Raw genomic sequence first — 60,948 nt, 5'->3', positions numbered from 1 at the left:
CCCATGTTCGAAAGGCGGTTATTAGCCTGGTATAGAAGGCGGTGGGAGTTTCATCAGGTTCTTGGGTTACCTCCCTGATCTTAGTCCAATTTGTAGATTTTTTTCCCGCGAGCCTTATCCCATGTAAGATGGCTTTTCGAAACGCCTTCAGATACCAAATCCCAGGCGTGGTGTTATAGTCCCATTCTGGTTCGGTTCTAAGTTGGGCTGCAGTTAGAGGCTCGATCCCTGCAGGTTTATTGAGTTGGACATCAGGTAATTTTAGGGCTTCTGTTGCTTTCTCTAAAATCTCCTCCCGTTCGGGCTCATTAAAAAGACCATTCAGGAGCATGTGTACGTCTGCCCAGGAGGGATTATGAGTAGAAAAAATAATGGCAATTTTACGATAGCACATGTCAGGATTGTCTTTTAAGGTCGACATCTGCTGAGCCCAATTCAGTAGGTCTGAGGTTAAAAAGGGAACATGGGAATAGACGAAGTTCGTCCCATCTGAAACTGGGACTGACCTTAAGGGATATTGTCCCTGGGTTTTCTCGGTAGCCTCTGGTTCCTTTTCTATGGGGTCTCTTTCCTTTGTGGACGATCCCTTTAATTCCGATAAAACTGTCACTAGTTGCTCCACTAAATTGGTTTCTGGGTCACGACTACGAGTTCTGCTAGCAACAGGACTTAGCTGGGGGGGTACTTCAGCAGGAATTCGGGCTTCGAGGTTGCCCTGAGGTGCTGGACTTAGACTAGGCATGGCAGGAGTTACAGATCCGCCCTCCACTGCACTCCGGGAGTCTTGGACCTCAGCCTCCCGTTGTCTGTTTGCGTTAGAAGGAGATGGTGCCGGGGCTTCGGCAGGGCTGCAGAGCTGGTCTACCGGCTCTTCTATAATTGTTTCCTGGTACGGTGGGGGTCTTGAACTCCTTTCCGTTATTACTGGCATTTGTGGGGCTGTTGGACCTTCAGTCCCTTTAAGAAGGATTTTTGCCTTTTCAAATAAGTTGAGATATCGAATTTGCAAGGGGTATTGGTCTTCCAGTGTTATTCTTAGTGCAGAGATTCGCTGGGCATTAAGGGAACCTCTCGGGATCCATTTTTCCCCCTCTGGATGGTCCGCAGTGACGCGGATCCAGTCTTTCTGACAGAGTCTTTTTAGCCGATTTTTGTCAAGTTTTTCCACCCCAGGTAATTCATGCCAATGTTCGAATATGAATTGTAATGGGCTTTCATCCTCAGAGTCCCCACTTTGGCGAAGCTTCCATTGAGCTTTGCCACGGCTGGGAGTCTGGGACAGGAATTCCTTTGAATTATGCGCACCCATGTTTATTCTGGCTCTTTATACTGCAGTTCTGGGTCCCCGACCCTGTTCCTGGACACTCTTAACTTCCCGAGTCTATGACTCACCCCCACGTCCTTGTGGTGTTCCTGCCTGCCGTTCGCGTGCACTAACTACTAGGCGGCCTGGTGCAGCTAGATACCTAAGGACCCCCTTCTGGTCATCAATTGCCTAGGGTCCTGCAGCAACTTTCCTGCCTCTTACAATCTAATAGAAAGACTACCTGCCCTGGACGCTTGCCCACGCAATGCCGGGTGGTTAGCCTTGGAAGGAAGGTTTTTTGAAAAGAACGGGTGACCTTGCGATCTAGAACAACCCCGTCACTTCCCGGTGGGGATCGGGGGTGTCTAGGGGCGGCTTCACCCGAAGATTAAGAGCAGAGGAATACGGAAAAAAGGTTGGGTAGATTGCTCAGAACTCCTGCGCAGATTGGCAGGAGCGAGCTGGGTCCGTCCTTCTGGGTATTTCGTTTAACGAAAGGACGGATCCCAAAGGCTCTAATTCTTCTTTATCCCTTATGCCTTTACAGCTTAGCTGCAACTAGAGCCCAAGATAAGAAACAGAAAAGGAGAGAACAGTGAAGAGTGAAGTTTTAGAATTTTAGTTGCTGCAGTAATCAGCCCACCGCGTGTCCCCTTTTAATACTCACGACCGATCCTTTCAGTCGAATCCCGTTGTCTCCAGCTTCCCACTGGTTCCTGAAGAAAAAACAGCCTTGTCCCTTTAAACGTTGCTTCGTCCTGGGGGTCCCGCTTGGACTCTCAATTACTACCAAGCGCCTCGGGTCCTGAGGTTGGTTTACCCCCCTGCAAAAGAGGCAAGGGCGCGCTGGGCTCCCCTTCCTCAGTGAACCCGGAGCTCAAGGCAAAACTGGGTCCCCGAAGTGGTCGCCAAACTGTTGTAAAAATTTGCAGAGCTACACGGTCCTAGAATTAAGTGGATCCTTGACCCAGGAAGAGTCCAGGTATCCTGGCAGGCAGACGAAGTTTGAGCGTCTCCTGCCTACCAAATAACAGAGGCCAAACCAGGACGTACGAAGCAAGGTACTTTATTAATTAAATAATAAAGCTATTGCAATAGCGATCCGTCCACACAAGCAAGTTGAAGTGAAGGGACCCCGAACAAAGGAAGCTTCACAAATTTATAGGTTTCATTTCCAATAGTACAGAATTGCATAAAAGGTGGGGAAATGGGTTCTGGGAGGGGGTAATCGCGAGAGGACAAAGGGGTTGATGGAATTCTTGATGTAAGATATCATGGTGATAGTCCAGGTAATGATTATGCATGTCTCCTTATTGTTTGACAGGAAGACTCTGCGGATGTGGGAAGATTGTTGATAACACCTGTTTATCAAATAAAATTGTTGTTCTCACTGAAAGTGTGTATTTGAGTCGTGCTCTTTTAGACTGGCTAGGTGGCAGTGTGGTATCAAGAAGAAGTGGAAACAGTCCGTAAAATATGTTGTGCCACAGAGGTGCCTATTAACTTGCAACAAAGTTTATACAAATATTCAACGTTTGCAATAGAGAGAAAAGACTACACTTAAAGTTAAAGAAGAAGAAGATATTATACAGTAACTAATAATACACAGAGAGGATACAATTCTAACAGCGGTAAAACGTTCACAGTTCAGAGCGATGTTTGACAGCTTATAACATTTTATCAAGGACAACGAACTAAAAGCTTAGAAGGGTGCATAAGTGGAAACCTTTGCAAATAGTAGAGTCAAACAATTAATTCTTCAGGATGGCAGGATTTTTTAAACAGGTACAATTTGATAGAAAGGTTCAAGGTATCAGTGCAAGGTTATATTATTGCGGTTTCGTAAATAGATACAGTTTCATACAGAGTAGAGAATAGGGAGATGCATCGGGTAACATGATAGAGGACACCATAACATTACTAAAGGAACAACGGAATAGTTTATTAGGGATAAATATATATATCTTAAAAAGGTCCATGGTTCAGCTGAATCTGGGTCATGAAAAGTACAAGGGAGGGCACCTCAGGCGGGGATTTGGGAGGGTGGAAGTTCCGAGAATGGGTGATCGTTATCGTTTTTGGTTATCTGGCTGGAGGTGCGATTATGCAAGTTTCCATGTGGGTGTGAGACAGGATTTAGCAATGGGTTATGTAAAAGGGTGCGTGTGTTTTCCAAGAGGTCTGGAGGAACTGTCTGGGTCAGCAGGGGATTAATTTACCTTGATACGGCAGAATAGGCTTCTCTTGACTTTTGAACCATGAAGTCAAGAAAATGGCTTCTCTCTGGCTAAACTGTCCCCTCTCTGTACATTGGTAGTCTCGTAATGCATGGGGGCAAATTCCTCTTACCCTGCCCCTTATAACAATTTAAAGCAGGTGGCTTCCCCCCAAAGAATCATGGGAACTGTAGTTTGTTAAGGCTGGTGGGAAATGTACCTCTGTGAGGGGTAAACTACACTTTCCAGGATTTTCTGGGATAAGTTTTATGCTTTAAATGTATGCAAGTTTATGCTAGTAAATAATATTTAGGATTGCAACCCTTATTACTTACTGAGCCACTTAGGCTCTAACCTTAAACACATCTACTGCACTGGGATTAGACTCCGTTAGACACAATGTAACATACTGTACTTCTGCATAAATATGAATTGGATTACACTACTTGTAATGTAAAACCAAGGTACTTTAAAGCTTGCAGGCATCCCCAAACTTCGGCCCTCCAGATGTTTTGGACTACAATTCCCATCTTCCCTGACCACTGGTCCTGTTAGCTAGGGATCATGGGAGTTGTAGGCCAAAACATCTGGAGGGCCACAGTTTGGGGATGCCTGGCTTAGAGGGTGTAGCAGTGCCTTTTTAGTATTACCGGGCTAAACATCATGAGCACTACAAATTACAGGAGTTATTTAAAGAAATTACATATTATTTTAAGGTTGTAGGCAGAAATACAGAGACTAAGCGCAGATCACAAAAGAAAGAAAGCTGAACTAAACATTGGCTTCAAAATGGTACTTCTATCACCATGTTCCAGGAATGTAATCATTTGTAATGTGACTCAGCAGATTGCTCTGTCATAGTTCCAAGGCGGCAGAGTGGGTGCAGTTTGGCCAGTAACCAGGTATGCTGAAAGAGCAGGTGAGAGGTGAAAATTTTTGATGGGTGATGGCCTGGGAACTACATTTGTACCTTGGAAGTCCAACGGAATCCATTCTAGAAGTCCATTCGACTTCCAAAACCAAAGTGCAGCTTCTGATTGGCTGCAGGAAGTCGGACGTTCGACTTCCAAAAATAGTTCGCAAACCAGAACAGTCACTTCCGGGTTGGCGACGTTCAGGAACCAAAACATTCGAGGATTAAGCTGTTCGAAAACCAAGGTACAACTATACATTTGCACCAACTTGGAGTTCCATGAAAAGAAGAAAGGCAGGATATAAACATAAGAAAATAAAAAATAAAATATGAACCAGGCTTCTCTTTTTAAAAAGAAAACAGAAGCCAGGTTGAGGCACATAATTGTAAACAAGTTCTAGACTTTATGAATATTTTTATTTTTATTTTGCTTCGACTCAGACCAACACGGCTACCTACCTGTAACTGGGTCAGTTGTTTAGACTTCTAAAGACTGAACAATGTAAACTCATATTGTACAGCTGGAATGGGGAATCTGTGGCTTTTCAAACATTGTTGGATTACAACTCCTATCATCCCTGACCATTGGCCATGCTAGCCAGGGCTGAAGGGAAATGGAGTCTGACAACATTTGGAGGCAACAGGTTCCCCATCCCCAATGATTCCGGTGCAAAAGACATACATTTAACATGAAAGAACTCAGAGCCCCATAATTTGCTTGGAGTATTAGAACTGAACTGAGCGCACAATATTTCCACATAACTTTTTTTTTATTTCCGCAATGTATTTTTTATGGTGATGGGGGAGTTATTTTGTCATTGCCATTTCTGAACAAGTGGGAGTCAGGAATCTTTGCTGCTCTACTGCAACTCATACCAAAATTTACCAGGAGATCCTGATCTACCATCAGGGTAGTACACAATGAAGTGACACCATCCCACACCTTGGGTGAGAACTTTACCCATGGTACAGTCACAAAGAGGTTGATCTTGATGTGAATAGGTTATCCTTCATTGCAAACACAGCCAGTAAAAGGTCTCCTGCTGCTTATTGGTCTCTCTGCAATTTTTGTACCACTAATTATGCATTCTTGAAAATAGGTGTACCTGGAAAGCGATTTCTTACCGAGAGAGACAACTGCAGATGAGACCCATTATCTTGCTGCTTTGCAAAATAGCTCTTTTCTTTCAGGCATTTATTATGAATGCCTCTATTTTTAAGCCTATCATTGACTAATTATTTGCCAGAATAATTCCGTCCTCTCCTTTAGCTACATTGCGCTCGCTTAAAGTGCATGACTCACCAAGCTTCCCCCCTGGAGAATATAAATGGTAGATTAGATGTTTTCATCAACCTCTCTCCTGTTTGGGAAAAAAATATGTTTATGTTCATTGTTATTTTCTTTAATTTCCTGCCACAGGCCCCCAAACAAAATGGAACAAAAACCTTCTAAAAATATAACTCCCCGGCAAAAGGATGGCTATTATTAACAAGGAATTGTCACCAGCCCCACCTTATCTTGTGTGATGTGTTAACTGTTAAGAATTTCACCATGAGCATTATTAAGTTGGACTCTTAAGAATTACATTTCTAAATCTGAGATTTAACTAGAGACTCTTTGCTTTAATAGATTTGTATCTCAGGCAAATAAAAGGGATGCACTCTAGCTGTGTACTACTCCTTTTTAAGATCAAATATTTTTTGGGAGATTTCAAGAGGCACTTAGCCAAGGCAAACTGAAGGTCAACAGCAGATGAACCAAAAGGCTTGCATACTGCAAGCAGAAGGTAGGTATTTGCTATGCCCACACCAATAAATATGGCAATTAGGAATCTTTCTGTTCTGCTCTCCTGCTGTTTTGAGCTTGGCAGAATCACCTTTATGCTAACTGGGCTCTGGCTGAGACCCAGAACCAAATATTCACAGTGGCCAACCAGATGCCTATGAGAAGCCCACAAGCAGGACATGATCACAACAGGACTCAGCTGTTTATAATCCCCAGCAACTGGTATTTAGAGACACATACAGCCATCATTGATATAGTAGTCATTGATAGCCTTATCTCCCATGAATCTTAGACAAGGATGCTGGACTAGTTAGGCTTTTGGCCTGGTCCAGGAAGGTTCTTAAATTCTTAGAAACATAAAAGAAACACTGTCCTGCCTTCTCCAGCAGGAGACTTCTCAAACTAAAAAGTTAAGATGCTTCAAAAGTGATCAATATCCTGCTGGAGGAAACACCTGAGCCAACAACCTTTAGTGTCAAGTTGTAATGCGATTCAGTATGTTGCCTAAAGTTTGGCACCTTCTGTGTTCAGGATCCTCACCCCACATCCCGCCCAGTTCTAGTGAATGCTAGAGCTAAAAATGCCCCCACACCTTTAGCTACTCCGATAAGTGCTATGTTTTTAAAAAACTACTTGCAGTGATTGGTTGAACAACGGATTTCTGTTTATATGCCTTGCACTTCACATGCATGCTTGCACTGGCATCAATACTGCAAGAAATGTGCATTACGAGGGTCTGCCTTTTGCTGGATTCATACTTGTCTGCAGTGGAGAAGCAAAGTCACAATCCCAGCAGTCACCATCTCCACAGTGAGAGAAGCAGAGTATACAGGTAGACGCAATGAAGGCGTCTTGCTGAAGGGCCCATCAAAACCTGAAGCCAATACTGATCTTCCCCCCCACAATGGAACCAGCAGCCCACTTAGCACCAGTCAGATAGGTGAGCCAGAGGAAGAGCAGGAGATGCTAGGGATTGAACCTGGAACCTTCTACATGCAAGGCAGAGGCAACTCAAGGAAACAGGATGGAGTTTGCTAAATGCCTTTTATTTCAAAGCAGCAATAGTTTCCCCACGTTTCATCAGTTAGGAGAAAGGTGACCCAGACAAATCCTTGGCTCTAGCTGCCTTTTGCTTTCATGTTCGCTATCAAGTCATGCACCTTCTTATTCAGAGCCCCTCCGTGGACTCCCTTTTTGCCCATGAGAAAGATGAGCGCTTTGGGACCCTTCCCAATACAGATGGATCTGCTGTCGCCACCTTTGGTTCTCGTGTCCATCACAGCATCTTTCTCTACTAGCAAGTTGTCTCGGATTACGCTGCACTTCTTCCCTGCTATGGTGATCCCAGTCTGCAGGAATGCCTTTCTGTCCTGCCCAGTAATTATTCCTACTTCCTGGGGAGAGATGGCGGCCAGCAGGCCTCCTGGCTTTGAAGCCCAGACAGATTTGTTGTCAGAATGTCCCACGATCGCTACATCTTCAATGTTTTTGTCCTTCAAGACTGTATTGATGTAGGCTTTCCAGTCTCCCATCCTGCTTTGGCTCCCACAATTTCTTCTTTGACAAGTGTTCTGCCTTTTCTTTGTCTTAGGACTGGATTGTTTTCCAGCTAATGTTAAAATATTTTTAAAAGTACATATATAAATATATACATCCATCTATTTAAAATATGTATAACTACTTAAAAAAAAACTGACTCCAGCATTACAGCAATAGAAAAGATCAAAGTTAGAATGCATCATACTAACTGTGCAAACCATGCTCCTTTGCCCCTGGGTATGTTGTTGAATTGGAGCAGGAGGAAGCAACTATCCTCTGATGGCAGACATAATCACCCTCTCCCTGCTGCATAAAGTACATATTTATACATTGATATGAGATGCATAGAAGGGATGTGGGTGGCACTGTGGGTTAAACCACAGAGCCTAGGGCTTGCCGATCAGAAGGTCGGCGGTTCGAATCCCCGCGACAGGGTGAGCTCCCGTTGCTGGGTCCCAGCTCCTGCCAACCTAGCAGTCCGAAAGCATGTCAAAGTGCAAGTAGATAAATAGGTACCGCTACAGCGGGAAGGTAAACGGCATTTCTGTGTGCTGCTCTGGTTCGCCAGAAGCGGCTTTGTCATGCTGGCCACATGACCCGGAAGCTGTACGCTGGCTCCCTCGGCCAATAGAGCGAGATGAGCGCTCCAACCCCAGAGTTGGTCACAACTGGACCTAATGGTCAGGGGTCCCTTTACCTTTATGGTGTTGAATGGGGTGCAGTGTCACTCTACCCAGCTCTGCTAGGCTCCAGGCTAGTACAGAAATTTGCCTGCTCTCCACCTTCCGTGCCCTGACTGGCATGTGCAGCACAGCTGCAGATGCACTGCTCGATTAAGTCCTGCTGGGCAGTGGCTGGAGATAGGGGTTGCACAGCTTTCTGCAATGTGGTGTGCTCCAGATGTTGTTGCAGTCCATCAGCCTCAGCCAGGGATGGTCAATGTCTAGGAGAGATGGAAGATGTTGTCCAACAATAATCTGGAGGGCACCTGGTTGGGGGTTACTGCACTAAAACAAACAAATAATAAAAACAGCATACCAAAAACAATTTTAAAAATCCAAAAGAGTACTTAAAATGCTTAAGTGGTTAAATGGTTTTTGCCTGACACCTAAAAACTGGAAGCAGGGAAGCTTCTTTAGAAAGGGCACTGTATAATGGGATGCACAGTAAAAAAAAGTTTGCTCTCTGGTTGAGATCTGCCTCTCCTCTAATGTATGAGGCTTTAGGGAACAGCATCAGCAGATGACCTTAGAATAAAGGCAGGTTAATATGGGAGTAGGTACACCTTCAAGTATTTGAGTCCCAGGTTGTTTAGAGCTTGGAAAAAGACTAAAGGTAAAGGTAAAGGTACCCCTGACTGTTAAGTCCAGTCGCGGACGACTCTGGGGTTGCATGCTCATCTCACTCTATAGGCCAAGGGAGCCGGTGTACAGCTTCCAGGTGACTAAGCCGCTTCTGGCGAACCAGAGCAAAGCACGGAAACACCATTTACCTTCCCGCCAGAGCGGTACCTACCGGTATTTATCTACTTGCACTTTGACGTGCTTTCAAACTGCTAAGTTGGCAGAAGCTAGGACTAAACAACGGGAGCTCACTCCGTTGATGGGATTCGAACCGCCAACCTTCTGATTGGCAAGCCCTAGGCTCTGTGGTTTAACCCACAGCACCACCTGCGTCCCAAGTTGGGAAGACTAGTGAGGCTTAAAAATAAATGTTAAAAATTGAGAAATGGGATCTGGACAAACTGTACCAGTAGAATTATAGCATCTGTATTCTGAACAGAAGCTCCAAAGGTCTTTGAAGCCAGCCCACATATGGTACATTGAAATAATTCAGCTGGGAGTTTACTAAAGCATGGGCAACCTTTGCAAAACTCTCCAGCGGTGGTTACAGCTGGTGAATCAGTATTGGCTGGTAAAACACATTCCATGCCACAGAGGGTGACATGAGTCTCTAAAGATCCAGGGAAGACCCCACCCTCACCCCAAGCTGTGAACTTGCTCTTTCCGAAGCAGTGTGCAAGCCTTTCCAGATCTAGCTGAATACAATATCCCCAAACATCATAGCTGCCAAGTTATCCCCCTTTTAAAGGGAAATACCCTTATGCTGAATAGGCTTCCTCGTGAGAAAAGGGAAAACTTGGCAGCTATGCCAAACATGAGAACCATCCACCATCAGTACCTCTGTAACATCAGCCTGTGGGATACTGATGAAATGGTGCAAAGTGAGATGAAAGCCTGGAAGGAATTGAGGTAAGGACTTGAAACCAAGCCCCTGGAGGTTTTAAGCCTGAGGTTCCAGCTCAAGATCCTGGGCTCGTTGGGAGTTCAGGATCAAGGCTCTGGACACCTCAAAGCTCAGATGTCAGGAAAGTTAACCAAATACCACCCTTGCTTAGCCAGCCAAAGGCAGTCTGAGCTCACAAACCAATTGTTTATGTGTTTATGCTCCAACCGTTGCTAAGGAATCCACTGTGATGTCAGAAGTATCTGCAACCGCAGCTGGTCACTCATTATGACATCATACCACTCCTAAAGTAGAATTATTCTCTACTCTCCATTACTGTATGTGATTGGGAAGAAATAAAAATATGTTTTCTTTCCTCCCTTAAGTCTCCTTAATGAAGCTGATTTGCTGCAGGTTCAGAACAGAGGAAGGGGAATGATTTCACACCACACACAATTACACTTTGTGTGCTTCTGGATGGGGACTTTGCAAATGGATCATTCAGATTAGATTTTCCTGTGTGTGCATTTGTCATGTTAGAAACTACCCACCCACTAAAAGAAGGAACTAACAAACTTCAACACCAGCAGTGACTGCAGAGATTTAACAGGTTCTGTTGCCATATTGGTTCGTCTGCTGAAGGGGCAAAAGCCAGATAAAAGAAAAAGAAAAAGATAGGGCTGGCATTTTGATGACTACGACATCATGTGGATGCTGGGGGTGGGACTTGCAGACATGAGTAGTGCTGATACTACACCTATCTGGAAGGGCCATTCAGAGAATTGGGGTGCCTGCATCAATATTTTGATTGGGAGCTGAGCATTCAGATGCACTGGGGAAGATCTGTTGCTCAGCCAAGCACTTTCTTTGCATGCAGAAGAACACTGGTTCAACCCACAGCAATTGCAAATAGAACTGGGAAAGACTTCTGCCTGAAACCCTAGAGAGCAACTGCCAGTCAGAGTAGGCAACACTGAGTAAGATGAACCAATGGTATGACTTGATATAAGGCAGTTTCCAATGTTCTTACCCAGCTGGCACGGTCAGAATGCTACACTTATTGAATCTAGATGGTTCTTGGCCTGACCCACTGAAGCTCTTTCTAATATTATTTGAAAAATGATGAGAAGGTGGCATTTAATATACATGAATTGAACCAAACATGGCTAAATCTCAGTGCTAAAACAAATTATGTTTAAGGCCATTTCATCAATGTAAACTGCATTATGCATATTGAAAACTTGGCTAGCTGAGGAAAATAATTCAAATAGTTGATATTTTATTTAAACCTTGCCCCAGTTGCTCAGTGCTGCTTGCAGCATTTTGAAATCAATTTTCCTGATTTAGAAGTTAGGATCTACTCTAACTTTGTCTAGTAGAGGAGTCAAAATAAAGGTGCTGCTAAACTGGATTTTCAACATTCTTGAGTGAGGGAGCCAAACTCCTTTAAGGATTATGCACTATCAGCATTGCATTCAACATGCTGCTCAGAGTTTTGCAATAGAACTTAGTTTGTGAGTAGACATTATTAAACACCAGCAAAATGGTTTGTAAGCTGTCGCTTTTAATTATTTTCCTTTAACGTAGTTATGAAATCATACATTCTAAACTTATTGGCCTTATGCATATGTGGGGCTCTTTAGGTAGTTATGTGCATACTTCATCCACTTCAAATGCTGAAGTGAATCAGGTGTGGGGAACCTTTGGCCCTCCAGATGTTGCTGGACTACAACTCCTATCCACTCCAGTAAGCATGATCAATGGGTAGAGTGGGAGACCAGGATTCTTGTTCTACTTGGCCATGAAGCTCACTGGGTGACCTTGGGCCAATCTCTCTCTCTCTCTCTCTCTCTCTCTCTCTCTCTCTCTCTCTCTCTCTCTCTCTCTCTCTGCTTAACAACCTACCTCACGGGGTTGTTGTAAGGATACAATGGAGAGCTAAGGGGGAGAAATTAGGTCTGCCACCTTGAGCGCTTTGGAGGAATGGCGGGTATAAATAAATGAGCAGGCTCAAGTTAAGACCTTTTGGCACCTGAGGTGAACCACAAAATGGTGCTCCCCCTGCCAGGGAAGAGGGGGGAAGTGAAAATCTTCATCAGAAACCGGGAGGGCAATAAAAAGGTGGGATGGGAAATTACTCTGAATTACTCTGGCCGGGCGGAGAGCCCAGGAGACCCCGGAGGGGAGGCCCCACCACTTTCTCCCTGGGGTGGAAGGAAGCCAGCAGTGCCTCCTATTCGCTGAAAGGATGTTGTGGAGACGGCGTTGAGGGAGGTGCCGAGAAGGTGGCAGATCCAGCTTCCAAGTAGCGCAACGCCATGGCAGCAGCATTTAGAGACCAGATATGCCGCCCGTGTGGATCCTGCCGCCTGAGGCAGTTGCCTCACCTTGCTTCGTGGGTGGGCTGTAGTTCAGCCACAGCTGGAGGGTCAGAGATTCGCCACACCTGCACGAGACAGGCTTTCCCTTCAATTCCAGATGTTGGTTGGCCATCCGGGGCCTTCCTCCTCATTTTATATAACAATACTGAAAAGTCACACCACCACCTCCTGCTGGGTCTGCAGCTACAAGCGGCTCAAGAGTCCTAAGACGAGCCATTTCTCCTCTGAATGGACGGCTAATAAGGGATCTCACGGCCTGATTTCTGACCGAGCATTCCCGCCCAAACGCCGCTCTTCCCGCGCCGCTGCCTCCAGTGGGGCTCGAGGGGCGGTGTCTCCTCTCCCTTCGCAGCAGCAGCTAAAGCGTCGAGGGAGCGGCCTGCTTCTCATATAAACTCGCGCCAGCCCCTCCACGGCGCTTCTTCTCTCTCGAGCTACTGCAGCCGCCACCGCCATGGCCGGCTCCGCTCTTCAGTCGCTGCCCAAGCCTCGTCCCGGCTGGCTTTTGGCCTCCGCCGCTCTGGCCGTCCTTGTTATGCTAGGGGCTGCCGCAGCCTGGCGCCGGCGGAGGCGCCTCCGTCCAGGGCGGCGGGAGCTCAAGCCGGTGGGAAGGGTCTCGGGCCTTTTCATCTACCCGGTCAAGTCCTGCCGCGGGGTGGCCGTGGAGCGGGCGGAGGTGACCGAGCTGGGCCTCCGCAACGGGGACATGGGCGACAGGTGGGTGTGCAAGTCGGGAGGCGTCGCTTTTTCTTGCTTCTCTGGGTTCCCCACTCCACCCCAGCCTCCCTTCTAACTTGCTTTCCTCCCAAACCTTTGGAGAAGCTTGTGGACAGGAGTTTTAAGAACACGTGCGTCAAAGTTTTATTTATTGAATTTAGATACCGCCTTTGATCCCAGGATCGTGCGCATGTTTACTCAGACTAAGTGCATTTTGGGGCTTGCTCCCAGGTAAGTGTGCAAAGGATCGAAGTATGCATTTCGATGGAGCTAACGCCCTATGCGAGCTTGCATAAGATTGTAGCTGTTTGCGCAAATCCTTTGCAGACTTCCATGGGCATAGCCAGGATTTATGTTGGGGGGGGGCAGGTTTCATGTTAGTGGTGGCTGAACCTCAGTTGAGTATTTTTGCTTTTCTTGATTTAGGGGGAGGGGCAGCTGCCCCCACTTGGCTACGCCCATGCACACTTCCACAAAAATCTTCTAGTACAGCAGGCTTGTGGGATCTATTCCATTTCTTTACTGGAAACCTGGGTGCCACATACCATTAACAGTTCCTGGATCAGGGATTTGTTTTTGAGTAGTAGAACTGCAATGAGTTTACAGTCCTTCCACACAAAAGCCCAGCCCTATTGTAAAGTTGGAAGGGACCCCGACAGTCAATTAGGGTGGTGCTGTGGGTTAAACCACAGAGCCTAGCACTTGCTGATCAGAAGGTCGGCGGTTCGAATCCCCATGACGGGGTGAACTCCCATTGCTCGGTCCCTGCTCCTGCCAACCTAGCAGGTCGAAAGCACAAAGCGCAAGTAGATAAATAGGTACCACTCCGGCGGGAAGGTAAACGGCATTTCCGTGTGCTGTTCTGGTTCGCCAGAAGTGGCTTAGTCATGCTGGCCACATGACCTGGAAGCTGTATGCTGGCTCCCTCGGCCAATAAAGCGAGATGAGCGTCATAACCCCAGAATCGGTCATGACTGGACCTAATGGTCAGGGGTCCCTTTACCTTTACCTAGGAATCTCAACCAAAGCATCCATGACAGATGGCCATCTAACCTCTGCTTTTAAAAACCTCCAAGGAAGGAGAGATCACAATCTCCTGAGAGAGTCCGTTCCTCTGTCAAACAGTTCTTACTATTCAGAAAGTTATTCCTGTTTAGTTGGAATCTCCTTTCTTGTATGTAACTTTGAAGCCATTGGTTCGAGTCCTGCCCTCCAGAGCAGGAGAAAACAAGCTAGTTCTGTCTTCCACATCACACCCCTTCATATAAATTGCTTGATTCACAGTAAAACAAAACTGCTCCAAGTGAGATAAATGGTACAGCTGCCTGTGCATGTTCTGGAAATAGGTTATTTTAAAGAGAGGCACATACCACAGTCAAAATACATTGAAGGTGCCAAGTTAAGCTGAATCTCTTTTCACTCTCCCCCACCCCACCCCACCCCACCCCAAAAACACACACACCTGCCCCCATGGGCCTTTTGCATGGAAGGAAAGAAGGGCAGTGGCAGAAGGTGGAATATAATGGTATTTTTGCCCAGTTATGATTTGCAACTCAAACTGTGAGTAGGGACTTAACCCTTTGTTCTTTTCTTCAGAATGTAAGACCTTTTGAATCTTGACACCTTTCACCCTGGCTTTCCTCTTCTCCAGTTGTACAACTCAGTACAGTATTTGGTGCTGGCATCCCCTGATGTTAGTGTTTTGCTTTCTGTCAGGCTGCATCCTGTCCCTCCCGAAAGAGAAGTGGGGAGGTTTCTCCGCTGTACTTATGATGCTTCTTTCTCCTTAGGGTTTTTGCTTGGCTTGCTTCTTTTCCTTTTAATGGAGCTTTGGCAAACAGAAAACATCAGAGGAAGCTCTTCAGGACATGGCATTAAACATCATCACCTGCTATTTGCAACAGATGAAAGTGTTGTTGCTAAAGGGGCAGCTACAAGGGCCATTTCAAAAACTGACAAGCATATTCTTCCTCTTCTTTCAACTGCTTCACCTTTCAGTAGAGTAAAAAAGTATTGTGGCACCATGAAGACTAAAATGTATGTCTTAAGCTTTTGTGGGCTACTGTCCATTTCCATCAGATGTATAAAGCCTTATCAGTTTTCAATTTTGGTCTGTTTCTAACTCAGGTGTTGGCTTGTAATAAAAGAAGATGGACATACAGTGACCGCTCGGCAGGAGCCTCAGCTAGTTTTGATTTCTGTCACCAGTGAAAATGGGTGTTTAACTCTGAGAGCTCCAGAAATGAAGGATCTTCGTATTCCCATCCAACTATCAGTCAAAAACCCAGTACAGAATTGCAGGTGCTTTAGACTTTCCTGTATGTCACCTCTTAGTTGTTGTACATAATTCTTAATATTCCCCTCTCCACCAAGCTACAGCAATAGGTTTGGCTTAAAATGCAATCCTCCATTCTAAAAAATATTGACAATAACCACAAGGGGACATTAATTTTTGTGTGTGGGATGCAACTGATTTTCAAGTTTTGAGCCTTATTGTCCATTCTGAAGAGTTACCACAAACTATGCTTCTGTATATAGAGGTTTTCTATATTTGATTACTTTAGAAAGAGTAGTTTTTGAACATGTAAATTCCTTGGCTTTGTGTATTTTTTCTCTAATAGGGCAAATGACAGATATGGGTGGGGATTTCCATTTGAGAAAATGATTAGCTTCCCCCCCCTTCTCCAGCATTGTAGTATTAATTATTTTAATTACAGTTGTTAGGAAAGATAGTACTGATGCCTCCCACAAATCTTGCAGGCTGTTTGGCTTTGATGTCCAAGGTAGAGACTGTGGAGAAGAAGCAGCTCAGTGGATCACAACCTTCCTGAAATCAGAACCATACCGTTTAGTTCACTTTGAGCCGAACATGGTTCCTCGGAATTCAAAAGATCTTCTGGAACCTTTCCGACCCACTGATAAGGTTAGAAAACAACTTAGTAATGATATTTGGAGTGTGCCACACTCATAGTTTTGTAGTGTGAATTTGCTTTTCAAAGGTTATATTCTTTTGTCTCATGAGTTTAACCAACCAATCTACTGTTGGTTTAAGTTGAGTAGTAATGGGAGTTTCCTGTTTCCAGCGGTGAGAAATGGCAGACTCCCATACTATTGGACCCCAGCCATGCCAGTAATTCAGGGCTGATATGGGGGTAATTAGCCCTGGCAGACTCCCCAGGATGGGGGGGGGAGGACTGTCTCGTAGACCCGCAGATTGTCCGAGATTATCAGCTTGCATCAAGGTGCAGGTGGCAGGACACTGGGTCCCAGAGCATGACACAGCCAGCACTCTCCGAAGCTACTCTCATAGCCGGAAATATCTGTTTGATAAAATAATTAGATTTGGACAATAAACAGACATAGTCTGGACTGAAGAAGACTGAGAAAAAACCTGCAGATTCGGACTTCAAAGCTCGGACTTAAAAGAGATTCTCATCATGATGTTTCGATTATGGAGGTATTGCTTTACTTGGTTTGAAAGACTTGATAAAAAAAGAAGAAACAAGATGGCGCTTGTTAATATGACGCAGAACAGAAAAATGCGAGTTCCTCCCTGTTTCGAAGGAAGTGGGAGATGCTTGTTGACTGACTTTGTAGTGATTTGAGACAATAATTTGGGATAACATAAAGTGCATCTGTTCGCAGAATTTCTTCATTAAGTGTGAGAGAGAAGGCTAAGTAGATGTCTAGCAGCCCCCCTCCTAGGGCCCAGGAGGGGAGAATGTGTGGTCTCTGAAAGCTGATCGATCATCAAATGATTCATATCTGTGGAATACAGTTTATTTATATTGCAATATGCAAACAGTATGCCTTACATAAAACGACAGACTTGGACAACAGTCCGGATGGTCCAACAATTTAACAACATGGGAGAGCTGCGTCATTAAACTCTAAATGAAGACTTGGATAATAGCCTGGATTGGAAGATTGGAATGAAGTCAGGAAAAGCTGTGCTGGAAAACAGACAGTTGGAAAAAATACATATTTACAAATAAAGCTGTACTCTATGGATATATGATTTTGGACATGATTGAGAATTGCATAGCCAGGGGTGGAGAACTTTAAAGCATTAAAATCAGATTGTGGAAAATAGGGGAACAACAAGAAGACATGGGAGATATTCTTCAAGAGGTCCAGACTATGGAAAGCCCCCCCAAAATTAATAATTAATAATTTGGACTACAATTTGGACTGTTTGTTTTTTTAGTTTATTGTTTTTAATTGGATTATGATTATATGTTAATTGGCTGTTTATATTGGAAAATTAATAAAAATGATTTTTTTTTAAAAAAAGTTGAGTAGTAATGACCAATATAAATGGATTGCAGGCAAATAAGTTGTATGTGCAGGTTGGTGCTGGAAGACCCCTGGTACAAGCTTAAAATAACTGGATTTTGGCTCCAATAGAATATTGTTTGAAGAATGGCATTTGCTATAAGAAATTATTGTTGCTTTAGTTACATTAACAGATCCTTTACATCCTTTGCTTATCCTTTCCCACCGTTTTATCATGCCTAAACTTGTTTTCCAAAGACCTGCTTGACCAAACTAGTGACCTCTGCCTTTGAAAAGCAAGTGGGAAATTCCTACCGTACATATTTGGTGGCTGTTGCATTGAGGGAGACTAAATAGACAGGTGTTGCTACTTGTCAAGCTTTCTTCAGAGATAAGCATAATTTTGATCACTTACATGAAACTGCAGTCCATGAGTTTGATAGTCTCATTAGCTAAATGCTGCTCTCCTGTTCTCATTCTCATTTCATTTTTAATTTGTATGCTGCCTTTCTACATAAGGCATAGAAATGAAAAAAGTATAACAAAGATCATATGTCCTGCAACAATCTGATTCAATACAAATAATTAATAATGAAAAATGTAAATATAAAAATAAGTAACTAAAGTAGTCCTGGTCCTGGGAAAGTAGTTGTTTATTAATTAAATAATAAATCTATTATTTATACCCCGCCCATCTGGCTGGATCCCCCCTGCCACTCTAGGCGGCTTCCAACACACATTAAAATACATTAAAATATCACAGATTAAAAACTTCCCTAAACAGGGCTGCCTTTAGGTATTTTCTAATGTCAGGTAGTTGTTTATCTCTCTGACCTCTGATGGGAGGGCGTTCCACAGGGCGGGTACCACTACCGAGAAGGCCCTCCGCCTGGTTCCCTGTAGCTTTGCTTCTTGCAGTGAGGGAACCTCCAGAATGGATCTCAGTGTTCAGGCTGAACGATGGGGGTGGAGATGCTCCTTCAGGTATACAGGACCGAGGCCGTTTAGGGCCATAGAACATGGAAACATGTTCTGAAAACAATAAAATAAATTCAACTAACTTAAAAACAATAAAACAATTCACACCAGCTCTAGAAGCAGCACGACAATTTCAATTTGAAATTGATTAAATGATGTGAGTTATACCCCAGGGAAAGCCTTCCTAAACAAAAATGTACGCACCTTAAGTCGCTATTATACCTTTAAGCTGAGAGTCTTCTCAGTGCTGGCAGCTGCTTGTGGTGTCAGGCAAATACGGTACCTTTTTATTCTCCCCAGCTTTTTATGTATTGTAACTTATTGTGTATTTTATTGTTTCTGTAAATCTCCCTAGAAGCCTTGTTAAAGGGTCGTATACAATTTTAAAATAAATAAAACTTGTATACAGTGGTGGGGATTTTCTTGAAAAAAATCGAATTGCAAAATTTTCCCATGCAAATTGGAAAAATTGGCATAAGGTAATTTGCATCAGAAAGTTTCAGTTTCTATTGGGAAATTATCCAGTGCCCTAGAGCAGTGAAGGAGAACCTATCCCATGGGTCTAATGAGGCATGGTAGATCCCTCCCCATTTGGCCTACAGCAGGCATAGGCAAACTCGGCCCTCTAGATGTTTTGGGACTACAATTCCTATCATCCCTGACCTCTGGTCCTGTTAGCTGGGGATCATGGGAGTTGTAGTCCCAAAACATCTGGAGGGCCGATGTTTGCCTATGCCTGGCCTACAGTATGGTTTGGTCCCAAACCACACCCACTTGATGTCATGACAGGTAAACCCACAGAGTCGAATTAAAAAGGGGAAATCAGGAGTGCACTTAGAGCGTACTGATTATTTCTATGAAGCTGAATTACCTGATGGGCAGCTCTGTCAAAAGCTGCCTGTGGGATGTTTGGGAATTCTGGATTCCCTGCCCTTGCCCTACAGAGTGACCTAGTTTAGCATGTTTGTTTACTGGGCTAAATACTTTGGAACTGCTACTGTTGCCTAATACTTCTGCAGTTGCCATCAATTAATTGCTGCTGTTGCACTTATGAAATAGAGAATGTTCTCTGCCACACCACTACTTGTATAGATATGTCTGCTTTGCAGCAGCCCACTCCAGTATTCTTGAGAGCCATTACATTTACTATCTGCTATAAATAGTCTAAAAAACCCACCATCACACAACATGATTCCTTCACAAGGAGGAAAGGCTTTTTAATCATTTTCCAAGTAACTATTGGCCCAGGGCATTACATAAAAATCCAGCAGACCCAATACTAAAACTGAAAAATCTTTGAGAACCATTTTCCCTACACCTGTGGTCAAATGTTTTATCCACACTTTCTGCTGTAAGGGGCCTTTAATGGTCATTACCAATTCAGGCTGGCCTTTTAAGCAAACATTTAAATAAGGTATCTGAAGAAGTGTGCATGCACACGAAAGCTCATACCAAAATAAAAACTTAGTTGGTCTTTAAGGTGCTACTGAAGGAATTTTTCTATTTTCTATTTAAATAATCATTGGACTTTCTGATCCTTTTGTTTGTTTTCTTTTAAATCTGAGCTGTTAATAGCTTTATTCTGCCTCTGTCAGGAGGAAAGTTGTGGTTTTTTTTTTAATCACTGCATATGGGACGTTGTTTTTTCCTTTTTGTTCTGTAAGTAGCCCAGAGAATATCTGTTAATGGGCAACCATGTACGTTTTAATCAATAAATAAAATGGCAATCAACCACTGCCAGATTAAATGCTGTCTGTTTTACGACAATCTCTCTCTCTAGATTGCCTATCCTGACTGTAGCCCGGTTATGGTGCTTTCTGAAGCTTCTTTAGAAGAATTAAATACCCGATTGGATAAGAAAGTTAAAATACACAACTTCAGACCAAACATTCTCGTCACAGGTTGCAGTTCTCATGAGGAGGTAATACATGGAATATCCCCCTCCCCAAACAATACCTTTCCATTTGTGTATGTCAAAGAGATAAAGAATTATATGACCGGGGCAACCTAGTCAGATTGGGGGTGGGGTGTGTGTTACAAAAAAATCAAATTGTTATTTTTACACTGTCACTGCAGCAAAGTACTTTTGTATTTATAAGGGTGCAAGTTTCTATATGCAAGTAGAACTCTTTAGTGCATTCTTGGGTTCCTTCAGGAGGAAGGGCAAGATATAAATTTAATAAACGAATAAAAAAACACACGAAATAAAACACATTCTAAATGCAAACCTTACAAATGACCTAATATTGTGAACACTATATTTCCATAGGATACCTGGGATGAGATAATTATTGGTGATGCAGAAATGAAAGGTGCAATGGGCTGCCCCAGGTAAGCAATTTTGGATTGCATCTGAAGAAGGAAGTACTTGAGGTTGCTGTTACCTTATTCTGTTTCTTCATTACAGGTGTATACTTACTACTGTTGATCCAGACACTGGCATCATGGACAGAAAAGAGCCTCTTGAAACCTTGAAAAGGTAACAAAAACTTTCTGAGTTCCTCCTCCGTCATCTGAGTAGGTAGACTAATGACTGTACGCAGCTCTCAAAATGTGATCATGTCTTGAAATCCTGGTTCTGTGGGAATTCTCTCTGCATTTCAGTGAGGCAGTAAATTTGCCCAAATAGACTAAAAACAATACATTATTTGTTGAACTGACCATTCTGAATGTTTATCACTATGAAATCTGTCAACAAAACAACTTTTAAGAGTGCAATGCGTTCTGCTTTATCTCTTTTTTTTATTAATTTTTTTTAAATTAAATCCTTTATTTCGTATTTTATAGTTACAAAACAAGATCATAAAACATGTATCATAAATCACAAATTATATATCAAAATTACAAAACAAATCGTAAAACATAAATCAGTAAGGTAGAAGAAAAGTAGAAGAAAAAAAAGGGGGGAAAGCAAAAAAAAAAAAGCGAGAGAGAGAATATAGCATATATATATACACCCATGCATATGGGATATGTGTACATATACATGTACATATACATACCAGGTAGAAACAACACATACATAAACATAGAAATATAATACAGATTTTTTTAAAAAAGAGCATTTCCTATTGTTTGGACATCACTTCCCTTTGTCAGTTCTTTCTTATCCTGCTTTATCTCTGTCCCCACGTTATCTACTAAATTGACCTTTCCTCCATTTATTATCCGTTTGTTATTCATCCTATATGTATTTTACTCGAAGCATATCACCAAATTTGTATTTATCTTTTCTTTTTTTAAATACTCTTCAACATATTTCCATTCTGCTTTACTTTTCTGTATCGGGATATCTCTAATTGCTGCTGTCATCTTTGCTTTATCTCTTTATTGTTCCTAATGATCTAATGGTAATAGCTGAACCAACGAGTATTATTATATAATATAATAAGAAACAACAAATTAATATTTGGAATGAAGCATATCAGCTGCTTCTGTTCAACGTAGCATTCAGTAATGCAGGGCCGTCTTAAACACCTCTGGCGCCCTGGCGCCGTGGTGCGACAGATCCCTCCGGCGCCCCACCCCCACCCCGTTTCCCAGCGCGACCGGCGGGTGGGCAGGCGTAATGCGGCTGCTGAGGGCGCTGCTGCACAACAGGCGGGCGGGCTCAGCACGCAGCGCTACTGCCGAGGGCGCTGCTGCGCGGAAGAGCGGCGGGTGGGCGGGCGCAGCTGCGATGCGCCCCCCTGGCGGGCCGGCCCTGCAGTAATGACAATAATATGTTGTCATTGTAGATGAGTATGATGGCATGCTTGTTTAGGTTCAAGATGACTGGTGCAAGCCTCAACTCGGAAGTAACCCTCATTTAGTCCAGTGGTACTCATTCCCGGATAAATGTGCACAGAATTGCTGTGGTGGCTCAGCAATAAAACTACTAACACATTTGCAAGGCTAATCAGGGTCTGGTATGGTTTCAAAGGGAACATGGTCTGGGTTTTTTATCTTGCAGGGGATTGTAGATGACCCTCCTGGTACCCCCCAGTTCTACATTTCTATTATTTGAGCTGAAATGCTCTAACACTATAAGGCTACAGCCTTATTTTTAAAAAACTAGAAAGTATCTTGTGGCACCTAAAAGACTAACATTTATTAGGGCACAGGCTTTCATGGACTATAGGCTACTTCATCAGATGCAGGTTGGACATGGACAGTAAACCTCAAAAACATATCCTGTAAGAAATGTGTTAGTCTTTAACATGCCACAGGCCTCTTTGCTGCAAAAGACTAACACTGCTTAATCCTCTGGAATTTTTTTAAAGCAGTAGCTCAGTTAGTTAGAGCATGGTGTTGATAACGCCAGGTTTACAGGTTTGATCCCCGTATGGGACAGCTGCATATTCCTGCATTTCAGGGGGTTGGACTAGATGATCCTCAGGGTCCCTTCCAACTCTAGTTCTGTGATTCTAAATATTAAGGAGCCTCTTAATTAAGGGTGCTTCATTTGCTATAATGTTTTTCACAATAGCTCTGATTAATCAACAAATTTAGCCATCTGATGTGTAAGTAAGTAAGTATGTAACCGCCTTCTGGCGGTTCCCTCATTGCGAGAAGCCAAGTTGCAGGGAACCAGGCAGAGGGCCTTCTCGGTGGTGGCGCCTGCCCTGTGGAACGCCCTCCCATCAGATGTCAAAGAGGAAAACAACTACCAGACTTTTAGAGGACATCTGAAGGCAGCCTTGTTTAGGGAGGCTTTTAATGTTTAAGGTTTAATAGATTACTGTATTTTTCTGTTGGAAGTTGCCCAGAGTGGCTGGGGAAACCCAGCCAGAGGGGCAGGGTATAAATAATAATAATAATAATTAATAATAATAATAAATAATAATAATAATGAATAATTTATTAATTATACCCCGCCCATCTGGCTGGGTTTCCCCAGCCACTCTGGGAGGCTTCCAAAAGAAAAATAAAACAAAATAATCTATTAAACAAAAGCCTCCCTGAACAGGGCTGCCTTCAGATGTCTTCTAAAAGTCTGGTAGTTGTTTTCCTCTTTGACATCTGTTGGGAGGGCGTTCCACAGGGCAGGCGCCACCACCGAGAAGGCCCTCTGCCTAGTTCCCTGCAACTTGGCTTCTCGCAACGAGGGAACCGCCAGAAGGCCCTCGGTGCTGGACCTCAGTGTCCGGGCAGAATGATGGAGGTGGAGACACTCCTTCAGGTATACTGGACCGAGGCCATATAATAATAAGTAGTAGTAGTAGTAGTAAAAAGGGACCCAGGTGGCGCTGTGGTTAAACCACTGAGCCTAGGGCTTGCTGATCAGAAGGTTGGCGGTTCGAATCCCTGTGACGGGGTGAGCTCCCGTTGCTTGGTCCTAGCTCCTGCCAACCTAGCAGTTCGAAAGCACGTCAAAATACAAGTAGATAAACAGGAACCGCTACAGCGGGAAGGTAAACGGCGTTTCCATGTGCTGCTCTGGTTTGCCAGAAGTGGCTTTGTCATGCTGGCCACATGACCTGGAAGCTATACGCCGGCTCCCTCGACCAATAATGCGAGATGAGCGCGCAACCCCAGAGTCGGTCACGACTGGACCTAATGGTCAGGGGCCCCTTTACCTTTACCTTTAGTAGTAGTAAAACACTTGAAACAAAGCCCTGTTGAACTGAATGCAACCCGTTTCTGTGCAACTAGCGTACAATGGAATTCTGAGCAGGTTTACTCAAAAGTTAAGACCTATTGATTTCACCAGTGCTTGCTCTCTAGTAAGTACGCTAATTCGGCAGTGGTTTTTGTCTCTGTGAGATGTCCTTTGCATCTACTCCCAAAAGGAGTTGTTACTAATTTGCCAATCATGAAAGTAACAAAGTGAAACTTTTTATATGTTTGGAAATCCTGTATTTCTAGCAGCTTCTTACAAAAATGTTTTCTTAGTCACTTAACTTGAAAACAAGCATATTTAACTACCGGTATTTTGTGGATGGCTTATTGTTCTCTACTCTTCTCTACAGTTACCGCCTGTGTGATCCTTCTGAACGGCATATATACAGAACACACCCTCTCTTTGGATGGTATTATGGAATTGATAGAACAGGAACAATTCAAGTTGGAGATATTGTGTACAAGGCAATCTGATGGTGTAAAATACATCATAAAAGGAACTATTTTGTACGTTTTTCATGAAAACTGCCAAAAATAATTGTTGGGGAGGGGGTCTTTTTTAAATGAATCTTTTCTACCTTATATGCAACAATAATAAATGTAATGTGTTAATAAAAATAAATAAAATAAACCCATGGTTTGTCTCAATTTTCCAAATTATTAAAAAGCATACCAAATTAAATTAACTTAATAAAATATCTTAAAATCAGGTGTCCCGCTCATGTTCTGAACATATGATCATCATAATTTCCTCACATTGCCACATCATTTCTTATGTAGAGTCGAGTTGACATCCTTCACTTGCCATTAAACATTCTTCAGTTGCCCCCTTCTTTCACCTACCGTACTAACAGCACCTCCATTACATCTTATAAATAAGTAATCTGTTTCACGTGTGCAGTCCTTCAGCTGCTTTTCTGGCCGACATAGCATTCAGTAATGACAATAATATGTTATTTTTTCACCTTAATAATATGTATCCAGCAATGACAATAATATGTTATTATTGTAGGCATGCTTGTTCAGGATCAAGATGACTAGTGCTTGATTTATGAGAGCATCACTTGATGCTCTTGCCCTCGTTTTGAAAAGATATCTATCCATATTTTGCAAATTAAAAAGAAACTTTTATACTATGGTATACTGAAATGTTTAAATGTTTCTTTGATTGCCCTTGAATCTTCCTGCCACGCTTGCCATCCTCTCCTGCCACACCAGTGTGTTGTGTCACACCCTTTGAGAACCACTGTGCTAAGCCAATGGTTTGGCTTCACATTACATGCAAACTGACTTCAGGTTTAGAGGATCAAGACTGAGAAAACAGAAAAGGACAAGAGTTTGTGTTCAGTACCAGTATCTTTTTCATTGCAACATAACTGCCTTGCATTCTCTTCTGTTGTGCGCAGTACGGTAGTGCTAGACTTGTTTGGAACGTTACTCACTTATTCCAAAGTCCACACAAAAAAATTGGCGGAATTTCAAGATGCAAAAGTTGAGTTAGAGGGTGACTGGACAAGGAATAATAAACAAAAAAATAGGCCAGGTGTTAAAGCCGCAAGATCTCCTTACAGACTGAGTTGGAAGTGGAGATAGCAGGCTCAGTCTTCTTCTGGGATGAAGAAAGAAAATATAACTATTGTTCCACTGGTTTGAAAAAAATATTGCTGGACTTTGTTTGGTTTTGTTTTTCATCTTGTTCAATCACCCCATAACTTGTATAAACACATTGTCTGATACAGGATTGAAAAGTTTGCAACGTTTTGATACTTTTTGCTTCATCCTACCCTGTGAATGTTGGAGGTTGTTTCCTAAGGACCACACCCCTTGTTCTTTCATGTGCTTTGAAGCAGCGTTTCTCAACCGCTGTTCCGCGGCACACTAGTGTGCCGCGAGACGCTGGCTGGTGTGCCGCGACGTGCGGCGACGAGAAGGGCGATTTTGCAGCTGCAAACTCCACCTCCCTGGGCGTCCTATTTCTTCGCCCCTTCTAGTTTCCACAGACCAATCAGCTTTCATTATTTCCATTTTCCCCATGCCTCACGTGACAGGATCATCCTAGAATCCTTTAGCCAAGATGGCAGCCCCCAGCAGCTAATAGTGCCGCACGTGTGTCTCTTTTTTGGAAAATCGAGCGGACTTCAAGTAGCTACTTTTAAAATATTCAATCTCCATCATTCAAAAGGTAGTTTGTTGCTAATTCACGGAGGCATGAAGACCAAATCGTCCTCTCACAAGTCCGAGAACACACACAGGGTAAGATACGGGACGGCGGGGTCGGGTGGGGTGGATCAGAAACCCGGATCTTTTAAGAACTCGGCAGCACTGACCCGCCGGAAAGCAATATTTGGCAAGTGTTTCTTACAGTCATAATTATAATATAGGGCGGCACAGAGTTAATTTTTTAAACTTTTTTAATGGTGGTGTGCCTCGTGATTTTTTTCACGGAACAAGTGTGCCGTGGCCCAAAAAAGGTTGAGAAACACTGCTTTGAAGAATTGCACCGATTGCAATTGTTGCAAGTGATCTGATATGGGAAACATAATTTGAATGTATAAAAAGTGTCCTTGCATAAAGTCATTGGACTGAAGTAGCAGAGATAAATTATTTGAAAACATTGTCCTAAGTTTTTATAGTTGCTAGTAAACTGAACTAAATGTATACATGTGTATCTAATGTGGAGTCTTTATAGCTTTTTCACATGGTAAAAGTATCTATTGAGTTAGTGTGCCTCCTTTTCCAACCACCCTGCTGCCTCATCCTAGTGCTATTTTCTAGCAAAAAGCTTGAAGAAACTGGAATTTAAGTTGCAATCCTATACACTTCTGAGATTAAGCCCCATTGAATTAAATCATGAATTTATACCTCAGTAGACATGTACAGTATAGGATTCCACGTCAAGAGTGTAGTCTTCTGTATGCTCTCCGGAGAATAAGCCTCACTGACCTAGTAGGACATGCTTCTGAATAAGCATACAGCAGATTGTGCTGTTAACTAAAAACCACCAGTCTGCGTCTTCCTCTGTATGTGAAAATGATAGATTTCTGTCCTGGAGAAGAGTAGCAAAGTTTGATAGCTGTTAGAAGGGCAATAATTATTTCAGCATCTCACCAAAAAAATAAAAGGACCAAAATAGTGCAGCTGTATACTTTTCTTTCTTTTTAAAGGCCTTTTATGGTGGTGAGAAGCAACTTTGTTCTACAACCAGTTTTAGTTATGTTAATAAATGTGTGTGTGTGTGTGTGTGTGTGTGTGTGTGTGTGTGTGTGTTAGGGAGTTAAAAAACAGGAAGAAGCTTCAAATGACCCTCATGGTCCCTTCCAACTCTACAATTCTATGATTCTATGTTGTTGGGAATAATTAACTATAAAACACATTTAAAGGCCTGGGCTATGCCAGTACGTTCCAAACACCCAAGTTATCTTTCTTTTATATTTTACCAGATAAAAGACTTCAATAAGCTTAACTTTTATCTCTGAACTTTGTTTCTTCCTACAAAAACTTTGTCTCTGAACTTTGTTTCTTCCTACAAAAACAACAGACTTTTAACAGTATAATTCCCAGCAGATTGTCACTGAGAGAGGGAAATATTAAAGCAGTTGAGTTCTTAATATAAACGGTTACTTTTTCCAAAGCAGAAGTTTAATACAGAGTGAAACACGACTCAAGCCCAATGTAATTAAATTTGTTTTTGTTTTATAATATACTTGTCTTAACTGCAGTTCACAAGGGAATTGCTCTGATCTAGCTGTGCAGTATCCCAATATATGTCATTGAACAGCATAAATAGTTGATTCCTGCTTAAGCTGAATATATTTGTTCTAAGAACAAATCCTGATAGTCTTCTGTGCAATAAGCACAGGAGGTTTTTAATGTTTGGTGTTTTAGTATGTTCTGACATATGCTGTGAACCGCCCAGAGTGGCTGGAGAAATATTATTATTAATTATTATTATTATTATTATTATTATTATTATTATTAAGCTTCACCAACCACCTATCTCCTTAATCCTTGCCCATCCTGGCTTATAAAAGCTAGCCGGGAAGGGCTGGGCAAGGCCCATCTCTGTGAGGGAGCCTTCCCAGACCCGCTGAAAGAGGCAGTTATTAAAGGCTTCTTAAAAAACCACCTTTAGATGCGGCCAATGTGGCCAACTATCACCCAGTCTCAAGTCTTCCATTCTTGGGCAAGGTGATTGAGCAAGTGGTTGCTGAACAACTCTGGGCACATCTGGAAGAAGCGGACCATTTGGATCCCTTCCAGTCAGGATTCAGGCCTCATCATGGGACTGAAACTGCCTTGGTTGCACTGGTTGATTATCTCCGGTGGGCTAGGGACAAAGGTGAGAGCTGTTTCCTAGTTCTGCTGGATCTCTCAGCGGCTTTTGATATTATCGACCATAACATCCTTCTGAACCATCTAGAGGGGTTGGGAGTTGGGGGCACTGTTATACAGTGGTTCTGCTCCTTCTTCCTGGGCCATGTTCAGAAAGTGGTGGTGGGGGATGAGTGTTCAAACCCCTGGGTTCTCACTTGTGGGGTGCCTATGGGTTCTGTCCTCTCGTCCATGCTTTTCAACATCTACATGCAGCCGCTGGGAGAGATTATCAGGGGGTTTGTTCATCAGTATGTAGATGATACCCAGCTCTACCTCTCTTTCAAATCAGAACCGGTGAAGGTCCTGTGTGAGTGTCTGGAGGCGGTTGGAGTGTCTGGAGGCGCCCGCCCTGCCCCCCAAACACGCACCCCGCCCCTGAACGCATGTCATGCCCCTCCGGGAGGCGTGCCACACCCCCGGAACGCACCACGGCCCTGGAATGCAAGCCCCTCCCCTCTGGGAGGTGCGCCATGCCCCCGGAATGCACGCCCCGCCCCCAGAACTGGCACCACCCCCGCCCCCCCCCCCCGGTGCCGGAGCATGAAGCTCTGCCACTGCTTTTCAGTAATTATAAAATTTATTGCAATCACTAAAATAAGGTGGGTCTGAAAAATAAAACACTTCCAAAGTCAAAAGCCAAGGTAAGAGCTAGCTGCGATTAAATCTGAGCCTTTTGGCATGCAAGGCAGATGTTCTGCCACTGAGCTCCATGTTCAATGTGGCTTAATTCTGAGTCAACGTGTATAGGATCGCACTATGTATAGGACTGCCCTGTAAATCTAATAGGGTGCCAAACTAGCTGTGTGTGTGTGTGTGTGAGAGAGAGAGAGAGAGAGAGAGAGAGAGAGAATATTTTTGTCCTCTTGACTTGGGGGCTTTATCCCCGATCCTAGAATTCCAGCAGTTTGGTGTTGAGGTGGATGGTCTCTGCCTAATAACTTTTCCATGTTGAGTCATGCAAGTGGAGTTTTTCTATTCTTTCATCAGGGTGTGTGTGTGTTTTGGTGTGTGTGTGTGTGTGTGTGTGTGTGTGTGTGTGTGTGTGTGTGTTACCTCCTTCCCAAAAAACCCAGCTCTCTGGGCATAGCTGTCAAGTTTTCCCTTTTCTCGCGAGGAAGCCTATTCAGCATAAGGGAATTTCCCTTTTAAAAAGGGAGAACTTAACAGCTATGTCTCTGGGTTGCCAAGAAACCCAATGGTGGAAGTAAGCACACATGGACATGCTCTGGTTGCAATCCTGTATGCATTTACCCAGTGCTTTTTTACTAAAAAAAATGTTTAGGGGTACTCTCATTTTACTACTCATATTGAAATAATGCCCGCCCTCAATGAGACCAAACTTAGATTCACAAAATGTTTAGGGGGATGCATCTCCCCAGGGGGAAAAAAGCACTGCACTTACCCAGGGGTAAGTCTCATTGAACTCAGTGCGGCTTACTTTTGAGTAGGTGTGTGTGCACAAGAACGCAATGCCAGCTGCCATAGACGTCTAGCGTTTGGATAAAGGCGGGGGCGCCTTCAGCGACGGCGCCTGCCAAGCGAGAAGCTGGCAAAGGAACCGCGCCGAGGGAGGCATGGCCCGGCCTAGTCCCGCCTCCGGTTAAAGTTCTGCTGCCTGCGACACGGTCCCCCCTCGGCAACCATGGCCGCGGGGCTTGGCCGCTTCTCGATGCCGGCGCTGCCGTCCTCCCGCCTCGCCTTGTTCTGCGCCTCGGTCGCCGCGGTGGGCCTGGGAGCCGCCGCGGCCTGGCGCTGGGGCCGGCGCCGCGCGCGCCGAGAGCTGGTGCGGGTGGGCGCCGTGTCCAGCCTCGTCATCTACCCGGTCAAGTCCTGCCAGGGGCTGGCCCTCGAGAGCGCCGAGCTGACCAAGCTGGGCGTCCGCAGCGGAGACTTGCGCGACAGGCAAGGAGAGGGACGCGGCCGAGCTAGCGGGGCGGAGGGCGCAAAGTGGGCGGAAGGAAAACGGCGGGAGGGAGGGAGGCAGGCAGGCGACGAGGCTCCGTTTCCTTTCGAGAGCTGAGGAGAAGGAATGGAGGCAGGGGGCGGAGGAAGGGCTGCGGGTGTGTTTTCGCCCGCCCTGTGGCGACTTGAAGACTCTAGGCTAGGGCATCTAACGGCACCATAAAGCTCTCGCGGGCCGCTGCGTCCGCTTCATTTCGGAGATCTCCCGCGCGCCTGTGCAGGCCGCTGCAATTCTTCACGCGTGGAACAAACTTGGCGCGCAAACAAATGAGGCCAGTTTAGCGCCTCCCTCCCTTCTTGATGTGAAAACCGTGTTAGTTTCGAGGTGTGTGCGCGTGGTTTTTTTGGGAAGGGGGCGGCCCCCGCGCAACTATTACATAGCTGCCAAGTTTTCCCTTTTCTCACGAGGAAGCCTATTCAGCATAAGGGAATTTCCCTTTTAAAAAGGGAGGACTTGGCAGCTATGGCAACTAAGCTTCTTAGACCAGCAGGCGAAGCCCGTTCTGCCCTGAGTGCTGCTGTTGCTACGGGTGTCCTTGAGCTTCAGTCAGGTGGTGTCTGTCTGTGAGAATCACTTACAATCTGGAATTCTATGGTGTTTGTAGTCTTTTTTTAAATTAAATTTCTATACCACCCTTCATCCGAGGATCACCAGGATCTTATTTTTCCTAAGGAAAATAAGATCATATTTCTCTATGGTACAGCAGCGGCAAAGATATTAGTGGCAAGTCATTGGAAAACAGAAGTGATACCAGAAATACCGGAGTGGAGATCCAAACTGTATGAATATATGGCAATGGCAAAATTGACTGTAATTATAAGAGGAGGCTCTATCCAGAAGCTGAAGGAAGAATGGAAAATGGTAGATGTGTGTACATGGCAAAATATGGAAATGTAAGCTAATCAAACGTGAATTCATAAGGGTTAAGTTCACAAGGAGGAAAATATTGTACAGGAAGGGAAAGTATTTCAAATATAATTTATATAATGCAACAGAAAATTTATTGGTAAGATTAAATGAGATCGTATATGGTGAGGGAAGTCAGGAGGGGGAGGGTAAATATCAGGAGAGGAGGGAAGGGGAGGAGATAAAGGATTGGGCTGATATGATTGGATGAAAGGATTTTTGATTCTGATTTACAAAGGATTGTATTTTGCTTGGGAATATCTTGTTATTATATTATTCTATGTGTTTTGTTTATTTTGTATTGCCATTTTGGGATATTTTGCTATGTTTTGTAAAAACAAAAATTTAATAAAGAGTCGAAAGCACATCCGAAGATCACCAGCTGTTTGCAATATAAAAACACAAAAATGCATAACATAGTAAGGTGTAAGGTAAAGGACCCCTGGACGGCTGAGTCCAGTCAAAGGCGACTATGGGGTGCAGCGCTCATCTCGCTTCAAGGGGGCGCCGCTTGTCCGCAGACAGCTTTCCGGGTCATCAGCCAGCAGAGCGCATGGAAACAAGTTTACCTTCTTACTGCAGCGGTACCTGTAGACCTGTATAATTAAACCGTATATCATAAAGACACCACAGTCTCAGTTGTGCCTCATGATCTAAAAGGAATAAAAGAATGCAGGTAAACACTCCTTGTAGTCCGAGAATCTTACACAGCTTGGAGATTGGGGTGGCATGTAACAATATTTTTCTCATGCCCTGTCAGCAATGTAGGTATAACATTTAAAGGATTAACAATCCTCTGTATGTTTAATCATAGATTTTGGCTTGTGATTAAGGAAGATGGTCATATGGTCACAGCTCGGCAGGAGCCTCGCCTGGTTCTGGTCTCTGTAAATTGTGAAAATGGTCTCTTAATCCTGAATGCTCCAGAAATGAAGGAACTGACCATCCCTATCACTGCTCCTAAGGAAAATCCAGTGAAGACTTGCAGGTGCTGAATGAATATGTTTTAGTCTCTCTCTTTTTAATTCTGCTGAAAATGTTAGTTCCACGTATTGTTCTCTCTTTGCCTTCTTAGCCTTCGTTGTTAGGTGTCAAATGTCCCTAAATGTTCATGATGGTACTACACAAGAGTCCAGTATCAAAATAATCTGTGCTAGGACCTTTCTCTTAAAACCTGATTCATGATACTCAGATGGTTATATCAAATATATTAATATATTGTTTTAATTATGCAGACCTGATCACCTTGAGTTCCACTGTTTTGAGTTTTTTTAGAATATGGTTTATCAATACTCCAGTTTGCAGGAGGCTGGAATAGATGACCCTTGGGGGTCCTTTCCAACACTATGAGTCTATGATTTAAAGTAATAAGGGTCACAGGCTAATGTGCCCATGCTCGATCCATTTGTGTTCCCTACCAGAATTCCATTTCCCCCCTCTGTGTTCTCTCACTATCTCAAGGCTCACTCAAGTTCATCAAAACTAGAAGTTGGAATAGGACAACGCATGTTTACTAGTTCTGCATTGCTCTTCCTCTTTGAAAACACATGATGCAGTTGGCACCAACTTTCCCATTCAGCTAGCTTGTAATGTGTGCTTCATCTGGGAGAATAAAAATATTTAGTGCTACTACCACTCATCTCAGCAGGAAAGAGGGGAGATGTGGGTGCAGATAAAAAGAGGAAGCTAATAGTGGTGACAGCAGTCACGAAATCAAAAGGCGCCTGCTTCTTGGGAGAAAAGCAATGACAAACCTAAACAGCTTCTTTAAAAGCAGAGATAACACCTTGCCGACAAAGGTCCGTATAGTTAAAGCTATGGTTTTCCCAGTAGTGATGTATGGAAGTGAGAGCTGGACCATAAAGAAGGGTGATCGCCAAAGAATTGATGCTTTTGAATTATGGTGCTGGAGGAGACTCTTGAGAGTCCCATGGACTGCAAGAAGATCAAACCTATCTATTCTCAAGGAAATCAGCCCTGAGTGCTCACTGGGACAGATCCTGAAGCTGAGGCTCCAATACTTTGGCCACCTCATGAGAAGAGAAGATTCACTGGAGAATAAAAAAAAATCATTCCAGTAGAGACCAACTAAGTTTGTCATAGGTATGAGCTTTCGTGTGCATGCACACTTCTTCAGATACATTGAAACAGAAGTCACCAGACCCTTATGTATAGTCAGAGGGTGGGGTGTGTGTGATGGGAATGGGTGATCCCCCATCACCCCCCCACCCACCCTCTGACTATACATAAGGGTCTGGTGACTTCTGTTTCAGTGTATCTGAAGAAGTGTGCATGCACACGAAAGCTCATACCTATGACAAACTTAGTTGGTCCTTAAGGTGCTACTGGAAGGATTTTTTATTGGCAAGGATTTTTTTTTGACTGCGTCAGACCAACACGGCTACCTTGTTGTTGTTGTTGTTTAGTTGTTTAGTCGTGTCCGACTCTTCGTGACCCCATGGACCAGAGCACGCCAGGCACTCCTGTCTTCCACTGCCTCACCTGTAACTAATTCCCTGGAAAAGACCCTGATGTTGGGAAAGATGGAGGGCGCAAGGAGAAGGGGACAACAGAGGACGAGGTGGTTGGACAGTGTTCTCGAAGCTACAAACATGAGTCTGGCCAAACTGCGGGAGGCAGTGGAAGACAGGAGTGCCTGGTGTGCTCTGGTCCATGGGGTCACAAAGAGTCGGACACAACTAAATGACTAAACAACAACAACAACAATAGAGATGAGGATGAAGGCCTCCTGATGCTGAGAGAGTAGAGTAAAGTAGCGCACAGGAGGGAGGGCCAATAGAAAGAGGGATTTGTGAACACCAAAGGAGTTAAAAATAAAATTGGAATAGAAACACAACAACACCTTGAATTAGTAAAGTTAATAAAAACACAACTAATCTTGAATTGGTAAAGTTGGACCTCAGAGTGATCTGAATTGTGCTCCCTTACAATACAGTAATGTCTTCTTTTCAATTGAGGATACAACCAACATCCTTACAGTGGTATTATCTTGTGTAGCACCTTTCCCCATTTTGTAATTTCCAACAGGGTGTTTGGGCTCGATATTCAAGGACGGGACTGTGGTGATGAAGTGGCTCATTGGTTCACCACTTTCTTGAAGTCAGAACCATATCGGCTGGTACATTATGAGACCCACATGGCACCAAGAAAATGTGAAAAGATTCACAAACCTTTTGATCCTAATGATGAGGTTAGATAAATAAATATTGTCTTATTGTGAGTATTAATCATTTGCCATCCTGCTTAAAAAACAAAAACAAATCCTTGCCATATTTTTACATCTGAATGGATAGCTGATTTTAAAAATGTAAGTCAGGACTAACCTGGGACAGACCAGAGTCCTATCTAGTCTAGCATCCTGTTTTCCCTAATATCCAGCTGCATTATAGGAACATACTAAACCGCCTTATTCCAAGGATGACCATTGATCCATTTAGCTCAGTATTTTCTACATTGAGAATCAGTGACTGTGCAGGGTTTCAGATGGAGAGTCTTTCCTAGCATGACTTGGAGATGCTGGGAATGCCTTTGGGGACCCCACAATTAGGACAAGAGGACAATAGCCCTCTCCTGCTGTTGTTCCACAGTGACTGGTATCCAGAGACATCCTGGAAGTACAGTGGTAGCTCGGTTTTCAAACGTAATCCATTCTGGAAGACCATTTGACACCCAAAACATTTGAAAACCGAAGCATTTACTTCTGGAAGCATTTACTTCCAGAAAACTCAATGTGGAAGCTGCGTGGCATGCTCGACTTCTGAAAAGCGTTCAAAAACCGAAGCAGTTACTTACAGGTTTTCGGCGTTTGAAAACCGAAACGTCCGACTTCTGAGACATTCAAAAACTGAGGTACCACTGTAGTATATAACCAGTGCTTTCCTCCCCTAAAAAAATGTTTAGAGGTACTCTCATTTTCCTACTCATATTGAAATACTGCCCCTCAATGAGGCCAAACTTAGATTCACAAAATGTTTAGGGGTATGCGTACCCCTGTGTCGTCGTCCCCCAGAAAAAGCACTGTATATAACTATCATTACCATTAGTCATTGATTCAAAGAGCTTTGTAGTAGCGCAGGGAGAGAGAGAACAGCAACAAACAGACAACATTTTTGAATAGTAATAATAATGATAATAATAATAATAATAATAATAATAATTTATAATAATAATAAATTATAATAATAATAAGCAACTATCTGACTCTTAGAAGACATCTAAGACATCTGTTTGATGATTTATTGTGCTTTTAATATTCTGTTGGGAGCCACCCAGAGTGACTGGGGAAACCCAGCCAGATGGGCAGTGTATAAAATAATAATAATAATAATAATAATAATAATAATAATAATAACAATAACAATAATAATAATAATAATAATAATAATAATAAATTTACTTGGAGCCCTTGGCCTTTCTGAAAGAGGATGAGCCAGTGTGGTGTAATGTTTAGATTAGGACCTTGGTTTAAATATCTGCTCCGTCATGGACTGTGCTATTTTTGTAGGGTGTGTGTGCCCAAACTCACCATGAACACCTCCCTTGTTCTCTTATAATGGCAATGGCACCCATCTGAGAGGTGCTGGAACTGAGTTCAGGCTGGAAAAAAAGCCCTAGTCATGGAGCTCACTGGGTGACCTTGAGCCAGTCATTCACTCTCAGCCAAACCTAGCTCACAGGGATGTTGTGAGTATAAAATGGAGGATGAGGGGGAACTGTGTACTCCACCTTGAGCTCATTGGAGGAAAGGTGTGATATAAATGCAATAAATGAACAGGTTAAAGTGTGAGTCACTGTTTTAGCGATAGATAAGACTTCACAGGCTATTCATTGCATGGGATGTCACAAATTTTGTAATGTCTTGCTTGTATTCTAAGTACCGAAAGAGGGAAGAGATTAAGAGGTGTAAACTGGTGGGATTTTCCAAAGCTAATAATAAATGGCAAGGCAGCTTTTTGCTATTGCTGCTGAGGAATCTATTGGAATGTGCTAATTATGAATGTTTAAGAGGGAGGCCAGCAAGATGCTTATTAACCTGTTATTGTAGTGACATTGATAATATTTATGTATCTTTGCAACGTAGGTTCCCTATAGTGACTGTGCTCCGCTCTTAATCATCTCAGATGCTTCAATGGAAGATTTAAATGCCAGAATGGAGAAGAAAATCAATATGCGGCATTTTAGACCAAACATTACTGTTTCAGGCTGTGGAGCTTATGAGGAGGTAGAGAAAATGTTGCCCCCCCCCTGGTTTGTAAAACAATTCATCCAAAATGTGTGCATTTTTAAAAAAGAAACATTTTATGCGAGCAATTGGAAAAGCACCTGAGCTATAGTGTAGCAACTGCAGTATATGTATCTTGGAATATAGACATTTTATATAGGATTTTATGTTGGTAACATTTACAAGATGTGTAACTGGGGATAAAGCAATCATTTTCATTTCCAGACAATTTACAAGATGCATGGATTTAAATGCAAACAGTAAGATAGGCTTTGCATTGAACCAATTTGTATTAATGAGCACCAAACCTAAACATGTCACTTGAAGTGACATTATCTCTGGTTTCATTTTCATTTAAAAATAAGCAATCCAGAAAGAGGACACAGGGCACAGGGATAGAATTTTAACCCATTCCTTCCCTACCATGATCCTGAATACACACACACACACAGCAGTAGAACTGGTGTCATTTTTTAATTTAAAGTAATAGGCATTGTGCAAGTATATTTCCAAGCCCTAAAAGTGATGAGCTTCAATGCTACTTCTGCATGACATTTCCTTTTGGAAAAGAATCTCTTTCTTAGGGGCTTGCATGCACATTCCATTTTATTCACTGTTTACTGTACTGGTTAATCTTTGCATAGCAAGCAGAAATATTAGCAGACAATTCAGAAGTTAGCCCCCTACTCAGATGCACTTCTAGTGTTGTGTGGTGGTTTATGGCAGCTACCCTAAGGGAAAACTAGTATTCTCTCCATATAAACTTTCTAAGCATTCCTAGCAGAGCTAAGAGCTGGAATGCATATCCATTTGTTATGGGGATAATATCTACCGTTTCCGTACACACACAACCTGCTGTTGAGATTGTATGTTCTCATTTTCTTTATGAGAAAATGCTTTGCAGTTGGTTCCATATTGCAACCTTCTCAGCCTAAGGTTATCTTACTTGGCATTGAAATTTCCAAAAGTGTTTTTCTCTGCTGCTGCCACCTCATTTCTGAAATGTTGCAGGTCAGGATGAATCAGGATTTTCCAGTGTAATATGGTAGAACATGCCAAATCTAGGCAAAAGGCATGGTATCAAATCTCCCCCACATTGTGAATGTTTGCACAATATTGCCATTATAATGATGATCGTCTCTGGAAGGCGTAGTAACAATGAGGGTGTGTGTACAAAACAGAAACCTTGCTTATTTGATCATAACCTGGTTGGTTGGTTGAAAAGACAGTGGTTTTGTATAGGGACAGATTAATATCCCTTCAGCAGACTTGGGGCACCGGCAGCTGAGCACACGGAGGGTAGAAATGCTAGGCCTGGAAAGTTTGGGCTAGAGTCACAATGGTCCCAAAGCGGAAGCTAATAAGCAGTTTCACATTAAGGCAGTATAAGAGATCAACAGGGGTGCAAAGGTGAGATGGAAGCAGGGGTTTAAAATGAGGAACCCACTCAAATGAGGACAGCAAGAAAAAGTGTTGGGAAGCACCAGATCGGAGGGCAGAGGTGTGCATTCTGCACCCTCAGGTGACTCACCACAAAGGTGAACCAGTGCAGAGATAAGGAGGCTCCTGCTTTGAGGCTGATCCTGCAAGAGGGGCCTAGATGACCCTCGGGGTCCCTTCTATGATTCTACTGAATTATGATACAGCTCCTTTGGAGGCTGCAGCATGGTTAGTTAGTTTATAGTGGTAATATTGCCATCTTGTGGTGAAGTGTGGGAGAAGAAGCTTTGGCAGCATGCCAATGTGGCCTAAATTTCGTGCTCTTCACTGGGAGTAAAAGAATTGTGCTTCTCTCCTTCAGATCCTTAAACAGCTCGTTCTAACCAATGTGACTCCTACTCCTTTACACCTCTTCCTAGTCCTCCTAGGACCAGGTCCTCCTACTCCTAGTCCCTCTTCCTAGTCAATCCACACCAATTCTGCACCTGGCAGAGAGCCCACCCCGTGCCTAAACATTCAGTGAAGTCCTCATTCAACCCAAAATGACATTCAGCCTTCCCCCAGAAGCAGCTGCACTGCTTGTCAAAATCCCACGACTCACTTTCCTCCCACAACAATGGGAACTTTTCCATAACTAGGCCATAGTGAGGATGAGATTGTCCATGTGAAGGTGACTAGCTATTTGGAGAGCCATTGTAGATGGAAGGGAAGGATGGTTCCAGCATCCCCTTCATTCTTTCCCCTCCCCAGAATTCAGTTCTTCTCTTTCATCTGTCCTCCACATCCTCTCTTTCTTTCTTTCTTTCTTTCTTTCTTTCTTTCTTTCTTTCTTTCTTTCTTTCTTTCTTTCTTTCTTTCTTGTGTGTTTCGGCATCTTCTCTCATGCTCTCTGCATCTACATGCCAGCTCCCTCCCCTCATTTTCCCTCCTGAAGCATCTACCCAGCTGCCCACATGCACACCATGTGTCCCTCTTTCTTTCCCCCTTTACTTACTAGATATATTCTAGGGACAATAAAGAAGTCATGATGCAGGGCAGTAGTCAACTAAGATATAGTTGGGATTAAAATCCATTGTAATTAATGGACCTAACATGGCCATACTTGGCAATTTCAGCAGGTCTACTTGGATTTAAACTTAGCTGAATATCACCCACAGGGACATTCTCCCTCGATTGGGGTCATGTAAAAGCATGGAAGCCTCCAGATGTTGCTGAACTACAGCACCCATCACCCCTGACCATTGGCCATGCTGGCTGGAGCTGATGGGAGTTGGAGCCCAACCCACCTGGAGAGCCACAGGTTCCCTATCCCTGTGCAAGCTTTTGTCAGCATGTGGTGACTTCCAAGTTTTACCATATTGGGTTGCTTCCACAAAACCACTTTATCGCATGAAAACTGGGTTAGAAAGGCCCCTTTTGATGCCTCTTCCACTTAAAAACCAGTCATGGGAATTTGGCTTTGAAGAATGTAGTAACTAGCCTTTCTGGCTCAGAAGAACAGTCCATGTACTAGCCCATCTGCTAGGCTAAGTAATTCCAGATGATGCAAAAGAAAAGTACTAATATATTATATCTCCTTCTTTCAGTCTTGTGGTTTAGCAACATCTGACCCTTTCATTAGGAAAAAATAATAATCTCCATTTTAGTTTTAAGCAGCTGCACATCAGCAAATGGGGATGGGGAATCTGTTGAATTTGAGTATGAGAAGTTTAGTATGAAAGTAAACACAAATTGTTGCTTGATTTCCCTTAGGACACCTGGGGCAAAATTATAATTGGTGATGTGGAACTGAGAGAGGTGATGGCATGTGGCAGGTAAGCTTGGGGTTGGCAAAGGGAATATTCAGTTGTTTGATCCTGTTTCCTACAAAATGTCATTTGCCATTGCAGGTGTCTCTTTACAACTGTTGACCCAGAATTGGGCATCATAGACAGAAAGGAGCCACTGGAAACACTAAGAAGGTAAAGTATGACAGCAATCACGAACAGTTACAAGTCTGGCTTAGTGTTAGGGTGCTCCTCATTTATTGCTGGCAGCAAAATGCTGGTCTGTATCCCCGCCAATTTAACCCAGGTTTACCTTTGGGGCGAGGGTGGGAATTGATTTGGGAAGGGAAAGCACTGTTGCCAACGACCTGCTTGTGATATCTCAATAACCCATTTGGAAGTTAGGCCCCTATCTGGAAACACCCTTGCTCGGTAGATGAGTGGCACTGCTTCTGAAGCTAATCCTATGTACTGTGTTCCATGAGACTTGCATCCAAGTACCTTGTGTAGGACTGATGTGTGTGCCACTTTTTAAAATTTTAAAATATGGCCTGTATTTGGGTAGTATACATTTATGTCCATCGACTTTACCTTCCTGCATTACTGCATATTTTTCTAGGCCTTCATACATTATGTTCAGCACCGAAGGTAAACGAGTTCATTTGACTAGCGAGAACTCAGAGTAACTTCTAAGTTAAACATACAAAGGATTGTCCTCTGAGTCTAATATCTTTTTAAACTATTCAGTTTTGGATCAGGGTATTAAGAGGCAGCCAGTGATCTAGACTACCATTTGAAAGTACCGGTAATTTCATGACTGAACCTCCTTCAGCTTCAAACTGATGCTCAGAAAACAGGTGTAGCTGCATCTAATGCAATAGCAAGCAGTTTGCATTCAACACCCCTGTTGCATGATATGGGGGATAAAAAGCAATGCAAGAATCCTTGCCTATTGGGATACATAAGGCTCCTTCACTGTACTCTTTTCAACACCAACTAAAAACATTCCTCTTTAGAAAAACCTACCCAGAAGCTTAGAAAGTTGAGGCAATTTTAATCTGTTTTAGTATACAGTAAACTAATATAATTATAAATGTATAATTTAAAGTTGGGTTGTAATTTTTCTTGATTTTACTGTTTTATCTTTTGCAAACTGCCTTGGGTCCCCCCTCCCATTGAACGGTGTATAATTTTTATGAAATATGCAAACAAACAGGGTTCAAATTTGGATCTGCTATGGGTCAGGGCTAAGCCATGTGGAGACTGTTTTCTTGAAACCTCTCCATGCTTATCTCAAATGTCTAGTAGTGTAATTCGCCAAGTCTCTGTATGGAACAGGGGTGGTAAACCTGTGGTCCTCCAGATGTTACTGGACTCCCAGCTCCCCTCATCCCTGACCATGGGCCATGTGTGCTGATGCTGATGGGAGTTGGGATGCAACAGCATCTGGAAAGGTTCTCCACCCCTGATACAGAATGTCTAAGACAGCACTGGTAATCTCTACATTCAATTGAAGCTGATGGGAAACTTGATGCAAACACGAGGCTCCATGTGGCAAGCTATGCTAGATGCAACAAACAGGGAGAGGTAGCCTTTCACTTACATAACCTAACATGTAAACCAGCCTGAGTGTTGCCCACTGAAACACCCAGAGTACTGTTGCTATTACTTCTCCTAATATTGTCATTGTAAACATTTATTTAGCATCAGTAATACTGCTTAGTTCTGTGAAGTATAGTACCCTTAGAAGAGCAGAATATGAAGGGCATTTTCTTAGTTAATTGTAGTACAGTTGTGCAACCCTAATTAATTTTTTCTTCAGTTTCTTTTTCTTTTTTTAAAATATATATTTTTGTTGTTATTATTTCCATATAACATTACATGTGTAACTGAGGTCTTTGTACATTCATATAAATCATAATATACTTCAATTACCGGTACATTCCATTTGTATATACATATTTTAATTTTCATATTTATGGTTTAACAAATTCTCATTTCCTTATATTCTAACAATTTCCATTTCTTCTTTGCCCCCCCCCCCAGTGCAATTAAATTAAATTGTGGTGCTGCAACAATTATTCATTCATTCACTCATTGCATTACATTTCTATACTGCTCCCCAGTAATTTCATGTGAGCTTGTTGATTAATTAATTAACAGTGCAGCTCTAACAAGAAGTAAGTTTTAATTGAATTCAGCAAGACTTACTCCCACATAAGTGGAGCTAGGATTGCAGTCCTAAGCATTATTTGATTAACAATTCCAGGCCAGGTCTGAAAATTAAGGGGAAACTTGGACTTTTTAAAAGTCAGTTTTGGTTCCGGCAGACTACCATAACAGGAAATGTAAAAGAGTACATTAAAAACAGCAGTTACCTTCTTGCAATGAATGTTAATTGAAAGTTATCCCATGCTTCCTTCAATATCTCAAAAAGGCACCACTATTGATATTTTGGTAATATACAAATGTATTTAATTGTATTGTTTAATTAATCTTCTTTCTCTAAAACTATTAATCAACCAATAAGTCTGGCTCGGCTGACTGCTCTAATGATAACACAGAGGATCTCACAGGTTTCTGTCCCATAATCTGGTCTATCATATAACATTATCCGCCTAAATTTGCAGTAATAAAGCTTGAAGGTCTTATGCATCACAGTCAACATCCAGGATTTCGCTAAGCCTTTAAGCCATTATAAATACAACTAAGTGTAAACTTTCAAGGGGGGCACCATAAATTTGGGCAAGAGAAGGTCTTCCACAATCATCCCAAGAGCTCATCTGGCAAATGCAAAGTGCCTTCCTTGTCTGCGTGGGGAGAGTTTAGCATGACAGGACACTAAATCTCAGCCAAGTAAATGGTGAAAAGAAAATAATTCTCCTACCACTCTATCTCCACAATGTCCAAACAGCAAAAGTGATTCCTACCCCTCCATGCCCCCCATCCGTTACTTGACAAGCCCACAGCAGCCAGGGAAATAAATTTCAAAGTACCCAAGAGGTTTTAAAAGCCATTTTAACTCTTTCAGCTCCCTTCACAATTCACTTTTGTAAGACACTTTAGGAAAGTGAATGAGACGTTATTCTCAAAAGATGGAAGACTCTGCACGTCATTTAAAGTACCACTGTTACAGCTACAGACTTGGAACGTCGCCATGTGAAAGACTTTTTCTTGAGTGTTGTTGCCAGGATTAAACCTGCTGTGTAAAAAGCAGGTGCCCTGACAAACTGAGCTATGGTCCCTCCGTAGAAGAAGTGCAGGATAAAAATAAATAAATGTAGAACTGGACCCTATGAGCCCGTTCGTAAGTTCTAAAATGTGGGGCAGCTGTGTGAAGAAACAGTCACGTTGTGTGGGTAAATTTAAAGGTAACAGTGTTTTTCTCACAATGTTCCCTCACAATGTAACCCATTTCTTCACACTTTGCCATAATTTCACTAATAAAGATTTTTTTTTTTTTGCAGCTACCGCATGTGTGATCCAGCGGAGAAGCATCTCTACAAATCTGCCCCCTTGTTTGGGAGCTTTTTCACAGTAGCTAAACTTGGAACCCTTAAAGTTGGAGACCCTGTGTATAAGATAATCGAATGTTAGGGAGGGGTCAGAGGACTCTTTGCCTTAAAGTGCTTATCTGTTCAGCAGTTGCAATGTTGTTATCATAGGGCACAAACCAGCCAAATCTCAGCATTTAAAAAATCCCACTGATGTCAGTGAAAGAAATTTAAGCACCCAAGTGTCTTGTTCATTCATTTGCCAAGTGCTTAGTTTTGTCTTAATTTGTGCTCATATTTCCTGCTGGTTGTAATTTTACTTGGCTTCTTAGAGAAAAAGACCTGCATTGTAATTTGTAACTCAGATTAGTATAATGTTACCAGATAATTGTTTATTACCAACATTTTGAACTGAACTCTCGAAAGATGCCGGAACTTTATGGGGGTGGAAACAAGAGTCCTGTGGCATACTGTAAAGCATGGGCGTAGGCAGGGGGGGCAGGGGGCATCTGCCCCCCAGAAGGCACAGCAAGGCGGCCCCAGGCTCGCACTCCCTGTGCGGGAGCCTGGAGCCTGGTGCTGCAGCGCTGCACCTCTCAGCTGTTTTTTGCTTCTAGGGGGGCAGCTGCCCCCCTAGAAGCAAAAAACAGCTGAGAGGCGCAGCACCCGGAGGAGGAGGAGGAGGAGGTGGACAAGGTTGGGGCCTCTGCAGCAGCGGCGGTGGCTCCGCATCCGTCCGTCTGTCCGGGCTCCCGGCCGGCCTCCTCGCCTTGCTCCTGGCCAAGACACGCCCCTCACTCGCTGCCTCCTCATCCTTCCTTCCTCCCCTCCCTCTTTTCCTCCTGCCTCTGCAGGCTCCTTCTCGCGCCCCGCCGCACGCACGGGCAACTCGGCGGCAGCTGCAGACGCCGCTCCTGCTGCTGAACTGCGTTCAGAGGAGGGGAAAAGAAAAAAGGAGAGTGCTTCTGGGCATGCGGGGCACCATAAAAGGCCACCACGTTAGTGTCGCTTGGCGGAGCGGGTGCTAAGAAGCTTGCCCTCTTGTGCGCTGTTCCCTGGGAGCAAGTCCTATTGAACTCAGCAGCTCCTGCTGCTGCCGCCGGCAGCCATCACGCTCTGGCTCCTCCCCCTCCCCGCCATGTGCACTTCTTCCCTTCCCTCCCGTGCCTTGGCCCTGCCCCTTGGCCCCCCTAGTTTTGATCCTGGGTACGCCCCTGCTGTAAAGACTAACAGATATATTTTTTTTGTAGACAATATCACTTTGTTATATCTATAGTGTTATCCTCAGTGTCTCTCTCTTTCTTGTTTTTTGGTCACTGTTTTGGAAAGGCAGCATTTAAAATAGATAAATAAATATATATCTGTTAATTGAATATATCTGCACATGGCATCCTAATGAACTACGTTAAATGTGTCCAGGCCTAATGTTTTAGACTGCAGGGAAGGCCATGGTCCTTGGAGGGCAATCTGAGTTAATCTGTGATAAATGGTAGACTGATAGATCAATGATGTGCTTGATAAGACTGTGTTTGTTCATGGGAACAGATGGCACCCACCTGCAAGTTCATTTGATTTGAATGAATAGTCACAATTAGAGAGACTGTAGTTAAAAAACATGTGATCCTTGTGTTGTATATACCGGTACATTTGAAGGCACGTCTTAAAAGGCATTCTTGCCGTGCAATCCTAAACATGTTTATTCAGAAGTAATTCTCATTGAATTCATTGGGGCTTGCTTCTTAGTAAGTGTGCTTGTGATTGCATTTACTCGGGACGGGAGTAAGTTTTGTTGAACTGGGAGGTACCGGGTACTTCTGGGCAGCCGTGTGTAGGATTACACTGTTAGTGTCGCCTGTGAAAAGACCTAACTTTGAGAGTGCTGCCTGAAAACCTAAACAGTAGATTCAGCTGATACTTAAAAAGTATGTACTGCTAGCTTTATCAGCAGCCCAGTGCTGCTGCTCCCAGCACAGAGAGACATTTTTTAAAAATTAAGGGCAGATCTACATAAATTGTGGCACAGTGCTTAAACTATTAGATGGACACTCAGATCAATCTGTAAGGAGTTTGGGGGTGGGGAAGATGCAGATAGAAATGGCAAAATGCTCATGTGCCAATTCCAATATTAATTTTAGTGATCTAAGTTAAAGTGGAAGGCAAGTGGAGTGAAATACCAGACAGAGTGAACCCCTAGAACAGGTATGTCCCAAGTCCGTTTTGTGGGCCTAATCCGGCCCAAAAAGCTCAACAACTTTGGGGTAAAATCGTAAAAAAGCTCAACCACTCCAATCCTAAAAAACAACTTTGGTCGGTCCTCATGTATATTCACTTCATCAAATCTGGCCCTCTTTGAAAAAAGTTTGGGCACCCCTGCCCTAGAACAATAAAAGAATGAAGTAGAGTTTGGATTTGATATCCTGCTTTATCACTACCTGAAGGAGTCTCAAAGCGGCTAACATTCTCCTTTCCCTTCCTCCCCCACAACAAACACCCTGTGAGGTAGGTGGGGCTGAGAGACTTCAGAGAAGTGTGACTAGCCCAAGGTCACCCAGCAGCTGCATGTGGAAGAGTGGAGACGCGAACCCGGCTCCCCAGATTACGAGTCTACCGCTCTTAACCACTACACCACACTGGCTCTGAGTAAATTTGCTCATTCTTACTTCCACCCTGGGGTTTGGACTTTGTAGGTGGGACGTCTATGCCTATCTATGAATATCTCCTTTATCCTGAGTAAACTGTTTCGTATCAGTTTTATCCTGAGTAAACTGGCTCTTTGGACTGATGAAGCATGTAGCAAAACCTGTAATATATCCGGAAAACAGGTCTTCTTTCGCCCACCTGTGTTATTTCCATCACGGTGGTGGCTTTGATCCGCCTTCCTGTGATTGATCCATGCACACGGCTTTGTGTTTCCAACTCAAGATCCATTGAAGAACATTCCATCCAGTTCATCTTTGATAAGTGGCTTTGAACATTTTTCACATTCTCCTTTGAGCTACCCTCACAGTTGTGGTGGCACGGGGTTGCCGTTCCATGTTTGGACTCACACCACTTGTTGAATGGTTGATTAATCCAGTCTATATAACGTTTACTATATAACGTTGTTTAGATAGTTGTACTTTTATCTATTCCATGTTCGCAGTATTTCCAGGTCTTGACTTGCACAAGGCACCTTAATATGTTTGTTGCTTGAATGGTTACTAGTCCATCTCTATTCTAGCTATTATTCCAGTAAATTTGGTTTTATATTGACTAGCCAGTTTGTGGTGTTGTCGTTTTGGGACGTCTATACATGGCATTGCATTAGCCTCAGGTGTTAGTCCTTGCATAAGTAGACTGAGGCGACAATTCCAATCCACTTTAACCTGGGAGCAAACCCCGTCAAATTCAACGCAAGTTACTTATGAGCATATACAGTTAGGGTTACACAGTGAGGTTGCAATCTTACACACTTAACTGGGAGTAAGTCCTGTGAAGGTCAAATGGTGCTTACTTCTGAGTAGATATACATAGGACTGCACTGTTTGGCTGCAATTCCAAAGCACTTATTTAGGAATAAGTCCCACTGAATGCAGCGGTGAAGAAGGAATCACTGCAGCACAGTGATGGTAGCATCCCTCCAAGTTTTGTATGGATGCCATATATTAATTTATATGCCCAAGGTATTTAGATCAGGCATAGGCAAACTCGCACCTCCAGATGTTTTGGGACTACAACTCCCATCATCCCTGACCACTGGTCCAGTTAGCTAGGGATGATGGGCGTTGTAGTCCCAAAACATCTGGAGGCTCGAGTTTGCCTATGCCTGATTTAGATCTTTGTAAGACAAAAATTTGCCGACTAAGGTCCGTATAGTTAAAGCTATGGTTTTCCCAGTAGTGATGTATGGAAGTGAGAGCTGGACCATAAAGAAGGCTGATCGCGGACTACAAGAAGATCAAACCTATCCATTTTTAAGGAAATCAGCCCTGAGTGCTCACTGGAAGGACAGATCGTGAAGCTGAGGCTCCAATACTTTGGTGACTTTATGAGAAGAGAAGACTCCCTGGAAAAGACCCTGATGTTGGGAAAGATTGAGGGCACAAGGAGAAGGGGACGACAGAGGACGAGATGGTTGGACAGTGTTCTCGAAGCTACGAACATGAGTTTGACCAAACTGCGGGAGGCAGTGGAAGACAGGAGTGCCTGGCGTGCTCTGGTCCATGGGGTCACGAAGAGTCGGAAACGACTAAACAACAACAACAAAAGACGAAAATGCTCCATATTCTGAAGTGCTCCATTGCAAAATGGAAACCCTGTTAAGTCTCACCAATTGTATTTGTACTGGTGGTGCCCCCCCTCTTGTTCCTTAACTATAGATGTGACACCCAAGAAATGCTGGCCCTCGAGGCAGGAGAAACAGATCAAAATGGGGCCTGGTGGAACCCCCACCATTTTAGCTTCTTGCTTGTTGGTCTGTGTTCAGAAGAGTAGGCTGGCTATAGCAGCCTCGCTAGCCTTTGAGCGCATGCTCCGTGGGCTCCCTGTGACAGCTGCTGGGATCTTCTTTCTTTCCTGGAGCTCTGGTTAGCGTCAGTTAGGAAAGCTTTTGGTAAACAACTGACTAATTGATCGCTCAGCTTTCACATAGCTACCGCCGTGCTGCGCCCACATCTGTGTACCGTTCCTGTCACCCTCATGCCATAACATTGGAGAAATGATGGCTGTTTCTTGGAGATTCTTCTGTAGGCCTTGTTGCCAAGACCAAAGCTGTAATGGTTTGTTATTATGACCTTTTGTTATTCCATTAGGGCTCAATTGCTCGGAGAAGAGGGGGGGGGAATACATGTGCATACTTTAGGAAAGTTTTCACCCTTTCCATTGACCTGACATCACAGTTTATACTAGAAAATGTATTAATGACAAAGTAGTGTTTTCATGTCAGGAGGACCAACTTTAACAGCTATAATCTGCCCTTAGTCATCATAAATATAAATGTATTGGTAAAACAGATCTTGTTAATGCAGCCAAGATAAATGCTAGGCTATATTTCAAACCAATTGAAGTGCACAGAGGGAGAGGGTGTGTGTGTGTGTGTGTGTGTGTGTGTGTGTGTGTGTGTGTGTGTGTGAGAGAGAGAGAGAGAGAGAGAGAGAGAGAGAGAGAGAGAGAGAGAGAATGTGAGTCAGCTGAAAAACACACTATTGTCATATGGCTGTTAACATGATTCTGCCTTTGCTTGTTTTTCTTTTTGTAGAGCAGTAATTATCTACTTGAGGCCTTTGGATTTCTGGAAGGAGAACACAAATCTTTAAGCTAAGGAAAAGACCACTTACAGGCAGTGATGTGGTGCTAAATTTAGAAGTGTAGCTCCCATAGCCATGTCCCCACTAAGGTTATGCCTCAGACAATATCTGACCAAAGTTTCAGACTTGGTGGAATAGTGGCTGTTGATAGTCCTGCAAGATGCTTCCATGGGGGTGAAATATTATTATTAAGTGCTTCAACAAAAACTCCACATTAGACTATTTCCCCTCAGTTAAGGGTGGGGAACCTTTTTCAGTTTGGTGGCCACATTCTAGCTCAGTTGGTTAAGGTGTGGTGCTGATAACACCAAGGTTGCTGGTTCGATCCCCATATGGGACAGCTGCATATTCCTGCATTGAAGGGGGTTGCACTAGGGCCCCTTCAAGCTCTACAAGTCTATGATAATTTCCCATGGGCAACCTCCCAGGGGTCACATAGCCCTGGTTGGTGTTGCAAAAGTGGGTGTGGCTAGACACAAGCCACACACCTTCAAGGCAAGCAAGAAGTTAATAGCTCAAGGACGCATTCCATCCAGGTAGAGGCAGGTGCAGTTCGGAGCCAATGAGGGTGTGTCATCTGAGGTGGATAGTCTGGGCAGAGTCCTCTGGGTCAGATAGGGCTGGTGTGCCACATTTGGACCCTGTGCCTGATGTTCTCCACATGGCCCCTTAGCAGTGTCTCTTTCTTCCTCTGCTCAGTTTAGTGTGTCTCTACCTGTAGTGTTGCATTGTCTAGAACATTAGGTCATTCAGTGATGCTGAATGGTATACAATTCAGGACAGACAAGATAAAGTATTTCAGAGAGTGCATAGTTAAGCAGTGGAATTCAGTTCTCCAAATTGTGCTCACAGCCATCAACTTAGATGGCTTTAAAAGGAGATTAGGCAGATTCAATGATAATAAGGCTATCAATGGCTGTTAGACATGATTGGTATATATTGCTTTTAGGGTCAGAAGCAGTCTGGATCTGCTGGAACCCACAGGTGGAGATAGGGCTGTTGTAGTCATGTCCAAATTGTGGACTTCCTATAAACACCTGGTTGGCCACTACGTATGGTGGAAAAGGATGCTAGATTACATATACACTTGGTCTCATTCAGCTGGACTCTTCTGAATTTTTTAAGCAAGTTGAAAGCCTAAAGAGTCACCCCTCCACTTTGCATAACAGAAAATCAACTACTTTTTTAAAAATGTAAATACATAAAAACACTTACAAAAAAGTAAACTTCAGATGCATAAAATTAAGTGCTCCTATATATTGAATACAAATTTTAGTGAGCTCTTATGGCATTCAGTTTTGGCTTAGCCCTCATACTGAATATTTCTATGCAGTGTCCACGAGGGCTGGGCAATAACTGGTTTTCAGTACCATGATGCAGTATATCACCAGCTGTGATTGAAGTGCAGAGTGTTTGAGGACTGGGACATTCACAGGGAAACCAAAATGCTTGTTTACAAAGCTATTGTACTACCAACCTTACTATATGCTTGTGTTTTACACATCACTTGGGAGGAAAGGCGAACTAATATCAGTGTACTGGAAGAAGTAAAGATCACCAGTGTTGAAGCAATGATTCTTCAACATCAACTTCGTTGGAGTGGTCATGTTGTGCGGATGCCTGATGATCGTCTTCTAAAGCAACTACTCTATTCCGAACTTAAAAATGGAAAGTGTAATGCTGGTGGTCAACAAAAAAGGTTTAAAGACTGTCTCAAGGCAAATCTAAAATATATATACTAAAAAAATGTAGTATAAACTGGGAAACACTGGCCTGCGAGCGCTCCAGTTGGAGAACAGCCTTTACCAAAGGTGTCATGGGCTTTGAAGACACTCGATCTCAGGAAGCAAGGGCTAAGAGGAAGGCACGCTTGGCAAATCCACACCGTGATCAAGGACGTGTGGATCCAGAATTGGCCTCCACAGTCACTTACGGACCCATTGTTAAAACCGTGTTTATGGAAGACAATCTTACTCAGATTCGAGTGATCACCAAAGAAGATATCCCCAGCTAAACATTTTTATATATCGTGATAGCTGAAATATTGAAGGAACTACACAGAAGTGAACAGGACAATGTCCTGGCAACTGCAGTTCCCGGATCTACTCTCACTCTCTGTCTTTCGGTCATTTCTCTGTCGCAAAGCATCCCATTTTTCTTATGTTCCTTTTCAACACACATACCACACTGTAACAACGAGTTTCCATAGAGAGATGTTCCTTGAACATCCTGGGTCATCACCATGCATTTTGCCTGTCAAAAGTTATGGCAAGCATGGCTGGCAACGCTAACATAGCTGCCAAGTTATCCCTTTTTTAAAGGGATTTTCCATTATGCTGAATAGGCTTCCTCGCGAGAAAAGGGAAAACTTGGCAGCTATGAACGCTAATGCCTGGTCAACATTTATAGCACTTTGTTATACAGCAGACCGGCAGTTTCAGTGGACCTCCCATTGTGGGAGATAGATGGGAAAGTGTGGGTGGCATTCAATGCTAGAACTATTCTGGGCAGACCCATGGAAGTTAAGAGATATGGCTAACTTATGCCCATTAATTTCAGTAGGGTTACTCTGAGCAGGACAGGGTTGAATGCAACACTACATCTTTTATGCACTAATGCTTCATCACATAACAGGAGAGCAAAGACCATGGCCCTGTTCTACCCTCTCAAATGCTTTATCAATATGAGTACACATGTGGCTTTTTTGGGGCAATTCTTCATCATTACCCTTCCATATCAAATGTAGCCTATCCAGGCCAGCACCAGCAGCTACCAGGAACACGCTGTTCTGGTGCAAATACCCCTCCTCTGTGTGCGTAGGAAAATATAAAGTGGGTGACTGGCTCAAGGTTATTGAATAATTGCCGAGGCCAGCCTTCACATGGTGTCAGTTTCAAGCAGTCTTCATATGGTTAAAGAAAGCATGTAGATCAGCCCTAAGCAAGCCTTCAGGTCTCTCTGAGATCAGCTCATTTCTGTTTCTGGGGAAGGGGGAAGCACAGTGTAATGTGATGGAGCACATAAGGGAAAAAATTACACATGTGCCCTTTGTTCAATGGGAATGACAAAGGACATATTTAGAGGCTCAGCTTTTAGACCTTAATCCCTTTGGAAAACAATATGCCTCTCAGGAATCCTGGAAGTAGAATAATGGTACTCTGTGTTGTTTAACTGCTCAATTATTTAACTACAGTTACTTAAGTCTCTGGAGGGAAGGATGTAATAAATCTTTAAGTATTTGTTCTGGTTTGTGGCTGAAGGGAAACTGTATAGCTCTGAATCAGATGGTGTAAACATTTGCAATGGCATATTTTTCCTACATGGGGGCATCTTGGCATAACATTTGGGAAGACGGGCTTCCAGGCTCTTAAACTTTGCATCCATTTCTCACATGACATTTGGAAGGTAATAGGTGTGCTTGGATGCCATCTTCAGATTCCTGAACTTTTCATGGAGCCAGGATAATAGCTCCGTCTGCTTCTAAGAGAAGATGCATAGAGTCAGCCAAAACTCTGGGGCTGCATCTGGAAGCCTGAATTCAGAAGACACGTGCAAGCTGAAATCCATGAAAAATTAAGGCAGTGGGTGGAGAACCTTAGATCCAAGGGCCATATGTGATCCTCGAAGTCTCTCTATCTGGCATTTGGAGGTCTTGCCAGACCACGCCCCCAGCCACACCCCTCATAGGCCCTGTTCCACACCCTCCTCTAGTGATTTTACCTGGCCATAATGTGTCTTTAGTTTTGCCCCCATTCTCACCTCAGTTGAGTTCTACAAGGACAACACTGAGACTGAGCAGGAGATAGCTGGCAGGCAGCAGTGCTATCTCTGAATGGGAGGTAAGTAAGAGGACGGGGTGTGTTGTGGGGCTGATGGTCGAGGTCAGATGGAAATTGGGCAGACAGTGTCCCATTTGCTGTACTTGACCTGCCTCCAATGGCTGCAGGCAACCTTAGGGGTACATGAAGGTATCACTGTGTCTTCTGGCTCTTCTCACAACACACTACTTGCCATGACAAGCATATTACCGTATTTGCATACATTTATGATTTAAACTGAATTGTCACAGGCTCTCCTTTTCACTGAGCTCCAAGAAAGTTAGCAGGGACAAAGAGCGGAGAGTTTAGGGTTGCGTTTTTGCGGAAAGGTGGCAGTCTGTAAAAGTCAACCAGCTGGAGAGAGGTTCAGAGCTATGTTTTGGAGCTTGTTTGATTTCTGTTTGAATCCTAGGCTGTGGCGATGGGAGAAACAATAACCCCTTGGAGTTTTGATGCGGTGAGCCCCTTCCATTGTAGGCTCGGTTTGTATGTATGCGTAAATAAGCCACATATCATAAAGGCACCACGGCCTTCATTGTGCCTCATTTCCTGGGCTTCTGGAATCTCACACCACCCAAAGACTGGGGTTGTGTGTAACAGTATATTACAGATGTGGATGAAAGTGCTGAAATACAATCTAGGTTCTCATCTATCTTGAATAATGCCTGAGCATTAAACTGATGCAACAAACAAGGAATAGATTTATATTAGAGAGCAAACGTGTTTTGACCCCTGAGGGGTCTTCCTCAGAAGTCAAGGAATCTGTTAACACTGTGGTCTCTGTAGTTGATAAAGTGAGCTGACCAAATACATATACATAAGGTTCCTGTGCACAGCTGGTGTTGTGGTGAATGTGAAGATATATGAGCTATGAAAAGTTGGCACATTTCTGCTGGTGCCCAATCCTATGTGTTTTAAGGCATCCTCCAGATCTCTGATTATGAATGTCCACTGCACACATAAGATGTCACAGGACATGTGGTGTTTTGTGTGTGTGTGTGTGTCCCTAATTCAAGTTACAGTGTTTTCCTCTGATTGAAATGTAGAGGGCAGTCAAGCTCAGCAGAATTGCTCAAAGTAAAGCAAAGAAATGTCATCCGAGGTTTTGCAAAAAATAAATAAAACTGCACGTTTCAAACAAAGCTTTCTTGGGAGACAAGTTTAAAGCAGGTCAGGCCCATCTTCTCTCACTAGAGGCTGTTGAAGGGGTTCACTAGGCACAGAAAGATTTCCCCCCTCTTGCTCACAGATTCATAGCCCTGGGGTGCTGCTGCATTGCCCAGGCTGGTGCCTGGACCTTCAGGAATCAAGGGTTGCTAGGATCCCTTTTCACAAACTCTTTCTCGGGAAAGACTTCAGCCCATCTGCTGAATATTGTCCTGTTTCACAACTCTTAATACGAAATATTCTCTTTGGGAATACAGCTCTTTCCCTGCAGTCCACTGCATAGATATGGACTTGATGCAGAGCAATAGCAATCTGCCATGAGAATGAAGCATGATTCTATACATATTACTTGAGTATGCCCCATTGGGTTGCATCCAATGAAGACATTATGCAAATGAAATGAGTTCTACCCATGGACAGTAGTGTAGTGATTACTTCAGAAGGTAAATGGCTTTTCTGTGCGCTCTGGCACTCGTCACGGTGTCCCGTTGTGCCAGAAGCGGTTTAGTCATGCTACCTACATGACCTGGAAAGCTGTTTGCAGACCAACGCCGGTTCCCTCAGCCTGAAGTGAGATGAGCGCTGCACCCCATAGTCAAGTTTGAGTGGGCTTAACCATCCAGGGGCCCTTTACCTTTACCTTTTACCGATGAATTCAGAAGTACAGGGTCCCCTCCCAATAGCCACAGCCACATTCTTTCCCAACCACAGCACCTCATAGCCATGTCCCTTCTAAGCTTATACAACCGCCTAAAGTTATGCAATAATCATTAATTATACAACAACAACAATTAAAGATGCTGTTTAATGTTCAGTGAAGATCAGCTAGATCTACTATTTTCTGTGCACGTACATGTCTATATGATTTGGAGTGCTCCAATATCTTCTTTGGGAGCAACTTAAGTTGTTCTTTCATTGAAGTTCCACTGCATGTAACAGAACTTGCACACCGTTCTCTTGAAACGGAAGCACCTTGTGGTTTCAGTATTCCTAAATGCATAGCTTTAAAGCACGCAGAGCAAAAACTCGTCACATGTCTCCTTCTCCAGAGTGACCCTTGGAGCCAATCCTCAGTGGCTGACAAGTCTCCTTTCACTCTGATTGGGTCAGCCAGCACAAAAGGTGAGGAGATTTGTTCTCAGTGGCTCAAAAAAATATACCCCCTCCCCTTTCGTGCTGATTGGGAAGCTTTAGGACACAGGGGTGGGGGGGTAGCAATCCTTCTGCAGGAAGAGCAACAGGTCTTTAACACACCCACCCACCCACCCCAGTGAACCCAGACAACTGTTCATGCAATGGAACTTTCCCTCGCTCTCCCTGTGGCCTGCACCCCTGCATCTGCTATGGAGATTCAGGGGACCCATCAGAACAGATTTGGGGAGGAGCTGCAGAGGAGGGGGGGGGAGTTCCATCATAGGAGCAGAATCCACTGAGTTCAGTGACCCTTACTCCCAGCTCAATGTGTAAAGGGGATTCACTGCAGCTCAGTGGTAGAAGACGGACTCTGCCTGCAAAGGGTTCTGGTTCAATCCCTGGTACCTCTTGGCAGGGCTGGGGAAGACGGGTGCTCAGTCCAGCCTTACCACTAGGCAGAGAGAAGCGGCTGCCTGAGGCCAGGGCATTTAATTTGGATGGGCTGGCCTGAGAGAGAGCCAGAGATGACAAAATGGCGTAGGGACTTCTTGCTTCAGGATTCTGAAGGCCTGAACCCTTTATTCAGATAGAATGTTCTTCAGGGAACTTTCCTTACAGGGATGCAGCTTATAAAACTGGACGTTGCGAAAGCTTTTGACAGCTTGGACAGCTATAACTGCTCCCCAGGCGGCTTTATAATCTGATTTAGAAATTGCTCCCAGCTGTTGCAAATGTATTAATCGGTGTGATAATTTTGTTTTGTTGCCTGTTCTAATCGTGGGAGATCCCAGTTTGTGAACATCTGGACTGAAGAAATAACCAGGGCAACAAAATTAAAGGGGGGGGGGGAGAGAATGCATTATAGCTGACAGGTCAGGGGCACAGCTCTCTGCAAGCCAACAGGCACTGAGCAAAAAAGCAGGCAGCAACCTCTTCATTTCCAGTCGGCCTGCAGGAGGCCTGCAGTTAGCAGGGTGTAACCCATCTCTATTGGAACCCATTTGGCATTATGGTCAGATATTAACATTCTACACCTGTGATCCCTGCTGGCCTTGATTCCTGCCTGGCTGGAGGTAAGGGATCCTTCAACCTGCCAGTGGCATCAGATGACACAATGATGCAATTTTTTATTTTTATTTAAAAGGCACATGAGAACTGCAACAAAATGTTGCAGAATGCGGATTGCTCCTGTTCTTCCTTCCAACCAGCCTTCCAGCCAGCCATGACTTATTTAATGAGACTGTACTCCATTTCCCCTCCCTGTCTGGTTCTCTGTTTCACTCTCTCGGTCAGCATTCTATGGCCACTGATCATTCCGTTGTTTTTGAGGTCCCCACCCACCAGTTTCTATCAGAGCAACAAATTCTAGCCCCCATGCATTGGTCTTGTACTACATTTGCTTTTGCTTTTTTAAAAAATATTTATTGGATTTTATAACAATTAATGATACAAATCTCATTCATCATGTTATTTACAATTAATCTCCCTCCCCTCCTCTGGACTTCCTTCAACTCCCCCTCTGCTGAGTTATTTCGTGTTATCTATCCTATCCTGCTTTTCCTACACAAAAATAAAATCCCTTATCATTTCTACATTTGCTTTTTCAGATATTTTTAGGGTATCATCAAGGCTATTGAAATCCTATGCAATGCAGAAAAAAAAATCACAGAATTTTGACATGGGCTGCAGATGTCAACCTTCTGTGAATTTCAGCTCACACTAAAATGTTGATGCTGTTATTGTTCTCAGACGTATGGCTCCAATAATATAGTCAATGAACAGTTATGTTTGCATAACAAAGGTTGAGGATTACATGAAAAATTGTAGGTACTGCCAGCCTAGTTTAGTGATTAATGAGCTAACTATACATGATGTGAGATGCGGGTGGCGCTGTGGTCTAAACCACTGAGCCTAGGGCTTGCTGATTGGAAGGTCGGTGGTTCAAATCCCCGCGATGGGGTGAGCTCCCATTGCTCGGTCCCAGCTCCTGCCCACCTAGCAGTTTGAAAGCACGTCAAAGTGCAAGTAGATAAATAGGTACCGCTCTGGCGGGAAGGTAAATGCCGTTTCCGTGTGCTGCTCTGGTTCACCAGAAGTGGCTTAGTCATGCTGGCCACATGACCTGGAAGCTGTCTGCGGACAAATGCTGGCTCCCTTGGCCTATAGAGTGAGATGAGCGCTGCAACCCCAGAGTTGTCTGCGACTGGAGTCAGGGGTCCCTTTACCTTTTATACATTATGTGCTAATGCATGTTAACAGTGCCTTTTTAAAAAGGCAAAGAAAAGCCAAGCCACTTTGAGAGGGGGATTTTAGACCAGGGAAGTAGAAGGAGCAAGTGGGAGATGGTATATAATCTGCTGTTTGTGCCAAATTCACCCCCTTGATTTCACTATGGAATTCAAAACATGTGCTTGCAATTATGCAGACAGAAAATATTGGGCTCTTCAAATCTTTTCTCCTGGGGCTGTCCTGAGCAAATTCACATTTTTAAAAGTTCCTTTTAACCAAAAATTCGAGGGACTGAATAGTGGGGTGGCAGCTTCTGCAGGCATAGCATGTGTCTTACTTGTGCATTAGCAGCTTAAAACACAGCTAGATTGGTTCCCTTCCGCTGCGTTTCAAGCCATGTTTTACATTGCTCTGTCTGTGCACCATTACCTGGGTTATGGGGAGTGGGGGGTGCTGTGGTCTAAACCACTGAGCCTCTTGGGCTTGCTGATCAGAAGGTCGGCAGTTTGAATCCCCACAATGGGGTGAGCTCCCATTGCTTTGTCCCTGCTTCTGCCAAGCTAAAAGTTTGAAAGCACGCCAGTGCAAATAGATAAACAGGTACCACTGCAGTGGGAAGGTAAATGGCATTTCCATGCACTCTGGTTTCCGTCACGGTGTTCTGTGCACCAGAAGTGGTTTAGTCATTCTGGCCACATGACCCGGAGAGCTGACTGTGGACAAACGCCAGCTCCCTCGGCCTGAAAGTGAAGATGAGCGCCGCAACCCCATAGTCGCCTTTGAATGGACTTAACCGTCCAGGGGTCCTTTACCTTTTCTTTTTACCTTACCTGGGTTGTTTCCCTGCATCTGCAGTTTCCTCAAACTCCCAGTCAATGAAGGCATCATCTATGCATGTGCAATGCATGGCTTCCATTTTCAAAAGGGATGGAAGCTGGCTTGAGGGGAAACATCAAATGTGAGTATTTATCAGGAAATGAAAAGGTACATAAGAAATGTGGCTAAAGGTCACATCCACCCCTTACATTTGAAGCACATGATGTCTCCCAAAAAATCCTGGGAACTGTAGTTTGTTAAGGGTGCTGGGAATCATGGCTCTGAGAGGGGTAAACAACAGTCCCAGGATTCTTTGCGGGGGTAAGCCATGTGCTTTAAATGACGTGGATATGATGGTCATGTGAACTTGGCTTCTAACACCGATGGTGGGAGAGCACTGGGCCTGGAGCAAATGGTCATGTGTACACAGTAGTGATGTATGGAAGTGAGAGCTGGACCATAAAGAAGGCTGATCGCCGAAGAATTGATGCTTTTGAATTATGGTGCTGGAGGAGACTCTTGAGAGTCCCATGGACTGCAAGAAGATCAAACCTATCCATTCTTAAGGAAATCAGCCCTGAGTGCTCCCTGGAAGGACAGATCGTGAAGCTGAGGCTCCAATACTTTGGCCACCTCATGAGAAGAGAAGAATCCTTGGAAAAGACCCTGATGTTGGGAAAGATTGAGGGCACTAGGAGAAGGGGACGACAGAGGACAAGATGGTTGGACAGTGCTCTCGAAGCTATGAACATGAGTTTGACCAAATTGCGGGAGGCAGTGCAAGACAGGAGTGCCTGGCGTGCTATGGTCCATGGGGTCACGAAGAGTCGGACACGACTAAACAACAACAACAACAACACAGTCTAAGCGATTCCCTTCACCAAGTATGCGCAGGATCACAGCCCAAGTCACTTCTGAAGGTTCAATACTCGTGGCAACACAAGAACGGGTCTTTTCTGTGGTGGCTCCCCATTTGTAGAATGCTCTCCCCAGGGATGCTTGCCTGGTGCCTTCATTATATATCTTTAGGCACCGGGTGAAAATGTTCCTCTTCAACCAGGCCTTTGGTTGATTAACATTTTATGGTGGGTTTTTTTCTTCTTCCAAAATATGTGTTTCTTGTTTTTCTTTCATTATGCATTCTTGTGTTTTGATTTTGTATTTTTGTGTTGTGCATTGCCCTCTGATCTTCTGATGAAGGGCAGTATACAACTTTAATAAATAATAAAATAATAATAATATACCACTATCCTTCACGGGTGGTTTGAATAGCACTATTTACATGAAGGTAGATGAGCAAAGCTTTGGCCTTCGAATGCACTGACTTTTTCAACTGATGATGTTGCCACCATCAGCATTAAAAACAACCACCAACTTTGGTTTTACCATACCATACCGACTTTGAAGTCATTACAAAAATATAAATCTCTTTGGATATATTCATGAAAGTTCACGGGACCCTCATATAAAGCCCCCCCCAACTTACCAGCTCTATAAAACATATTGCTTTTCCCCCTCCTTCTTCAAACTGGTATTTTTATATTAGCTCCCTCTAAGAAGAGACCAGCTCTTGTACCGTAAAATGACTCCAGATGGAGACCTTAGTGTAGTCCATTGACTCCACGCGCAATGTAAACACAAAAGGGAGGCTTATGCTTCTAGTTCTCATCTTTGCGCAGGAAATAAGACGCATGCCGTTGGCTTAAGGAACTGTAGATTTATTCCACTAAAAATGTCTGTTTTACTATATGCTTTTCCATCGGTCTCCAGAAGGGCCTCAGAAACGAGTTTGGTGAATGGACCTTGTATGCTTGTAGATACAAGTTGATAGACAGTCTGTGGAAAGTAGCCCCAGAGGACTCTGGGCTACAGTGAGATTCCATGGCCTACCACATCTGGCGGGTCAATGTTTCACTGGCTTTGAAAATCTCTGCTGTTCTCTTCCAGCTGCCTGCACCACATCCCTGCCAGAAAGGGAAGTTATTCCCCCATTCCACTTAGCAGATGGGGAATGTTTGAAGAGCAAAGAGGGGCTAACTGACTTGGGCAGTGCTGGGGTGAAATATTCAGAACACATGCATGATAATAATGATCATCTGCGGAAAAACCTTGCATAAGTTGAGTACCCTCCAACATTTCTTTATTGAAAGTAGGGACGTCCTGTTCAATCATCATCATCATCATCATCATCATCATCATCATCATCATCATCTTACTGTTTATGCCCCATCCATCTGACTGGGTTGCCCGAGCCATTCTGGGCATCTTCCAACATATAGAAAAACATACCATAATAGCACATAAAACATTTTTTAAAAAACTTCCCTATACAGGACTGCCTTCAGATGGCTCGGGGGTTGGATAACTCCATACTCCCCAACATTTCTCCGATGAAAATAAGGGACATTCTGGGAGCAATCAGAAACAGGGATGGCTTCTGCAAATCCAATTTGGAAAATAGGGACGCTTGGAGGATCTGCTGCTGCACGCCAGCCCCGTCTCCAAGCAGTGAGAGATTCCAGGGCTCCCGGCGCTTATACAGGGTTCAGTTTCCTTGAAATGAAGGTCAGCAGAGACCTGAGCCTGAGATGGAGGGGCTCACGGCATTAGCACCCCAAAATACCTTGCTCCTCCATTCATCACAAGTTTGGATCCAGCCCAGGCGTATGTTCTTCTATCTACTAGCCAGGTGGAGTGAGACCCCTATGGGGAGCCAGTGATCTACCAGTGATCTACCACAGATGTCCAGTGATTTACCGGTAGATCACGATCTACCTGTTGGACGTGCCTGGCTTATGCTAACCATGGTGCTTGACTCGTCCACCCCAGCCACTGCCTAAACAAGGGACCTGCTTTCATACCTTCTACCTACCCCCACAGATACAGGAACCCAAGAATTGGAAGGGACTCAGGGCATCATGCAGACTGCCCCCCTCCTCCAAAACTCACAACACCTTGTAGATGGAGATGGATCTCTTCCTTCCTTCCTTCCTTCCTTCCTTCCTTCCTTCCTTCCTTCCTTCCTTCCTTCCTTCCTTCCTTCCTTCCTTCCTTCACTTCTTTCAGAGGGAGTGGAAGGTGAGGTCCCCCAGCCCCAGAAGATCTTGGGGACAGAGGCAGAACATAAGGAATCAGATGGCCATTAAGCTATTATGTTGCTCTTTACACTCTCTTTCCTCACCAGAACAATTATTTTTAAAGCCCCAATAGCCGCACGTTCTCTGGATTTATTACTGTGTTTTCCTCAGTTATTTCCCCCTCAAGCACTTACATCCCATAAGAGTTTTTCTGACTCAATACCTTTGAGATTTGGAGGACATTTGCTCCCATCAACCTTAAAAATTGGATGATTTATGGCAGTCAATCCCCCCCCCCC

General features: G+C 43.7%; 3 protein-coding genes across 4 annotated transcripts; 2 read left to right on the top strand and 1 right to left on the bottom strand.

Moving 5' to 3' along the window:
• Positions 1-7,251: 7,251 nt before the first annotated feature.
• On the bottom strand, positions 7,252-7,753 carry PFN3 (profilin 3). Its single transcript, XM_035110892.2, has one exon. The coding sequence runs from the start codon at positions 7,751-7,753 to the stop codon at positions 7,340-7,342; it is 414 nt and encodes a 137-aa protein (XP_034966783.2). The 3' UTR covers positions 7,252-7,339.
• A 4,945-nt stretch (positions 7,754-12,698) lies between these two features.
• Positions 12,699-24,569, top strand: LOC118083194 (mitochondrial amidoxime reducing component 2). The gene is made up of 7 exons (XM_035111384.2): positions 12,699-13,084; positions 15,212-15,385; positions 15,845-16,007; positions 20,118-20,258; positions 20,607-20,668; positions 20,745-20,816; positions 24,289-24,569. Exons 1-7 carry the CDS (start codon positions 12,822-12,824, stop codon positions 24,410-24,412), a joined length of 999 nt encoding a protein of 332 aa, XP_034967275.1. The 5' UTR covers positions 12,699-12,821; the 3' UTR covers positions 24,413-24,569.
• A 5,299-nt stretch (positions 24,570-29,868) lies between these two features.
• On the top strand, positions 29,869-44,496 carry LOC118083193 (mitochondrial amidoxime reducing component 2). 2 transcript variants are annotated; one of them, XM_035111382.2, is made up of 7 exons: positions 29,869-30,214; positions 31,996-32,169; positions 34,230-34,392; positions 36,283-36,423; positions 39,616-39,677; positions 39,753-39,824; positions 43,097-44,496. In XM_035111382.2, exons 1-7 carry the CDS (start codon positions 29,955-29,957, stop codon positions 43,224-43,226), a joined length of 1,002 nt encoding a protein of 333 aa, XP_034967273.1. In that variant the 5' UTR covers positions 29,869-29,954; the 3' UTR covers positions 43,227-44,496. The 2 variants fall into 2 exon arrangements, with proteins under 2 accessions (XP_034967273.1, XP_034967274.1); XM_035111383.2 differs by lacking the exon at positions 29,869-30,214 and adding an exon at positions 30,672-31,168.
• Positions 44,497-60,948: the final 16,452 nt, after the last annotated feature.

Source organism: Zootoca vivipara, chromosome 3 (assembly GCF_963506605.1).
Source record: "Zootoca vivipara chromosome 3, rZooViv1.1, whole genome shotgun sequence".
NCBI classification, from domain to species: Eukaryota; Metazoa; Chordata; class Lepidosauria; order Squamata; family Lacertidae; genus Zootoca; species Zootoca vivipara.
Note: the sequence above shows the minus strand (reverse complement) of the source record. Positions and strands in the feature narration are given on the sequence as shown.

Bases quoted from the DNA above. Each gene is read 5' to 3' on its own strand.
- PFN3 (XM_035110892.2), bottom strand. From the start codon at position 7,753: ATGGGAGACTGGAAAGCCTACATCAATACAGTCTTGAAGGACAAAAAC.
- LOC118083194 (XM_035111384.2), top strand. From the start codon at position 12,822: ATGGCCGGCTCCGCTCTTCAGTCGCTGCCCAAGCCTCGTCCCGGCTGG. The intron at 20,259-20,606 runs GTAATACATGGA...ATATTTCCATAG, and splicing joins GTTGCAGTTCTCATGAGGAG to GATACCTGGGATGAGATAAT. The intron at 20,669-20,744 runs GTAAGCAATTTT...TCTTCATTACAG, and splicing joins GGTGCAATGGGCTGCCCCAG to GTGTATACTTACTACTGTTG.
- LOC118083193 (XM_035111382.2), top strand. From the start codon at position 29,955: ATGGCCGCGGGGCTTGGCCGCTTCTCGATGCCGGCGCTGCCGTCCTCC. The intron at 34,393-36,282 runs GTTAGATAAATA...TTTGCAACGTAG, and splicing joins CTTTTGATCCTAATGATGAG to GTTCCCTATAGTGACTGTGC. The intron at 39,825-43,096 runs GTAAAGTATGAC...TTTTTTTTGCAG, and splicing joins CCACTGGAAACACTAAGAAG to CTACCGCATGTGTGATCCAG.